The sequence below is a fragment of the Homalodisca vitripennis genome, chromosome 3 (genome assembly GCF_021130785.1).
Source record: "Homalodisca vitripennis isolate AUS2020 chromosome 3, UT_GWSS_2.1, whole genome shotgun sequence".
Classification (NCBI taxonomy): Eukaryota; Metazoa; Arthropoda; class Insecta; order Hemiptera; family Cicadellidae; genus Homalodisca; species Homalodisca vitripennis.
In genome coordinates this window covers 126,074,429-126,146,517 of record NC_060209.1, presented here as the reverse complement: position 1 = coordinate 126,146,517, position 72,089 = coordinate 126,074,429, and the positions used below count along the sequence as shown (strand labels likewise).

The window sequence follows — 72,089 nt, the reverse complement described above, 5'->3', positions numbered from 1 at the left end:
GTTTTCCCTTATAATAACTCCAACAAAACCATGATATAGGGATTGAGGTTGGTGTGAGACACAACATTACGATTCTCCCCCTCCCCACAATAATATGTGTGTCGGGCTGGTGTAATCACTTGTATCAATTAATAGTGTTGCAAGTAAGTAAAACAACATGTGTTGTTATATAAACAAGATCGTGGGTCAATTGTATTCCCTTTTTGTGTCAACGCCAAAAAGAAGACCCTCACATTTCTCCTGTCGTCCTACTATAATGTACTTTAGCACGTTGTGTTGATACAGAGTGATACCATTAAAATTGACTATAATATATTTTTTGTAGAGTTCAGAAAAATTGAAATCAGTTCATGCATCTTGTACCATAGATTAGTATAATTGCAGGATGAAGGATGTGCTTCAAATATTTTTTAACTCTAGTTTTTGTTAATAAAAGTATTTAAACTGTTTGTAAAATCTGTTTTAATATTTTACAGAATCTGTATTCTTACGAAAGAGAAACATAGATAACTGCTCCCCTCCAAAAAATTGTATTTACATGAATATACACAGTGTTAAACACATTTTGTCAGTTCAGTGTCACACACATTTTGTCAGTTAAAGGACAATCAGCTGTTTTTTCGTGTGTTTTTGCTCCCGCCTACTGCAAGCATGTCTTATGAAGTGGACTTGGCTAGCATTATGCTATGTGCACGGATCTCACGTAGATCTGACACTCTAGAATACTGTCAATATTAAGTCAACACACCAAGACTTGTGACTATGTTAGGCCTTGTACATATATGTCATGCCAGCTAACAAGGTTTAAATTTCTAAACTGGAGAAGCGGTGTTGTTGACCGTGAACATCAGTTTAAGTGCGGCTACAGGAGAGTGTCACTGTAGATCTGACACTCTTACATATACTGTCTTCAAGTCAACACCAAGATAATATTAGGCAATGTAGAAACATGTAAAGCCTTGTAACTACGCAATAGTCCTTAATTTAGCTACATTATGCTATAATTCCTCCACCTCAGAATTAATGGACATTACATCTCTTAAAATAATTGATAAATGACTGTAGTAAAGTATATTTTATTTTATACAAGATGACTAAATTTATAATTTCTAACGTGATCCAAATATACTATTCCGAGTATTGATGATATAGAAATGATATACTGATTTAAAAAGACAAAATTAAAGACAGACAATAAAAAAAACAACAAAAATTTGTAGTCCCTAATATTATGGTACACCGGAAAAAGTTTTGTTCAAATAACAACACCGCTTGAAATCTCGTATACTAAGAGTGTATATTGCACTGTGTAACGGTTATTACCACCAGTAAATTGCACTAATTTACCCTCCCACTGGTGTAGACTAACCCCTAGTAAACAGATCCTGTCATTACCACACGTCAGCACACTGAAGTAGCGTCTATGTGTTATCCCTCTTTATGATATATATTAATTTTAAAATATTGTATTTATTCATTGATTTTTATCGTGTTCACAAGCCCGCATTATATTGTATTAGCCTACAGCGCACAAATATATAAAACAGGTTTATATTAAATACATATATGAGTAGAATAATTGTACCGATAAGACGATAACACATGGGAGAGGTGAACTTCTGAGGTCGTAGTAATAAATACTAGAAATGCAAAGTTTACTTATAAGTACAATTTAATTTACTACACTTACAAGCACCACTTTTTAAGATGGTAAAAAAAGAAATCTGTATTGGCCACGTTGCTGCCAATTAAGAGATGTAATAACGAAAAGTATAGCTCTTCTAGGAGGGCCTAAAATATCCAATGTTATCTATTGAAATTATGCGTACGACCACGACGTTTTGACTTTACAAAACAATTAATATTGTCACTTCCCGTCACAATAGGTAGACTCACAACCCGGGTATCGGCGTCTTGGCACGAAGACAGTTGAAGCTGTAGCCTAAGAACGGTTACTTCTAGAAGAGGAAGTAAATGTATGGGAAGTGGTAGCCATCTATTCAAACAAGACGTGAGATACCATCACTTACGTAAACTCGCCTAAAACAAATTCGCTACGGTATTAGCCAATTCATGCTACAAATTAACTATTTATAACAACAGCTCGTCGCCATAAGGACTACCGCCACAACTCTTTATCTATCTCCATCCAAGCAAATGAAAAGATCTTCAAGGGTAAGTTACATTAACTATTTCACATCTTTACTTTACGTTACAATCATTTTAATACGTTTTGGCATCAAAGGGCTAATTTAATAATACGAAAAGATAAATTTTACTTACGGACAAAGCGCGCGAGGTCTGATCGTGTTACGTTAGTTGGGCTGCAACAAAGGGTTAGGAAGAAAAAATTCATAACCCGTGCCAATTAGGTAAGTTACTCCGCCCAATAATTTAGTTCCGGAACATTGGATGATCTAAAATAAAAATAATATTAATACTGGCCTGATTAGGTTGCGAAATTTAAACATTGTTATGAAATTCTATACATACGTATAACTAATTTACGGTACATAATATCCCTTCCCTCTGTATTGATTTCGGCAACCTAATCATCAAGTCGACTGATGCTTGATAACATATACTTATACTACTACTACTTAAAAAGTATCAAACTATAACAGGTCCACGTGGTACATTCAACCTTTTATATAATTACAATACAATTCAAATGTCAAACCTATAACAAATGCACGATAGCGCGGGGTTTCAACACAGTTTCCTGATCAAATCGTCGCTAGCAATTCGGCATGCCTCTAATTGCAGTTCTATGAGACTGCTCGCTTCTAGGGACCAAAATATGAGAAAATCCAATTTAGGCAAAACTATTTTTCGTGCAGTAGCTATCGTATTGGCAAGCTCATTTTTAAGACATTTGCGGTTCGTTTGCAAGAAATAAGGCCATTTAAAGGCGATTTAAATCGTATAAACAAGTTGCAGTGTTTAGTGGTTTTGTTATATAGGCGCCACATTTCTATACTTCTTTTTTTGACATTCATACCAGTGTTTGTTGTATAGTGTTGTGCCATGTAAATACCCTGAGACTTGGCGGTACAAGTTAGCCAATATGGACTCGAATTATTTTTGGAAATGAAAACGTCCCTCTCACGAGAAAATCACTAAGTCTACACATTTCGTATTAATACTTGCCATCACTCCTTAATATATTACTATTTACATACAACATCCTATACATCTTACATCTACATGAAATTTTAATCCACTTTCAAATATCATCTACGAAAAATTCAAAAATTCAACATTATCGGCATACCTTACACAAAACACTCAGACAATTTTTCATATTTTGATGGTTTCCCTTCATTACAAACACTGTACAGGATCAACTTTGTTGGCTCATTTTCTTCTATAATTCTAAGTCTATTTACAAATTCTGTTTGCTGAATAATTTTTATTTTCCTATTGCACAACATTCGTTAAGAAATAATTCCTGACCAAACAAGTTAACTTCCTGGATTTTATCTCCGCCGCTATCTTATTAAATTTTGGCAGCAAAGTGGTTCCTTAAGCCTAGGAGATGCTTACAATTATTTTTTTTTTATTTTTTTTTTTTTTTATACAGAAACAGGTTCTTAATTTAATTTTAAAATCTACAATATGGGAACCTATTTTTACACATGTTCAAAGGGCATTTTGTCAGACAGTTGTGTTTGTACAATACAAGTGTTATCAGGGCTTAAAAAAATAATAAAATTCTATGACAATTCCTCACAATAATTTTTGGGTGACTAGAACTTTTCGCACAAAAGCTTTTCTTATCCTTATTGCTCTAAAATTAGTGGTGTTTGTATTCTAATCCATAACTAAGGAATGGGGCAAACTTAAAGGGATGTTTTAAACATTTTTGCATGCTCGAGTACTTTTAGTCCTAATTACTGTTATTCGTAGCTATACTCCTTTTTACATCACCGCCCTACACCACAGCTCTCTTTAACACATTGTTTACAACAGTTTACCTTGGACAAAATTCTCGCACCCAATTAGATCATTTAGCTTCCACTAAAATTAGATAAAGCATTAATTACAAGGAATGATTTAAACATTAAATCAGTAAAGGCAGCAACAACCTGTTGCTATTCCATATATGGCGCCGGTGTTTTAAACTTAATGTATATTAAGGCCACTAGTGTCATTAATGCTCCAATTACTATGACAGATTTGGTGATAAGAAACTACGCAATAATGTATGATGGATTAGTTTTCTAATATAGCCATTTGCTGGATTGATTTCCGATTTAGCCGCCTGTAAGGCGCTAGTCTAGCGGTGTTTCACACTATAAAATTCTTACACACATAAGAACTAATCTTAACAACCTCTTAAGCAGGATGTATGTAAAATATGTTATTTTGGCTATATTGATCTGGACACTATTATTTTAGGTACTAGTAAACAAGTTGTTAATAAATTATGCGGTCTCAAATATTATTACATAAGTTCCTCAGCACTCATTACCATTCCTCTCAATACAGGAGGATTAAGCCATTAGAAATTGTACTGGCGGCATCTACAACTACAATGTAAAGTATTACATTGCGGTTATCTAGTTCCTCACCTAAGGGTACCCTAAAAAGATCCTCATGAATAAGACAATTCCATATTGTTTCTTTTAAATCGAGCACATGATACTTAAAATTCCACGACCCTTCCATTATTTATCTTTGGCATCAGCTTTAGCTCATTTTACAAACATTTAACTATTCCTTTGGACTTTCTGGCCTTTATAATAATATTCGTCCTACAAAATCCAGGTCCCTAATAAAAATACTGGATTAATTTTCCTTTGCGATTCTAGAAACTCCTAAATTGAGAGAACCTCCTATTAAAGAACTGTGGAAGAATTCATATACAAAAATCCAATTAACTGAACAGTGCAAAAAATATCTTACACTTACTTTTTACATTCCTTTTGTACATCAGTAAATCTGGTTTTTTATAAAATAACATAAATAGTTCCTATTGTCTTTTTACAGAATAGATGACTCGCTGAGTTTCCTCTATCTTGAAGTTGATATTTTTCTAAATCTTTAAACGCTAATGGCAAATCATTAATTTAACAACCACAAAATATCCTTGTTATTTGATTGCACTTATTATTTATCAGCAATTTAATGCTTTACATTAGATGTATCGTGTTTACATGTATTTTTGCCTTCGGGAGGAGTTTGAATTGGCATAAGGAAATCGATAAACTCTATTTTTATCCTGGTCTGGAATGGGGGGGGTTTTGGGAGGGGGTGTGGTACGTTCCGGAGCAGTCACTGGTACTCGGATCAGCCTGTTCCCGTCGACTCGACCCTCAAACATACCGTGTGAAAGGGCGTCTGCCATCGCATTAACGGTGAGAACTTTTAAATTTCACCTCCAAATGGCAAAATTCAAAATCCCTCTCGCTCCACCGGGCACGTACCTTCCTACCTTCCTTTTGTGATTGAGGACAAAGGATAAAGCTATGGTATTATCAGTTATTAATTTAAAGGTTCTTACTTCTAAAAATTCGTGCCAGTTTTTTTCTATGCAAACTAGTGCACTCAAAGCTTCTTTTTTTCATAAACAGGTATATTTTTTAATAATTATCGGCATCAGTAAAATATCCCTAGAGTAAAAGTCAATTGGCATTAATTCATTTTGGTCGATTTCCCTGTAACAAACAATACCACCTGCGGCTTGATTTCCATTCTAAGCCCATCTGTCATTACATGATAAATTGCATTTGAAAAATCGCCTAACTGGAGTACAGGAGGATTCATTATAGCTATCATTTAACTTCTTACAAACGAATCTTGACATTCACACATGTCCAAACAAATTTAGCGTTTTTTCCATTCTTAAGACGAAAAAAAAAAAATATTTTAAAGGATTACATAATACGGCAGAATTATTTAATAAATTTTGAAAAGTGAAATTAGTCATAGCCAAAAACGTTGAAAATTGTTTTTGGCGTGCTTAGGCATGCAGAAATTCTCTATATACTGTCCCTTGTTCGCATCGGGATCTATAGTTACTGTATTATTTTTAATTAAAATCCCCAAAAAGGAAGATGTTCCTCAAAACAGAACTTTGCTTTCCTCTAGGTTCTGGCCGTTAAGCCAATGTTTGAGCTTAGTCCTATTTACAATCTCTCTGTGACATGTAACTAAATGCTTAATCAAGGTCTTTACTGTACACTAAGATATCATCACAAAAAATTTATTTCCACATAATTAAAGTTTTATATTGTCGTAGGACAGGTATCCAGAATAGGCGGACAATACAGCACTACCAACATGTAAACCAAAGGGTACATGGTTTAAATTTATAATTTACCAAATATAGTTGCTAAATGAGGTAAAGATCTTGACTATCAGGGTGATAATGGACATATGCAAAAAACTTTATCTTAAATCAATTAATCTGAGAAAAATATTTGGTCTCCACTAAGATGTTGATAATAATTTATTTAAATCACCAATGGGAAAATCCAATTTTCTGTAACTTTATTATTAAATTTCGGTATAATAGACTACAAGTCTGTCCCTTTTTGGTTAAAAAGGCTGGACTGGAGTAGGCTAGAAAGTAAACTTGGGTTATCCAATTATTCCATAGGTTACCACCCAATCCTGTATTATTTGTTTTCATCTGTATTATACAGTAGGAGGGCTCATAAAAATAAAGGCCTAATATTTACAGGTGTTGAGTGGGTCATTTAGTGAACTAATCTCACTTCCAAATTCAAGAGCCTCACCTAATATGGGATTAAAAACATTTGGAAAATCCCCTATAAGGTTTTGTTTCTCAGCCTCAGCTCTAAGTGCAAACCCTATATTTTAACCATCAATGCTGTTTTACTTCCTGAGTTTCAAAAGGCTTTGTTAGTCTGACAATTAATTTATTTTCTCATTACAATTAAATTATAAAATAACATGAATCCCCAATCAAGATCAAAAATTAATTTGCTAATAGATATACATGGGTTTCCCAATACAGATTGTCCCCATTTTAAAGTTATCCAATAACAATAAATTTTACTTTCCAACAAAATTTAGAAATTTTTATCTTTAGCATAACAGTAACCAAAACAATTTATTTTCAGTGTTATTTGCAGCAAACAATCCTATCATACATGACTTCATTAAATTAAAGAAACATTTTTTATTTCAATAAATAGGCAATCATAAAATTCTTTACTAATTATGATCTCTTGTAGCACCAGTATCTAATAAGCAGTTTGTTTTTAACATTTTTTACCCCACTAGTAGCTTCAAATAAAGGCATATTGTTACACTGTCTAACATTTAGTCTCTAAATTAGGTTTTACTATAGTTTATATTTAACTCCAATTTTATTTAATTACCTTACCATAGACTCTCATAAAATAGTGTTTTTTCCTTTAGTCTTACTGTAATTAACTATATTAAAAAATTATTATTCTTAAACTTAAGAAACCGGTGAGGGATAATTTTATTGGTTGTGTTTTAATACCACTCCCCTGATCGATTAGTTTTTTTTTGGATTCCTAAAAACTATTTTTTGCTAAGTTGACCAGCGGCCTAATTACAAGTAGAAACAAATAACTTTTGGGATTTTTTCTGACAGTAGGCGCTACTTTTTCTAAGTTCAACATGTGGTGGATTCAAGGTTGTTCACATATGTCTTACCTTAAAATAGTCCCATAATTTAACATAAAAAGGTTATCTTGTTATAACTAGCTATTACACACATTTTCCAAATCAGTAAAACAAATGGGATTGTTGTTCAAAATATTAACTTATTTTGTTATCTATCAGTAGGCTTTATACCTCTATTTTATACAAGTTACCAAGGTCCTTTTCACTTATGTTACACATATAAAACTTGACTGAGCTCTTTGATGTCATAGATGTATGTCCATACAGTTGCGCAACAAACCTTTGTGGCCTATAAACTTAAATCTAGTCTCAGTCTTTCAATTAGGCCCTACAGGGATAAAAGCACTAATTAATTTCCCTTTTTGTAACATAGTTAGACATTCTGCATGACAGACTTAACACCTGTATTATTTTGGCTAAGGAAAAGTGGACCTTTTGCAATAACAAGGTAACTAATGCTAAAATTTTCATGTTTCTGATAGGCTAGTTTCACACATTTTAGATTTTAACAAAGTTTTCAAAAAGTTTATTAGCTCAGGTACTACTAAGCCATATGTTACTGTAAAATTTTGTAAATAACAATCTACAACGGGTTGTATTTAACTTATTAAACATATGTAAACCAGTCATATTGTTGACTAATATCAATCATTGTTTGTGCATTATAACTAGGCATTAAAAGGCAAAAGTGTTGGTTACTACTGGGCATTATGCTGTGGATATTGTTGTGTAGTAGTAACAGAAATAAGGCCTATTTGTTCATATCACTGCCTGATTCCATAGCCACATCTTGTTTCTAATGAATCATTTAAATTGGCTTCTAACACTTTTAAATCTGTTCTAGGTACACTGTAAGGGTAGCAAGTTTTTAGCTAACTGTTGTATCAACATTTACTCATAGCCTACACTGTTAAAGCTGATAAAGTTTCACTAAGTACAGAACATATGTTCTATTGGTTGTCTAAAAATATAACGGTTTATTAAATGTTTACACTTTTCTTGGAATTTGGTGATTTTCTCAAGGTTAACTAGCACTTGTTAAATGCAACTGCACCCATGTTCTAAATTAATATCGACGTTTGTCACTGAGAAGTTTTACTTCCTTTGATTGTGGTCTATATTTACTAGGCTACTAGGAGTAAGGTAAAATATTGTTTCTCAAACACTGTCCTTAAGGACTTTCTGATTTTCATTTACTGGTACTTGGGTCATTAATTTAATTTACATTACCTCTAGATAATCAATTCAAATACCAACTCCATCTTTAGACAACATATTCTATTTTAATGTGCAGGCAGTTGTGGCAGTTTTCACTCAGTATTCAACACCCAGTTGATGGCAGAGTAAGGCCACATCCATCAGCAGAGCAGAGTGTGCGCAAGCAATAATTATGTGTACCGTATGGACGATAACGACAAGGGGGTTGTGACTTCTGAATCGTAGAAATAAATACAAGCAAATGCAAAGTTTATACTATAAGATACAATTTTAATTTACTAAACTTACAAGCACCACTTTTTTAGATGGTAAATGTAAAAATATGTATTGGCCTACGTTTGCCTGCCAATTAGAATATGTATATAACTAAAAGATATATCTTCTATTGGGCCTAAAATATTCCAATGATCTATTGAATTATGCGGTTACGAACGTTTTTACTTTACAAAACAATAATATTTCACTTTCCCTTCACAATAGGTAGACTCACAACCCGGTTATCGGCGTCTTTGCACGAGACATTGAAGCTGTAGTCTAAGAACTTGTTACTTCAAGAAGAGGAGTAGATGTTTGATGGAAGTTGGTAGCCATCTATTCAAACAACACGTGAGATACATCAGCTACTGGTCAACTCGCCTAAAACAAAGGTTCGACGACGGTATTAGCCATTTAATGATAACAAATTACTATTCTATAACATACGTGCTCGTCGTCCATAGTAAGTACGACGCCACAACCCTTTATCTAATCTCCATCAAGGCAAATAAAATTAACTTCAAAGGGTAAGTTACTTTACTAGTCACATCTTTTCACTTTTACGTTACATTCATTTTATACGTTTTGGCATCAAAGGGCTAATTTAATAATATCAAAAGATAAAATTTTAATACTTACGGACAAAGCGCACGAGGTCTGATCGGTTTACGTAGTTGTGCTGCTACAAAGGGTTAGAAGAAAAAATTCGATACGCGTGCCAATTATGTAATTACTCCGCGCCCAATAATATTTATTTCTGGAACATTGGTATGTAAAATAATATTATCTTATACTGGCTGATTATGATGTTGCGAAATTTACGGATGTATGAAATTTAATTAACAAGATTATACGGTACATAATAAACAACATAAAAACCAATAGCAACGAACCCGAAAGGTCATCATGAGTTCACGGAACGATAGGTTTCATTCATTGACGAATAGACAAGAGCGGGTTCGGAACCTTCATATTTGACGTTTTTCGTTTTGATCCCAAAATCAATAGAGTTACTTCCTTGGACAGAGAGGAAACTACATACCCGGTATTTTATGTGTCCATGTACTTTCTTTGTCGCCAAGGTAAACCATGGTTCATTCATGTATCATTGATCATCGACCTTTTAGACCTACAGAAAATCAGAAACGTTCTTTATATATAACAATTTTTCAAGTCTATTACCTTTTCTATAAACAGTTATATACACAGAACAGCCTGGACAGGAGAAAAGGATCAGACGGACAATGACAAAATTTCTATAAGCCCGTGTCCAGGCTTCCTTAATAAAACCTCTGTAGAGAATGAAGATAATCGTATTTATTGAGAATCGTATAAAACTTACAACACGATTAAGTTTTTCCCATAAAGCAATAACGCCATTGCCCCAAATCAATATTGTTACATTAACCAGACAATAATTATTTTTACATAAACAACAAATTAAGTGTTTTTATTGGTATACGAAAAAATGACCCTAGTGATTTGTGTTTATGTCAATACATAGCTTAGAAAATATACGGACCAGGAGATAATTTACTTTCATAGTTAAAAGTCATTTTTATTTAGTATACTAATTTTAATGGTTCCACAAGAGTTTAGTATTTTAATTGAAAATATAATATTTCAGGATATTGTTTGTTAAAAAACAGTTCTCTTCATTTAACATTCGTATAGGGATTTCTTTATAGAATTGCAATTCATACACGATTATAGGTTTTAAAGAACTTTGAGATACATTATTAATTATTTTACATTATTTAACGTTGTAAACTATTTACACTTAAAAACCAAAACCTGAGTATCGTCTCCAATGTACGGAGTATAAAGGATAATAAATAAAGTTGCCCGAGGTGGAGTAAGGCAGCAATATAGAGTACCCCCCACGCCTTTTTATTGAGATAGTACTAGTACAATACTAAACGATTACTTAGACATTCTGATAATCTCATACCAAGTATCCAGTACAAAATAATGAGTGGCGCCACACACCACGTGGTTTTGCACGTTAACAAGTTTTTATACCTCATGTCAATCTGTCAATTAGGTCTACATGCGTTACTTACATCATATGTTAAAAAAATGTCACATACATGTTTATTTACTTTTTGCGATTTTCTTGGATGCCATCATAGTTTTCCCATAAGGACTAAGACAATGTAAAAGTGTTGCCTAAAAACTCAGGACAAATTCAGTAGAGATGTACATACACCATCCATCGAACTTCTATTTAATATATATAATATATCTATATAATATACTTAGTATATATATATATTATAGAATGACCATATATATAGAGAAATGAAGCTTTATATATAATTTAAAAAGATCTTAAATTTACATCTTTTTAATTATTACTAACATCTGTTTTTACACGTGGGGTCCCATCCTACCTATTTTCAAATATAATAAAATCTGCAACTAAAAAATCGTTCTCTATGACATGTTTTGTAAGTGTAATATTTGCAAAAAGTAATATTGTGCTAATAAATATTAAAATCGAATATAAAGTTTTACTTATATAAAATATACATTTTTTAATTAAACTTTTCCACATAAATAAACTTACAAAATACTGAAGGGTACAGCAAGGGGAAAAACAACACTCAGTAAATAGGATTGTTAGATATTTCAACCAATTTTCCTCCTTGATTGAAATAAAAAATAGGATCAACAAGTTAATTGTGTGGTTTTCTCCAAGCCTTTTTTAAGCTCATGTTTTGTCATGTTTGTTGCTTTTTACTAATAACAGGGATATATAATGCAATAAACATTAAAATTTTTATTAGAAAAAGATTACAAGGGACGATTAACAATTATTACTTTTTACAATACACAACATGCTTATGATAGCTCTGTACAGGAAGTAAAATACAAATAAATGCGATATTTAGCGACTGAATGCAATTACATATCAGTATGTTTTATTTAGAAAACTTAATTGATTAATTTTAATAATACTGCATTTCCAATTATTGTGCATTCTTTTAGTTTTCTTTTTCATTAAATTCATAAAAGTCTATAATTCTTTAGAAAAACTTAAGTGAGCATTTTAAAATGTAGTGTTTTATCAAGTTCTATACTTACTTCCTTTTATATTTTGGCCAAGAAGCTATAATTACACTTAAGCCTAAAAGGCTTTCGCACTATCTCTGGAGTGACAGGATATTCTGTATATGTAAGGTTGGATGGAGAGGCCACCTCCTGTCGGGAACGCATGAGAAGGGATACTATCTCAGTGAGGAGGAGCTTGGTTCCAGCATTTTCCTGTTCAAAGCGGGCAGAGGGAGCCATATTCCCTCATTTTTATGCTTAATAACCTTAAAACTACGGAAGCCAAATCCACTTCAACAATCACGCTTCGAAGTAAACTAAACCTTTTTACCCCCATTATCTCGACATTTAAGACTTCGAGGTTTGATGTAACTATTTAAATTACGAATTACTTCAAATAGTTGCATACTTATTACCCCTAAATCTAGATATCTAGTAGTCGTGTATTTTTATAGTAAGCTAATACATTACCCTATAATAAATCAGTTATAAATGTAAATTAATCAATATTCTTTCAAGGATAAAATGTAAATGACATAATGCTGGCTTTGTAGAGTGCTAGTAACAGAGAAGGCGTTGGCTTTGATATCCTTGTTTGACACATTCTACAATGTTAGTTAATTCATCCTAACACCACCGCAATAATCGTGATTTTTGCATGTCGTATGAAATTATACACATTCGTTATACTATAAATTTTTTTACATATATAAATTCGAATTAAATAGGTTTACGGTCATAACATAAGTCTAAGGATCTAAGCCGTTAACTACAAAGTCCCTTAAAACTCTAAATGTCCTGTTTTAAACTATCTGAAACACTTAATTTGTGTTTATTACTAAATTATGCAATATCTTTGGTTCATTTTTGTTCTAGAGCTTGTACAGTTTTTCCTAAATACATAACAGCATAGCATATTTAGTTGTTATGTGTTTTAAATCCCTTATTCTAATACCATGCCTTATAACGAGGGGGGTAAATAAATTTAAACATAGGGAGGAATACAAGTGGATAAAGGCTCGACTCCTAGGTTATCTCTGCCAATGGAGGAAGATTCATAACTCACAAAAATAGAAAAAATGCTGTGAAATAAGGAGGTAATAACTCGCAGCAAACGGGTTTATTTTACGTCTTGTAAATTATATGCATATTAATTGTGTCTTTAATATACGTTTGGTGTGTGCCCAACGCTGTTAGTGAATAAACCTGCCATTACTGACAACAATGCAGGGACTGGAGGCTGGTAGACTGGGACGTTCTCTCCGGTGTTGTCGCTTTTTACAACAGTCCACAAAAGTTTTGCATTCACAATACGCTATAAAGCATAAATATTTGCAAGTATAACCACTAGATCTCTGATATTTTAATTATTGAGTAGTAAAGACGCGGTTGTATTTAATAGCCTCATTGTTTTTAACCATCAGACGTGCAATACGTCTGACACCACAAATATGGAAATCTAGAAATGATATGCAATGGGAATGCAAGTGTGTAATAGTATCTCGTTCTTCTAGATGGTTTTGTTATGTGTGGTTAAGTGGATAATTGATTCAGAATTATTATTTTAGTACGTGATACATTAATTTATTTTTTTTATAGCAAAACCGCATTTCCTTTTTTAAACTTTGTTAGTTAGCCCAGTACTGATTTTGAAAGGGATAATAGGATTAATGAAATAGGTGGAGCCAGTGAATGAAGGTAAACAAAGTCCAGTGTGTTGGGCGGATAGCCAGGTTAGGGGTCATAGGTGTTTTGCTCCCATACCCTAGAGATTACCAAAAAAATATGTTTAAAAAATATCGACCTTAGCATTGTAAGCATGCAAAGAAAATAAAAGTAGTATTTCTAAATAGTGAATGTAAACAATATGTTTTCTTAGGATGTTTAATTGCAGCGTAAAAGATTCTGATACATTGAATTGTATATTACCGGACCAACGATAAGTCGTGAGATTAAGGTTTCGCTGCCCGCCGCCAACCTACCGACAGCCTACAGTGAGCAGTCGAAAGAATACTAATCGAAGTATTAGGTTAACATAAAAACTTGGTAATTACATGTGTGATATTCGGTTTAAACTGTCTAACTGGTACATTCTTGTAGTACCCTAATGGTAAGTAAGACACACCTTCTTAACAAATATTAATTACTGAATTGGTAAATTGAAAACATAATTGAATTTGTTACTGTTTATTCTTCTAATTAATACTGAAGAGACACAACAGCCGTGAGCTGACAGGTTCCCGTCGACCATGGCCTGTCCACCAGAAGCAGTAACATTTTTTTCTTACAATAGTTTTGACCTCCCTTGTCACCCGACGTTCGAAATAAGAAATCAAACTGGATGGGTTATTATTCTTTTTCATGTGACTTATTTGATCTCTTTAAAATTAATTTTAAATATTCAAAATCTAATAAGAATTGGAGGGGAGGACATTGGGCTGTTGTTTCGACGCTACAGCCAAAACGGGGCTCGAGAACTACTGCGTAAACATTCAAATATCTTCTTTCTTTCAGATACAAATTTTATTATAAGTAATTAATATATATAATTCAAGCGGACATATTAGTGTTACTTACTTTATAAGGAGCTAAAAATATGGAGGTTTTGAATCTGGCTGAAACAATCTGCTGAGTAGGGGAGTGCAAAGTACAGAAGCTAGAGGATCCAGCATTCACTGCTGAGGGCGTAAGATAATCTAAATGAAACATTAACACATAAAATACGCCTTTCTTGTAATTATCTTAGGTTTAGATTGTCCCTATCTAGTTCTTATTCACAGATTCTTCTAAGTACACGAATTTTATTGAATGAATCACTTAGGTGTTTTACGCATTCAATGAGAAGGGGAGTGTAAGTTTAAAATGGCCGCATTGTGATGGGGGGGGGGGGGGGTGGGGGGGGGGGGGGGTGGGGGGGGGGGGGGGTGGGGGGGGGGGGGGGTGGGGGGGGGGGGGGGTGGGGGGGGGGGGGGGTGGGACCATATGTTTAATAAATCTATACTGTTTAAATAAACATTTTAGGGCAAATATTTAAGTATGTAGTGTTAATACTACATATAAGAGAGACAAAATTATTAAATTTTTACTACAGATTTGCATACATGTTATAAAATTAAACTTAGTTGTTTTTTTTGACAGAAGTAGTCATCTCAGACCTGCTTATTTATAGATCTTCTTGATGGGGACAACAATGCAAACTCCACTGTGACAATTAGAAATATCTTAGACTTGAAGCAAATTACAATTGGTCCGAAAAGTAGACGCTGTATGAGCGACAGTAGGGGTCTTCTGAAAATATATATGAATATTATGCATGCATGAATAAAAATTCAGGACCCTTCCCCTCAATTTTGTTTTAAAGTTATACAGGGAGATAATCTTTGGGTTAGTGCGAGTAAAGTACAGTCTCTGAAGCATTTTGGGCTACCCATTTTTTTCGGATTGGAATAGTACTTAACATGAAATTTTGGAACTGTAGCCACATGAACACAAAAAGTGATTATAGTGTGGTGATGTGTGCTTTTACACCAGGGTGGATGAATATAATAATATATAGGTGGGAAATATAAATGTTTTAATAAAAAATAACTTCACCATTTCAATATAGGGAGATATTGTCACCTAAAGGTGGTCGTTTTTTAGCATTCAAAATGCATGTTTTATAGAAATTGTTTTGCAAATATCTAAAAAACTACACAATTTTTAGAGAAAAAAATGGTAAGAAATATTAACACTATTAAATAACAAAGAGGTTGCTTTTTGTTTTATTTTTATAGGTGGTATATAAATCAAATTATAGCTCATTGAAGTTGAAGTTGATTTTCAAGATAGGATGAATTGGAACTTTCAATTTCATTTAGCGGAGAAATGAACGCTTTTACTTAAAAAAAAAAACTTTTTTGAGGTACTTGAATAAACCTTTAAACCAAGGTCCAAGTAAAAAGTCATTAGCTTCAAAATTAATGAATTTACAGTGAAAATAAAATTGTTTTCTTGATTTTTGAGAAACAAAATTGGTATTAACATCTATTACTTGACAGCAAACATTTAAATTAAGTGTAATTCATCACCAGTTTACTTTATTCATATGTCAAAAATAAGTTTAGGGAGTTTGGATGGATTTAGATGCTTAAAAAAAATTGAATAAATATTTCATTATATATTTAACAGGTTAATGGGAGTAGACCTCCTACCTCCACTCATGTTAGGTACACTTTTCTCTGGAACCATTGCAGAGATCTGTAATTTTAACACTTATTTATATATTCATTATTAAGACTTTATCTAGTGGGATTCATTCTTTCTTTGTCAGAGAAGAAATTATACTTGTTTTCAAAATATGTTTTTGAAACACTTAAAATAATTATCCAAAAAGGTCATGAAATAAAAAGAAAAAAGTATTTTTGAAATCTGCTGTGGTGTGATTGTTAACTATCACTTTCCTACACATGTGTTTCATATTTCAAGGTTCTAGCTCAAGTAGTTTATCAGAAAAGTGTACCTAATATGTAAAAAAACAATGTTCTTTTAAAAAATTGCTTTAGATTAATAAAATTACAACTGACCCTTTTAATAACTTCCAGTAGCATAAAAAAGGATTGTCTGGAACTTAATCTTCTTGAAATTGATCCTCATCCTTGAAATTGGTCCTCATTCAAATATAATTCATAAGCAACTTTTCCATAAATAATGTTAACACTATGTTTCAATAACATAATTTATTTTTTTATAAGGGATAGGTCTTCTATGAGTTTTTGGGGGGAATTAAAAAGTTCAAAATATAATCATAAAAAAATCAAAAAACTTTTTGAAGAAAGTCACAATTTATCATATGTATACCAGTAAAACATTTCAAGCCTTCAATAAAACATTTTATTCTTTGTTTTATTACTAGCTGTTACCCTCGGCTTCGCACGCAAATCTTAAGAACCAAAGTCCTTATATTAGCCTACTTAGTAAAAGCAATTATGCGCAATTGGCTGCGGGTAACAGCTAGTTCGTCAATAAATTCGTCGTAGTATTTTATAACGAAAACTCTTCATTTTCAATAAAATACCAATTACAACCAAATACCCACGGCTTCGCACACGATTTCCTACAGAAAAAATTGGGACATAGGAGGCATATTTCTTTTGAATGTCGTTATTACCCTTCTGAGATAAATGATAGTCACTGAAAGATACTCCAAGCTCATGATCTATTTAAGATTTAAATTTTAAAACAGTCTCAATATGCACCTGTGAAATAACTGGAATTTTTCTCCAATATTCCATGATTTTTGTATACAATTGAACTATATTAGACCATCGTGGACAGGAGTCAAAAAGTCAGAATTCATTAGCGCACATACAATGTAATAAATGAAGGCGCACTCAATGTAATTTTGAAACGACAATAGGCATATTTTTAGGTACATATTATTACAGTCTAATGATTATGAGCTTCAGGTGTTAAGCGAAATTGCGTATGGTTTTTATTTTAGGCTTTGCGCGGTGTATCACTTCTGGATCAAATTAGTTATATCTCCGATGCCATGATTGAGCTTGCTTTGTTGTCTCGATTGAGAGAATATGTACACACGGAGTTTTGAGAACCATACTTCTGTCTAGTAATTTTGATATCTGCATTGCTCTTTTGATCAAGCACGAGCATGGTGTATATTAGATTAAATATTGCAGTTAAAGGTGAATTTTTACGTCAAATTTGAATTGTATTATCTGGATAGTAAAGTCTATGATTAACAGTGATTGCAGAAACAGTTGAAACAAAATTTGCTGTTTCTCTTAATTCTTACTCTATGCTTTCAAACTATAAGTGTAAAGAAATTTAAAATAGTAAATTAAATGATATAAACATATATTTCTTTTGTCGCATTATATATGTTTACAAAGAACAGCTGAGTTTAAATTTGAAAAGGCTCTTTCACTTAATAACATATGTTTGCTGCAATGCATTTCTTACGGATATTGGATATTTCTGTAACTTTTTAGAGACCAGTGGGGCGGAATACCTGAATCGGGAACGGGATAAAAAAGTATCCTATGTCCTTCTCCCAGTTCTTAGCTACCTCCCTACCAATTTTCCAGCCAAATCGGTTCATTCAGCCGTTCTTGACTTATAAATAGTGTTAACTAACACACGACTTTCTTTTATATATATATAGATATAGATAAGGTGTGGTTTTTAAGGGTTGCAACTGTTTAATGAGTGATAAGTTTTTTTGATAAATAATAAAAGGTTCAATATATTATGAATGCACCAAAAGTTCTTTTTAAGCTACTAAAAACTTTTTCCTCTACATTTTTGGGCATAAAGGGATAGTTTTTAAGGATTTTTAAGAGTAGGAAAGTAATTTAATTTCCTACTTTATATTGAAAAACTTCAAAGGAACTTTACCCAACATATTTGAATATGAATTTAAATCTTTAAAATTCGTAAATCTGGACTTTTTGAGTATTTCATACAATTGTTTTTACCTCCAAATTGCAAAAAGCACACATTGAGACAATATCACTTTTAAAGTTGAGGGTCAGATGAAGGTGGTATGCAAATTTTCAAAAGTAATTCCATGTAATCAGAAAAAATTTGGTTCTTTTATCTATTTTTTCACCTTTCAGTCACTGTATTAGTGGTACAAATGTGGAAAGGAAGTTTCATTTTGGTAATTTTGAAAATGTTTTGTGTCCTGCAAAAAATGCAAGGATTTTGGGGGCAAAACTCCAAAATTTTCAATGTCAACCCGTCTTAAGTGACCCCTTATTTTGAAGAGCATAAAAACAAACTTAAAGAATGGTGAAAACCAGAGGATTGCTTCAAGATTAGTCAATGAATTGCAACATTTATAACACTTTGTGCGGTTTAAAACTTTCCAATCATAATGTGAGCATTGACACAGTGAAGGGCCTTAGGAAGATTAGCGTAACTTGTCATGACAGTCTCCCCACCTTCACTATGACTTCAATATTTACAAAATTGTTCACTGCCAATTGGGTCTATTTGGATGTCTTAAATTATACTTATTTCCCACCAGAAGCCTGTTTGTTGATGATGTTGTTATTATGTTGATAGATGAGGTTGGTGATTTGGCCTGTTGGTGCTTACTAGTGTGGTGCTAGCTGATGAGGGTGAAGCCTCTGTAGAAGTGGATGATTCTTCTGTTGATGACGTAAGTTAAAATTTTAAATTAATTTCACTAGTTTTTGTTTCTACTACATAGTAAGTTATGATTGTACTATATTACATTTAGTAGGTCGTGCAAATTCAGCATAATTTGTCTAAGTAATATGATGGTATCTTATGTGTATAATGGCACAGAACCAGGGTATCTTAATTTATGTAAATTTATACTGATAGTTTTCAGTATTTATATTTTCTAAGTTAGTACGTATCATATTAGAGAAGACAGAGGATATTGTAAGAAAAATAGTCCAGGTTTGCCAAAAGCTAGTGGAGTCACTGCCGTTAATCAGCTCAACCAAATTGGGTACCTCTACACCAAATGGTGTAGGCGCCCGTATCTCCCAACTATTTTGAGGCAATGGTTATTTTCCGTGATGGTTTCCTGGTGAATCATGATACGTTGAATTACCTGAAGAGGAATTCAGGACACTGTTATGCTATATGAATTTATATGAAATGGAAGGAATGTTGTCAATCTGTGGATTCTGTTTTCTCAAAACCAGAGTAACCTCCTGGAGAGCACCATGATCTACGAAAGCGACTCCCAAAGGACTGATTTCACCATTTTAACTACTGACGTTGAGGTGGTATTTCACATATTTCAATATTTTAATTCAACTCGTTCGAAAGTTATTGCGCATACAGACAGAAATCTAATTTCATCATCAAGTGTTTTTATAATTTTAGGTATGAGTGAGATGTAAATTGACTAAGTAGGATTGCAAGAAAAACGGAAGTAGTCCTTTCATGAAACTGATAAAATAAAAGTTACAGGTTGTTTATGGTAAAAGTAAATATGAGGTGGATAGAATCAAATTGTCTGCAAAACCTGGCATGTTTTTGATGATAAATGTTTGCTGGTGAAGCCAGCATATTACAATCCCCGTTATAATGTTTGTAATATAAATTTGTCTGCATGATATACAATATGATTGTATTCACAGTCTCGACATGAGAGTTGCTGGCAACGCCAGTACTTTCCTACCTTATGGTTGTTGGTATAAGATTGCTGAGAAAGTTTGATGCATTTTCAATATAAACTTTTAAAATATAACTGTTTTTTTTTGTTAACCTGAAACTGGTGGTCAGATTTCTCTTAAATGTAGCCACATTTTCAATATAAACTTTTAAAATGTAACTGTTTTTTTTTGTTAACCTGAAACTGGTGGTCAGATTTCTCTTAAATGTAGCCACTGTATCCTTGTGAACATAACTTATTTCAAAAAAAGTGAATTTGGAATTTGTGATTTCTTTAACACTTATGATTAGTGATTAAATTATAAAATATTACTAACGTTTTTAACAGAAATACAGTGTCAGTAGTTCATATTGTTGTGTATGTCACAAGCATACAACAATCTTTTGTTTCTAAGGATGCTAATAATACCACAAAAATTGTTAAATACAATAAAACAAAAATAAAAATGTTCTGTGTAAAAAAACACTATCCTATCCTGTGTGTATTGTTTTAATTTCTTAATTAAGATTTATTCATGAAACAACAACAATCAAATAAAATGGACTCTTGAGATTTTCTTATGATTATTTAATTTTCCATGAAGTGCCCTCCATTGTTGGCACTATAAACAAGAATCCTGTTCTACAGTAATATGAATGAAAGTAGAGGATAAGTGGCATGAAATAATGTTAGCATTGTTTTAATTACTGCTCATAGCTGCAATGCTAACTACTTACTGTACTCAAGTAAATATACTAAGCTAGGAGTTACATAACTAAACATTAGGAGTGTCTTATCATTATTATTTCTTTTGTTAGACCTAGCAAGTAATACCAATGTAGCCTTCCATTTTATTATTTAATTCCTGAAGACTTTTGTTAAGTAGTAGGATTTTGTATGCCAAGTGTATTTTTTTAAACGTTCTTATCTGTTTTCTTTTTTGTATGGAGAAGAAGGAAATTGGGCTTATAATGAAACTGATACAGTTCCCATATGCATTTAGTACACAATTTCTATTTAAAACTGACATATGTGGTACATTTATGTAAAAATTTGACTTTGGATTAAGTAAAAAACTTTTGTTACAATGTATATAAGCAAATAAATAGTTTCATATCTATAAAATAATATAGGAAATGTTAGCAAATGTGTTGTAACTTGTCCCCATTGTGGCTGACAAAACTATTTTTTGATGGTAATAATAATATTAAAGTCTATCTAAATCCAAAACAAGGCAGCACAGTGCTGTTTATTCATTCTGTTCTGCACTCATAGTTAATTTATTTTCACACTTAAAACAGAGCATGTGACACTTTAGTATCTAATATTTGTATGTATTCAATCATTCAATACAATCGTATGTTAAAATACATCCAATAAAAGTAAACTTATCATTACTTAAATTAAAATCTAATAACATTTTTTATTGGAGATTCAAACGAGTAAATAGACTTTAAAGTAGAATAGGGTTTTTTACATAAAAGATTATTGAATATTTTTCTGTTGGGTTGAATAAATGGCAATACTGGTTTATTTATTATTAAATAGTAGTTGTTTTCAAGCTTTCTTATAATCTGAATACCAAACATTCTTGGTATAGTTTATGTGAAATTCAATTTATTAGTTTAGACCTTGTCTATGCATGAGATCCATAATACCTTACATCAGTACTTAACATTTAGCACTCACCTGAAAACCAAAACTTGTTATATATCTGACTATCGTTTATTACAACTGGACCGAACTGGAGTGAACTTCTGTACTGTAGCATACATGTTGAAACTGGCACTAGTTCTTAATTATAAATTATGAAACTTAACTATAAATTTATGTATGTTTTGAAACATTATGAAACTTGAATCTTTTTACTACATTATGATTAAAACCTGATTGTTTTGAAACTTTATTATTTGAAATCACAAATTAGAAACTTGATATTATGAGCCTGGAGGTTATGAAATTTTCCTAAGAAATAATACTGATCCCTTTTGTTAGTCATTGTAATTGTATGTTCAATGCTCTTAATATTCAATTCATAATTTTCTCTTATTGTTCAGAGCAAAATATTTAATTGAACACCAAATATTTATACCATATCTATTTATACTAAATATTAGGCTTAAAATACTACCTTTTAGTTAAAAGATACAGAATATTGATTTTTGTTGTTAAATAGAAAAAGTATTCAAAACTGTTATAAAATTATTACCATAATGTGTAAGTTATGAGGGTGTGGTTTTAAAATAACTATATTTGAACAGTTTGTTAGTTCAATTTTGTTGTTGAACATTATGTCCAGTAAAGCTTAGAAGGGAAGTAAGAGTTTGAATATTAGTACAAAAGTTTTAAATGGGGAGAGAGCCACTTAAAAAGCAATTGTTGGGACCCTCCCTCAGGCCATTGACCTGCTGTGTGCACTGTAGTTGTTGGTTTTCTATCTTTGTATAACTGATCCCCGTTAGCTGTGGTTAATTCATCAACATTATATATATAGTTCAACTGTTGTTTTAAACAATTAAAAAATCAAAGTTAATTAGATTTTATATTATTCAATCATTTTGTATGAAATTACGTTTTATTGTTATTTTATAATTGTAAATTTCTAATGTTTTAGGCTGAAGCTACTGTAGAAACTGTAGAGGATATAAGTTATGTGACGCCTACTTTGCCTTCTGGATCGTCTGTTTATATGGCCGAGCATTTTGATGACCCAAACAAGTTTTAAAAAGAAATGGATTAAATCTGAGGCAAAAAAAGAAGGAATTGATGAAGACATAGCTAAATATGATGGTAAGATGATTTAATTAACCTAGATATGTGTATAGTTTCATGGAATTGATAGATATAGAATAAAAAACCGTAGACAAAATGAAAATTTTGTTACAGCACTACTGTTATGTTAATGTAGGATTGTGGGAGGTTGGAGGCAGCGGAGAGAGATCCGCTAAAGGGAGATTCAGGTCTGGTGCTCAAGTCAAAGGCCAAACATTCGGCCATTGCAGCCAAGCTGGACCGGCCTTTTGTGTTTTGGAGAGCGGCCACTAGTGGTGCAGTATGAGGTGCTACATCAGACCGGGCAAGAGTGTGGCGGAGCATATCTCAAGCTGCTGAGTGTGGATCGGCAGTCTGCTGACCTGCGCCAGTTGCATGATAAGACTCCTTATACCATCATGTTCGGTCCTGACAAGTGTGGCAATGATTATAAGGTATACTCTCTCAACATTACAAAAACAAGTATTTTACCATATTAACTGCTGCACCCAAATTCTGTCACTCTTGTGATCCTCAACCTACACAAACAGCTCCTTTAACCCATTCAGTGCTAGACAATTTTTTGGAATGTTAGTCAATAATGCCAAAAATATGTTGTAGGTGTTATCCAAAAGTGCTGTACTATTTTTAGCAATTTTCGTACGGTTATTATAAAATATCATAAATTGACAAATTGTTTATAATTTTTGTTTTGTTTTGTAAAAAAATGTGTATATTAACACTAAATATACTAAAAAACTTTCTTATATTACCAGACACACAAAGGATAACAACAATAAAATCTAAAAAATGTTTTGTTTTTTTTAAGTTTTAAGGTTTGACTCTCAATTAAAAAAAATTACACTCAGTAAAGTCAATCACCACTAAAAAGAACATTTTATTTTAAACATATCCACCAATTTTGGTAACGTATCTTATAGGGTTTATTTTAACACTGCTCACTTTTTTATGAGGAACTAAAATGCATATCTTGATTAGCAAATGTCCATTTCTTTTACAGGTTTTATTTTTTTATTATGAGTGATAGCCATAATAATAATAATAATAATATTGATATAACACTGTAGGATAGAACAAAAAGTAATAGGCCTAACATAATTTTGCCTATTTACATGACAAAAGAAATATCATTTACAAAGTTGTTATAACTTCCTCCTAAAATATATACAATGTTACAACAAAGTTGTGTAAGTATTGATTCTTGGGACTCCTGTAATCTATTCATTTTTAGCCTTCCCAACTATGTGACAGAAAGGCCATCAGTCAGAAGAAGACGAAAGAAATATTTTATGTCCATGACATCATTAAAAGAAAAGTTGACTTTTTTACTGATGGGATGCTGAAGATCAAAGTTTACTATCTCCTGTTAGCTAGACCATCAATGATGTTTATAATCCCTGGATTGTGAATTCAGTGGAATAAAAACTGTCTTTTTCTCAAAATTCAAGTAAAGGTATACGATTTGAAAGACAGTGAAATGAACTTGCTATTTTATGTATATTAACCGCTCAGAGTCATGTATGCAATCCATGAACCAAAAAAGATAAGTGGAAATATGAAACAAAATTATATTTTGGGTTAATAAGAATGGGACTGAAATCCATCAATCACCCACCAAAAATTATTTTGAGTTTAATCAGTACGTCAATATCACAGAAGATAATCTAAAATCTGCTGACCATATCATTATTTCAAGACTAGACGTGTATTGTGGTTGATGTCATTTCAGTAAAGTCTAGTTCTTGAACCTACCAATAAGAAAAATAAGAGAAATGATTGCTTTGTTAAAAGATGAGTCATGAGATATCTGCAAGATTAGCAAATCACTAAGCTAAGCTTAGCTCAACAAGTTGTTCAAAAGTTGTATTTTCCCATCTGCACTGAAAACAGCTAAAGTGTATCCAAAAAAGAAAAAAAGAGTACTCACATTGGTTATGAACTATCAACCTATTTCTACAATTCCAAACTTGATCAAAAATAATAGGAAAATAATCCTAAAAAAGGCTAATGACATTTAAATCAACAAAACTTACTGACCTTGTCAACATAGCTTTCTCAAAGACAGGTCTACAACTACAGCCACAACATTGCTAGTTGAGTTTTATCAGGTCACCTAGATGGCTGAAAATACTTTACACTCATTAAGTTTTACTCAAAAGTCTTTGATGCCTGGGCCATGATATAGCACTAGACAAGCTGGAGTCATTGAGGGTGAGAGGGATTGCATAAAGATGGTAATTCGGATCTTAGAAGCTGAAGTAAACTAATGGAGATGACACATACAGTAGTTAGTGTAACACAAACAGCTAGGGTACAGCTACTACTAGTCAGCAGAGGAATTGTACAAGAGTTAGTATTGGACCCAGTCCTTTTCATAATGACTTTTTTACACATCAAATTTTATAGCTCAGATGTTATGTATACTGATGACAACATCCTGTTGCTTATATATGAAGCAACCTTAACATCGATTCATATATAACACTTGACATACTGCTCCTTAAATGAGTAATAACGAATCGGTTTAAAAACAAAACAAACAAATTTTGGAAAGAAGGGGTGATACAATTTTAGCCTTACCTGATACAAACCATGTTGGCGTAGCAAATTCATCCCATTTACCATCAACAAAAATCTTATCTGAACATATCGATGAACTTAGTAACAAACTAAACTAAGCAGTGAACATATATTAAGAAGAATCAATATAACAATAAAAAAAAACATACCATGCACTCCTTTAGCACCATTTATAGTTAACTATTGTGGCACCTCTGGAGGAAATATCAACAGAGTGTTGACTACTTTAAAGATGGTTATAAGATCCTAAGCCAACCTGAATTGCATTACCAGATGCAGGCCAGCTATTCAAGAACTTACTGCAATGTACATACTGGAGGTAATATTCCTCATAGATAGGGTAGGACTTCCAAGAGAAACCCAGCACACAAAACTATAACACTAGGAATGCATCAAGAATTGCAGTCACCAGACACAACCCTGGCAATTCATATACAATAAATATCCTTCCAGCTGACATCAAACTGAATATCTAGCTGACAAAACACCTGTCTAAACCAAGTGCAAGAATTTTTTAACCAAAAATTGGACTGAGCTCAAACACTAATGAAAGCAAAATTTTACTACACATTACACAATATCCACCATTATTATTGTTATTATAAATATATATCTTTGCATACATTAAATGTATTACACTCCATAAGAAGTATTTACTGCACCCAGGGTTCAATGAAATGAACAATTTGTAAAAAAAGATATAATTATAATTATGATGTATTTTTTTTAGTAATTATGTAAATTTTTCAGCTACATTTCATCTTCAGACATAAGAATCCTTTGAATGGAACTTTGTCTGAAAAAAACATTGTAAGAAGCCCAAAGAGCGACTGGATGAGCCGTTCACTGACAAGACACCTCACTTGTATACTCTGATCTTGAGGCCAGACAACACCTTCCAGATATACCTCGATCATAAGGTATTGATGTTTATTATACGTTATTTAACCCAGTTTTGTGAACAATATATTTAGTTTTATTTAAAAGTTTTACATATTTCATAACAAAGATCAACAAGGCTAGTATTATAGATGGATTTTGAAACTGTTTTGTCAAATCTTATCTTTTTACCCAAAAAAATAGTAAAATTTATTTATTTCAAGTTAGTTGAATCAAAACAGTTAGTTGGACCCTGCAAAACTATCTGAGAAAACCGGTCTGAATAAAGCCCTGGCTATAATATTTCAATACTTTACGTGTATTCTTTTGACCCTTAAATTTAATGTACAAGTTCCAGTTAAATAACTTTATAAATAAATTGGTGTTCGTCTTGTTAAAATCACAATTATTTTATTTTTTGTATAATGTTAATAAAATATATTGATTGAAAAGGTTGTCAATGAGGGTAGTCTACTGGAAGACTTTACCCCTCCAGTGAATCCACAAGCAGAGATTGACGATCCAGCAGATGTGAAGCCTGCAGACTGGGACGAGAGAGAGAAGATTCCTGATGCCGACGCACGCAAGCCTGATGATTGGGACGAAGATGCACCACAGTATATTCCTGACCCTAGTGCTGTCAAGCCAACCGGATGGCTTGATGATGAGCCTCCAAACATCCCAGATCCTTCTGCTGAGAAACCGTCTGATGATTGGTGAATTTAGTTTTCTCTTATGTATGATAGCTTGATTATTATATATATACATACATACATACATATACATATACACGCAGATACCTGTGGTTTCGTATGCAATTTTTCAAAATCAAAGTCCTTATACTATTTAGTATTTACTAAACACTAAAAGCACATTTTGATGTAATATGATAGAGTCATATGAAATGCTTCAACTTATGAAAGCATACATAAGGTACAAATTATTGCAGAGTTCATGGTTTAAGAGGATCAGAGTTATCCTGACTCTTATATCATGCTCTGCACGTGTACAAAGCTTTTTTGGATCGAGTTAATTATATTCCCGATGCCAAAGATGAGTTTGCCTTGTTACTCTGAATATTCAAATACAAATATATAGGTCTCTGATACCTATTTTGATTAAAAAGCCTTTACTTTAAGCCCTTTTTGTATATGTAAGATCTAACATATTTCCAGTGCCATAGTTGAGTTTGTCCCATTGCAGAAAATATAACGTATATACAGAGGACTGAAAAGCCTATTATGGTTTAGGAGGAAAATCTTACAATTTCCGGTATAAGGAGGAAATCCTTATTAAGTTCATGCAACATTTCAAAATAATCATTTATAAGGTTTTGCATTATAAACATCTCAATTGTTTTTATTACTGCAGTGAGGGAAAGAATGGATCATTGAAACATGTTAGTGTTTGTTTCTTTGTTTTTCTTTAAATTTCTGATAAAATGGCATATTACAATATCAAGGAAGCCCAATTAGTTTTCTACCTTGTATGTAAAAATTCGCAGCTTTATTAATTAAGGTTGGTTTTATAACTGTGTTTACACAATATTTAAAATGCATCAAATGGTTTAAATTCGTTTAAAAAGCAATTAGCCAAATTAGTCCAGCTTTCCTCGAGATCAGAGCTTAGCAGCACATTTAGATTTTCATTTTCATTTATAAGATATATGATCTTTAAAATATTTTGGTTTAAACTGTTATCAGGAAATTAAAAAACTTGTAGAAATAGGGCTATATTATTCACACACACACACGCACGCACGCACGCACACGCACGCACGCACCACACGCACGCACGCACGGCACACACACACACACACACACAATGCATTACTACCAGTATGAACATGACAAACTAAAGTCACAGTATCATTATAACTCTACTTGTTATAAGTACCCGAACTTATGATGCCACGATGACATCAGAGCGGGCTGTTCTCTCCGGTAAGTTTTAACCTACACTGAATATTGAGGTTCTATCGGAACACTGAAGTACTACGGTTAAGGAAGCCACTTCTGTCTGACATGAAATCCATTCTCTAGACTCATGCCTTGTGGCTGTAACAACTGTAATTTGGAGTGTGTTGCTTACTTTGTAAACGTATGACACAGACACACAGACACATAGGCACACACACACACACACAATCACACAATATATAAAATTTAAATTTCAGTTAAATTTAGTATATTTGAATTACCAGGTAATGGCGGTGGATGTGGAAAAGTTAGAAATTTAAAGTAACTTTAACAGTGAGAAAACGTTTTTACCATTTGGTCATAATTAATTATGGGTAGATGTTCATTAACTCGTTCAACTTAGTGGCTATAGTGTTGGAATAACCTTTTCAACTAACAACAATACAATGCTACTCAAATATAACGGTCCTATAAACATTAATTAGTATATGCATGAAAATAATCTTAAAATTAAATTAATCTAGCCATTGATATTTCCTTATAAAATAGGGTTAGGTGGGGGAATTGGGAGGTATGTTTCACAAATGTATCTGGTTTCTCATCCTTTCTTGTTATTATTGCTACATGTCTATTTCACTAATTGTGTAATGCAAAAAGCAATATTTTTACAGGTTTAAAATATTTTTTAGTGGTTTTTTTCATTTATTTTTAATAAAATGTGTTTACCTCCCAGTTACCCCCATGGGGGGGGGGGGGGGTGTAATTGGATGGCAAGCCAAAAAATCCACTCAATGCTACTATCTCATCCAAATATTGATGTAACAAAGTAAATATTTGAAACTTTACACATTATCTTAAATCATCAAACTAATACTGAATCTTATGACCTAGAGACTTTTAAATTCATAACACAAAGAGTAAAACTAACACTATTTAAAAAAAATAAAACCAAAACATATTTGTGTAAAGGCAAAATTCTAAATAATGGTCACAAACAATTGTACATTTAACCCTACACATCGGGCGCTAAACGGAGTTTTCCTCCATGTATTTTTTATTATTAAAAATAGTACTACTTTTCTGATGTTGGCAGTCGTTTCCCGCAGTGTACTTCACGAGCATCTTTTAGGGAAGCGAAACAATAGCCTCCGGCTTATCTTTGTCAAAATCTGTCAGTATGTGGTCTACTTCTGTGCGAGACTGGACGATTCCTCAGTGAGCGCCCGATGTTGTGTTTGTAGTGCTTGGACGAAATCTCCGTGAGCGCCTTATTGTGTTTAGTTTTTATGGAGTAATAATCCGTGTGTTGTGCGCCTAAATGTGTGACCTGTGATGGTTTCTTTTTAAGTTTTACAAATATATTTTATTTGAATTTTGTGAAATGGAGAATGAAGACGAGAGACCTGTCAGTACAGTATCAGTGTGCTAGGGAACATTTCAGTACTGTTTATGGACGTGAACATTGTCGTTATAAGAACCAAAAGGAACATGTTTTGAAACTGTGTGTACTGTGTAAAAAAAAGCTTTAGTAAAGAATAAATTTTGATTTCAGAGTAATAATTGACATTACAATTGTATAATATCTCAAGAATTGAAGTAAGTTGTTTTTGTAAGAAGTTAAAAACTAAGTTAATTTCCATATATTTATTACAGTAGGTTAAACATTTTTACAATTAATTGCATTATTCCTTAAAATTAATCATGTTGTTATTATACAATAACATTTTTTAAGATTTTTGAATTTCTTATTTGGAAAATTCATTACATAAGAAGTAATTTTTATTTAATTTCTAAACATTAATATATATACATTGTAATTAAATCAGTATAAATATTTAAACAAATAAAAACAGTTTTAAAACGACTATGATATCCTTTTTTCGCTAACCTGGAGGAAAACCTCCGTGAGCGCCTGATGGTGTTTCTAATTTTAAGCGCCTGATGGAGGGTTAAGAGGGATTTTGACCGTTTGAAATTTCATTTGGCAGCCAAAAATATTTTGAGCATTCTTTTTACCAAATAAATTATTAAGCATGTCTTTTCAATATGTTTTTTTTTACTTAATTACTTAACAAAAGTAGTTTCATGTTACTATAAATTATAATACATTTTTTAAGTTTGTTGAAGTTGAGATACCACTTTTGGATTCATAAAATTACAACGGTGACTAAGACTACTCCTCTCCTTTAAATGTTTAATTCTACAAAGCTGAAATAAAACTGGCACATTCTAGGAGAGTTTAGCTTTCCAGTCTTATAATTATTATAGCTAAGACAAAGTTAAAAATTTGAGAAATAAAAATAAAATAAAATTTTACCACCCAATTACCCCCTCTTACCCTACAAAAACTCATGGTAAAATTTGTAGTTTTAGAAAAAAATATATATAGTTTGAGAATTTATTAATTTGATGACTAACCATTTATTTTTAACATATAATTGTCTATTAGTTAATTAAATTGTAAATTCAAATAATATAAAAGTTCACAAGAACCTTATGAATTACACAGCCATACACACCATTGTCCCATACCGAATGTAACATTAATTGGCTGTTAAGATGTGATGTAAAAGTGTTCAAAGTTTAATTACAATTTATTATATAATTTGATTATTTTATTACTATGATGTATATAATTGCAGGGATGAAGAAATAGATGGGGAGTGGGAGGCCCCACTGGTAAACAACCCTGCATGTGAAGAGGCGCCAGGCTGCGGAGAGTGGAAACCTGCTGACATTGTTAACCCTGCATTCAAGGGAAAATGGAGAGCTCCTATGATAGACAATCCCAAACTATCAAGGCAAGTGGGCTCCACGTCGTATACCCAACCGGAGTACTTTTGAGGACAAGCATCCTTTCAAGATGACATCCATTGTAAGTGGTAGTTCAGGTTTTTGTATGTTTTTGGTTTATTTACAAGTTAGAATTGTTAGATTGTTTTGTTTATTTTACAATTTTTTACAAAAAAAACAATTAAATTACACTGGAAATTTATGCGTAAAATTGTTTTAAGTCCAATGTTTTGAATATTGGCACTAAACTTTTGAAGCCTGGGGTCCATTTATAGCTCTAGTCTGGACTTGGGTATACTTCTAGTTTTCGAAGTAGTGTATGGACATTCTGATTTACTGTAGAGAATCATTTCTATTTCCCCTTGCAAAAGAAGATCATCAAAATCATAAGGTCTTCTGTTCTGCTGGTTGTCAGTCTCAAAGTCTTTATTTCAGAGCATGTTTGTATAAATAACACTCACAAGACCAATGTATTGTTGGCAATGATTGTGCTGCAATATCCATAGCAAAAACTTATGATAACTCACCTATCCAAACACTTCATTAACATTCTTCAATAGTCATTGTAGTACTTTCGAGAGTGCTGTTCTACAAGACAGCACGGAGCTGTGAAGTTTCTTAGCAATTTACATTATTAGAGTCAAATTTGTGTCAATGAAAATTACTTATTAACCTTATGTGTCAGAGAAACCACCACTGCTCAGACACAATATTCCTGAATCCTTTGTGAATATTGAGAGGTACCTGAGATGCTGGATCACTGGGTTCAGATGAAACAGAATTTGTTTTGTGTGCGATCATACGAACTACTGTAGTCAGATTCTAAGCAGTTGGCTCAGAAGGCTCCTACTTGTTTCAGTATCTTACCAATTTCTTGATTTCATTAAGTATGCCATAGACTAATTATACACCTTTCTTAAGAATAATGGCCTTAATTTGGTGAACATTTAATACTTAGATTACTTGCTTAGCTGCCAAAGTTTTTTCAGTTTTGGTTAATGCTCTTCTTCACCTTCTCATTAGAAAAGTATAATGTCCATCCCCAGTTTAAAAATGCTTTGTAGTCTACTTTTTTAATCTTACACAAATTATCCAATTATTATTTTTGAAACGGTTGAGATAGAATATTAATTCTTTGTGCTGCTATTATGATGTTGATTGTTGTCATGGAATAAAAATAAAAACATTGTACCAGCAAAAGCTTTGCATAGTTATGCAACAATCCAAAATTTAAAGTTTAGACAGTTTGAAATCAGTACAAAATCAGTTTAAAAATGTCAAGCAATGAATAAAAATGTAATAATAATAGTATTTTAAGTAAAATAATTAAACTATATAGCTCATTTATTTATTTATTGTATTCTACTAGCAGACCTCGCATTATATATACAGATAAGTGGTTCCCCACTTTTTGCGTTCTATCTCAAGAAGGGTTGAATGTACGTTAAAATTAATTGAGCCAAAAGTTAAAGAGATTTTTTTGTTTTACAATTTTTCTAATCATATTAAATATTATTCAGTGCAAGGAAGACTAGATATGAAAAAAACTGATTTTCATGACCTTTGATCTTAAATATCAAGTTGTGGACACGTGTTTTATATGAGACTTTTGAGGTAAGTTTTATAACACCAAAATAAAGACGTATGCAACATTTTTAGTTTATTATCTTTCATTCTGAGGTTTGCCCCTTTTTTTTTTGCCTCATTTGACTGAGTTAATGAGAAGCTTGCACAACTGTGTGCTGTAAGATAATAGACCTCTATTTACTTAGCCTCAGAATGTAGGTCAACTAAAAACACTTTCTCACTAATAATAATTAATAGAAAACAACCATGCATTCTACCCGACTGTTGTGTAACCTACAAAACGCTCTAGCTAGAATTATTGATGACTTATTTGATGTTTTTAAAAACAAAGTCTTTAACACATACAAACTTAAGCTCCATATGTATGTATTAACATATGGGCAGTTAATTTCAGAATAAAATATAATTTAATTAATTAAGAAGTATCCAAGTTCTGAAGTAAATAATAAATTATAAAACATACCAGAAAACATTAGGTAGATGATGAATATTAAAGTATGACTTTACATATCTTTTTTGTAAACATCAAATAAAACACAAAGCAGTTCACTATATATTTTGTGGAAAAGTTTACACATTAAGTTACACAAAAGTACAGTGAAAATAGTTGGCTTTCTCACTGTAGTTTAAGTAATAACATTAAAAACACAAGGGTAGGAGTAATTAACTGTTACACTTTATCAGTGCACTGCTTTTGCTTGGTCCTTGATTCAAAAACATTTTTCAAACCTATCTTATATTACAATGTTTATATTAGGAAGATGTTTTGGACCTTTTGTAAAAACATTTTATTAGAAGAAATAATCTTAATTGTTGAATATGAAAGCTTTTGTTCTGTGGAGAACATCCTGTGCCACAGTAAAACTTAAAAATATGTTAGTAAATAATTTTGGATTATGAATTTTGACCGTAGTGTCAGACCTTGGTGTAAGTTAAGAGTGTAGGTGATGAGCAGCTTGTGCCGAGAACTGAAAGTGGTTTTAAAATTTACAAACTAACAAATTGTATTCAAGTTTGCAGTATGTAAAGATTTCCTTCGGGAACAATTCCCTTAATCTTATTATAGTATTTTTGAACACAAACCAACTTATTTTATCTGAAGTTATTATAGGAAAACTATAATTTGTTTTTGACTGATTTACAGTTTGCGGTTGGTTTTCGAGTTATGGTCCATGTCCAATCAGATTTTGTTTGACAATATAATCATCACAGAATGACCCATCTGTCGCCACCCTGTGGGCTTCACAAACGTTTGATCTCAAGAGGAAGAAGATAGAGAAGGAAGCAGTAAGTCCAATTTTATTGTTGGTTCTCTCAAATATTTTTACAGTTAATATGATAAGAAGTTAATGAACTTTACTTTATTTTAGTAAAAATGTTAAGTCAAGAAATACAAACTAGATCTGAGACTGCTCAAAGGTTAACATACATAACAAGTTTACAAAAGTGTGTTTCTGTTTAGTGATAAAATAAATTTTCATAACAGATTTTTCAATACCAAGTACACAATCTTACTAATATTGAAAATTAATGATAATTGAATAATGCTTACAAAATAACAATTATAATATATAATGCATTATGTACGTTATGATTTTAAGTTTTCTGGTCAGCAAAATATTAAGTATTTAAAGTTGCCTTTAATCAGCAATAATCTTGGATATTAATACGTTTTTTTTAAATTAGACAATGGCAACCTGCAGATTCTTATTTTCTATGTAATAAAATAAAAATATTAAAACACTTTTTGTACATATTGCTCTTTTAATCCTAATTTAAAAATGTCATTCCATAACCAGACTAACCGTAAAATCAAATGTTTAACCCTTGAGCTAGCAATTTGCCATTCTACTGGGACACATATATGAACATTTTAATAGATGTGCAAGCAGTTTATAACTAATCACATTTAATTAGTAATAGGACAATTTCAATTACTGTAAACCTTTTCACCAATCCATTCAAAAAGATAACAATATAGTAATAATAACATATAGTTTTCAATAAAATAATAAGTAAATAAATCAAATTTTTAGACCTAAAAATAAAAAAAAATATTGTTTTAATTTTAAAATAATGTAAATAATGTTTTTTGCATATTTGTAAGCTTTTGGCGAAAAAAGCTGTTGTAAAATAACTACCAAACAGATTCTCCATCATTTTGTTGTTGTTGTTTTTTTCTTATTAAAATGCAGAATATGATACATAATATTTTCGTTACAAATAAAATTTTATTTATAAAAAATATAAAAATTTCAGTTATTTATAAAATAAAAATGTTACTTTTATATAAAAAGTTAAGTTTCGAACCTAATTTGCGTGTATACGGTATTTTTAAGATTTTGTTTTCTTTTTACACCATGATTAAAGGGCCATATGATTCTAAATAAAACCCATGTGTAATATCTTATTCTAGAATTTTAAAAACATGGCATTATATGTATTAACAAAATTGCTGCCCGGTACCGACATTTTATTAAACTGTACTTCATTTGTCACAGTTTAGAAATTACTTAGTAATGATGTTAGTTTTCCCAATACAAATAAATCTAATAAAACATTAATACAACACAAATAAATATGCATTAGTAAATTTAGAAACAAATACTTGCTAAAATATTTACGTAAAAGTTAACATTTACTAAATAATAACCCTAATAATATTTACACTGAAAAATTCCACGTTTTTCGCTTGAAACACAACTCAAATCATACATTACTTTTGTAAAGAAATACTGTATAAGTTACTATTTTATTTTGTATTTACTCAAATGCTTGGTTATCGGCACATAAACAACAAGAAATGCCGTTAAGCAACACGGTACTCGTCCGCTACGTCGCGTGACTGGAAGACAGAAATCATCGTACAGGTACTTATTCACAGCCCACTCTTTTTGGACGAGTTTTTCCTTATCAGAGATCAAAATAAACTTCAATTATAGTTCCTTCTTCCATAATGAATCTAAAAAATACTCGATGAGTCATACTTCCTATCTCCAAATCGTCTCCAAATAGACACAGGAATGACCTGACATTTTCGAATAATGAATCGATGTTCTTATAGTTTTTGATTTAATTGATTGTTCGTAATAACTTGTAAATTCCAAAATAGGTTAAATAAAGTCAGTTGTTCTTAACACTATAATTTATTTTGTCCCCGATAAGGAAAACTCGTTCCAAAATAGTGGCTTCTTGATAAGTACCCAAACAACATAAGTTTTACAGATAAAAATAGTACGAGAAACAACATAAAACTCGTATTTATTGATAGTTTGAAAACCTATTGAATACAGCCGTCTGATTATTTGGCACAAAATAATCTTGTACTATATAAAATTATTATCGAAAATACGAAACGTCAAAAATTGACGACTCTGGCACTTTATGCACTTTTCGTACCGTCAAAATTAGCGACGCTGTGGCACTCAAAGGGGTTAATACATATTAAAAATATATTGTATTTTATTTTTTATCAGAAAAAATATGTATTATATTCTTCACATCACTCAAAAGCATTTAATTATTTGACAGTATACACAGAAAATATTGTACTGTGTATAAGTAATGATTCCTCTAAGATCACTTGATCTATTTCTAAAGTTTTTCACAACATTATTTAACACGTTAGCTGCCATGGAGGTCAGATCTGACCGGCAGTAAACTTAGACCCTAAATGCCACGCTCATATTACTGCCCAACCCCCGAAATTGCCAAGTTTCTAAAATTATTTTATTCATTTAACTCGAATTGTTTTGTTAGTTAAAATTCATTTTCTGTCAAAACTGCATTGAAATCTCTTGAATATAATGCAATTTGAGCGTCGGGCCATATTCTGGCCGGAACAACATTTTTCGTTGTGATTTTTTCATTAAAAATAACACTGCGCCCAGATCTGGCCGGCACTATATTGCTCACTGTTGCGACTATTTTGGTGCGCCGATGTTGGTAATCAGTTAGGGCTGCCGTCTGCCACTGTCAGCGCTGTCAGCCACTGTCCTGCGCAGTAACCATTGGCTCGTCCGTGCATTCCACTGCGTTCCAGCCATAGTGTATTGTATCTTCTTTGTACCTATTGTGCGTGCGTAATCTTTTCTTTTTAACCTAGTTTGAACGAAACTAAACTTGTGTAAACGATTTCATTATGAGTAGTAGAGGACGTAAATGAAGAACAAATTCAAAGACTTTTGGACTGTCCAATGTCAGTGAACCAGACCCTCAATCATGAAATTGAGGAAAAACATAGGTTCAAGTGCTTTGACGACACGGATGAAGATCCGGACTTTTTGCCAAGTGAATCGGATCATGACAGTAGTGATGATGAAGGCGAGGCTACAATGGAAATAGAGGGACAAATTGATATGAAACGGTGGCGATTTCTGGTGAAAAATGACGGAGAAGTGATGATGGATGATATGGACTGAATTAAAGGGTAGGCAACAAGAATTTCTTTTACACTTCTACTTCTGGAGTACCATTTAAATATGGCCAATGATGCTAAACCTGTAGACTATTACTTAGCTTTCATTACTGACGACATTATACAAATGATGGTCGTAGAGACTAATAGAAATGCCAGTAAAGTATTGCGAGGAATCGAGGTTGAAGCCGAAGTAGTTAGACTTAATAAAATGGGCTCCCACAGATGATGTAGAAATGTGGGAAGTTTATTGGTATCCTCATATGGATGGGCTTGGTCTAATCATCCCCGCATAAACAGACTACTGGTCTGGCAACATTTTGTATAAGAATACTGTTTGCTTCTCAAGGTTTATGAGCCGAAACCGTTTCCAGCTAATGCTACGTTTTGGCATTTTAACGATCATGCTGCTGAGGAACGTGATGGGCGTTATCGCAAAGATTTTGCCCCTAAATTTCTAAGATGAACGACATTTTTTTGAACAAGAAATCTGCTGGCCAAGATCTGTAATAGACGAGAGCATGATTCCCTTTTAGGGGCAGACTGTCATTTCGACAGTACATACCCAACAAGGCCCACAAATATGGCCTAAAGATTTTCAAACTTTGTGACCAGCAAAGGGTATTTACCTATTGTATAAAAGTTTACATGGGGTAAAGGGGACCATCCAGAATGAAAATAATGAATTAGTTTCAACCTCAGTGGTCATGGAATAACTCATGGGAAACATTAAACTTGGATAAGGGGACACATCTCTTTATGTACGATAATTACTACCACAGATCAGTGCAACTTGCCAAAAATCTTTTAGCTAGAAAGAAACCACCTTGTTGGTACTGTGAGGGGGGGGAAGCAAAACACAGGACTAGGTCTCCCTGCGATGTTATGAAGGTACAAATAAAAAAAGGAGAAATGAAAGCCCTTGAAAATGAAAAGATGGTATTGTATGTTACCAAATGGAAGGACAAGAGAGAAGTGCGAATGTTGTCAACAAACAAACAGTAGAGTACAGTACGTTCTCACAGGAAAAATAGAGGGACAAAAAAGGCAATGACATTTTTAAGCGCCCATTAGTGATATGCTTGAGATTACAATACAAGGGAAAGATGGCATCGATGTGTCTGACCAACTCTCATCTTATAGCACTGGTGTTCGAAAGTCAAGAAGATGGATACCATAAAGCAGCCAGAAGAAAATAGTTCTTGGAAACCGCTGTTGTAAACTCACTTGGCTGGTCCTACACTAATGCTGCTGAAAGCAAGACCTACAGCAGGCCGGACATCAGAAAAAAAGCACCATGCATGTCACAATTACAACTTTTATAAAGAAAATCTGGCTGTTTCACTTATGGGTCTAGATAAATAACACCTATTACTCCTGTAAAAAGGTACAGGGCACCATTATCTGACTATATCTCAAAACTTTACTGGAGAGGGAAAGGGTAGAACAGGCCCACGTCAGAAGGGGTCAGAAGGTACATGCTAAATGTGTTACAAAAAAGCTGTACAAGTAAGTGGTGGACGTGATGTGGCTCAAGAAAAAAAAAAACTGGGCAAAAGTGGAACACAATTTTTGTATAGCAGTGTCCTCTCTGAGGAAGCCATACTTATGTAAAAGACTGTTTTCGTGAAGTTCACAAATAACATAGTTTTATAACAAAGTGTCATGTAATTATTATTATCAATATTGCAAACATTTTTTTACAAATTTTATTTTATTTCACAACACTACTAAAATTTTTTTCACAAGGAAATGTACTTTATTGGAAAAAAAATGATAGTTAGGTTTAATATGTCTGATTTATGTTAAAATTAAACCAAACATTTGTAAATCATTGGCTGTACCTTTATTCAAATCCTTGGAACAATCACTCCCATCACGTAAAATGTGTTTCTAACAAGCAATTTAATTCATTTTTTGTAAGTATCAAACCATGATCGATATTACGTAATAAAATTACTGCCGGCCATTTCTGGCCCGACACAAGTTAACCATGACCAACAAGGTTCAATATTTGAGTATTAATTTCCCGAGCTAAAGTAAAGTAGACAACAACGGGAGGTCGTTTTTGTAGGTAAATAGCGATGAGTCAAGATCGCTAGAAGGTTCAACAAATTGACTGTAGACCGCAGCACATAGTAAAAAAAACATAACCTAACATAACCCTGACCTTTTTTGTGATGTTGCCAGGTCTAGATATGGCCGACGAGAAAGTCTTACCATTATATACGGTGCCGGCCAGATCTGAACCTACATGGCATTTGAGAGAAGTTTCAAAAATAACCCCTTTTGGCAGCTATCTAACGTGTGTTAAACATAAGTAGTCTAAACACCATAAAGTATATAAAGAACACAAAAAACACTGTAATCATAGTTATTCTACTTAAAATTTTGCATGATTTAATAAACACAAATACAGCAATACCGCGCCATGTTTACAATGCACGAAACAAACATACAACACACATTACTTGATGTATTATGTCAGCTTTCCATACAGAAACGAGGGTTTTTGCGGGCAAAGTGAGTGTCGAAACTTTCTGAACACAAAGTAAATCAGTACTAAGTTAGATCCGTTATTTAAAAATGTTTATTAAAAGTAATTGAAGTTAAATATTTTAAAGTTAGGAAAATTGTGTAAATGTCTGCTCTGGCAACAATCATAGTATCATGTGAAATGAAATGAAATGAAATGAAAAATGTCTTTATTTACAGAGGCGGGAAAGGTTAGGACTTTTTAAAAGTTCCCTCTCTACCATCTTAAACCTCACCAATTATGTTGTGAACATAATTCAACGTCAATTGTTTTTATCCATTCATAGCTATAAAGATTTTAAATGTAATGTTTTGTTTTAGCTTATTATAATTCTGGAAATGTTAGAGTTTATAACATGTACAAAAATAAAGAGACTACACTGAGCAGTACAGTTGAATATAAAGTGGCTGAAAGTAAATAATATAGTATTAACTAACATCATACAATTTTTTCCGGTTCACAGCGTGTTGAAATATTGCTTCACACAATTAAAATTGTTGGCCTTGCTATAGAGACCAATCTCTGCACTTAACAGGTGTTATATACTGGAACTGTTTTAGACCAAGCAGTGTTTCAATGTAGTCTGAACTGGAAAATTTAGATGTTTAGTTGCGACACCCGCCTGCTTAACCCATTGCAGGATCACTGGCGATCTGCTTTTAAGTTTTTCCTCCAAATAGTTCTATTAATGTCTGATAGATTGGGCCGATCATCTTCAACTCTTGTCAACTAATTAGTGTTTAACAACGGTCTTCGTTTTAGAGTTTTCAAATTTTTATAAAATATCCCACAGATCGCAGTTGTATGTTGAAGTTGAAAAATCATTCATAAGAGTTTACTCTCTGCTTTTTAGCACTTCTGATTGGTTATTTTCGTATGTGAGGTCTGTGATTGGTAATTTGTTCCCTAAAATCCAGAAACTAATTAAAGTTTTGTCCAATTTTGTTATGTTTTACAGGAAAAGAATAAATAGTGACAGCTGATTGAGGACATTGTGCATAATTGTTTTAAACAATGGTGCGTACAAATGTTCTTATTTAAGAGTGATGATTCTTGTGAGTGATGAATTTGGTGATTAGAATCAACAACAAAAATTTATAAAACTCATTGTCTCATGATAACAGAATTTTCAAAAAGTTACCCAAATTTTCATGTGCAATTAGATGGAAAAACCTTACTTATCACAAATGTTGTGCTAGTTGGGGTTCTGGAAACTGAAAACACTGAATTATTGCTTATATTGTATGGAGAAGAGACTGGAGAGCGAGAAATTAATTTTCAAAAATGTGAAAATTATAGTGAGAAAAGGCAGTTGCTGGAATAGAGACACAAATTCTACCAATTCTCTGCTATGTACGTATAAAACCACTTAGTTAAACCATTGCAGACTGCAGGTTTCTATAAAGACAGTATTGAAAGACTTTTGCCACGGTTTTGGTATGATAATCCCTTAAATGTATCTTTGGAAATTAAAATAAGCAACGAATGGGACGAATTTTATTTTCTTATTTCAAAATTGGCCCGTTACTTTCTGGCAGTCTTGCATTTTACCCCTTTGTAGACATATTTGTACCATATTTTTTTATTAGTACTATTAATGACAATGTATTACATTATTAGATCAAGTTCATATCATAGGATTTAAAAGTATATTTATATGACCCTGTGCCGGTCTTGAGTTATGAAACAATAATTTATAAGTTAAGATTCTTGTGTAATGTGTTGTAGAATAACCTTTATTTAAGTGTCTAGGACTCATGTAGGTTCGTATAAATATATATCAATTATGGCCTCTCTTGGATGGTGGACCATTGATATTATTACAAACTATTATATTAGAGGTAGTATTGTGGAATCATGAAGCTAAGTTTGATTATGTTTGTGTTATCTCGGTAAAACTGTGTTTTGTGTATTAAAACCAAAACTGTGAGTGTCTAGGACTCATTGTGGGTTCGTACTATGAAAACATATCAACTATAAACCTGGATGGTGGGGCAGTTTTTTTTCTTCTACTGCAGTTATTCCTATCATTCATCTACGTTCTGGTTACCTCCGGAAAGGGAATAAAAGAGCTCGGGAGGTATAAGTGAGTGAATCACTGTAGCAAATATTATTATATGCACAGTTGGCCCACTGCAGATACCAAGTGATGTTTGTGATTTTGTAACATCACACTGTCATTTTTAGTTTAGTTCCCTTAGTTCTCAATCACACGCGGAGGGTAATGAATTTAGGATGTAGATTAGGAGTATAATGTTTTCTAATAAAGATTTTGACAATATTTATATTATAATCATAAAATTCAGTTTCTTAATTTCAGTTGTTCTATAATTAAATATGCAGACCAATGAAATGAGAAAAACGGAATGTGTTTAAAAATACTTAATAAATAGTAATTATATTTGTAAAGAAAATTCTTCAGTAAACAAAACTTGAGAAACAATAAAGTTTTTTTGGAAAAAATTTCTATTGTTAGAGAAAACCGTGCAATGTAGTGGTTTGTTACTACCCTAACACCCAGCGTAAACACAATGTTCAACTGAGTTTTACTTTAATAATCATCCTCATGTTACTGAGATCTAACCTTGATGTATTGTAGGGCCAGACCGAGTATGGGTGATCATCTTGTATCAGACTTAGCTGACACACTGTCTAAACACAATGTCCAATTGACCCTGAATATTACTGAGATCTAACCTTGATGTATTGTAGGGCAGAGCTGAGTATGGGTGATCATCTTGCATTCAGACTTAGCTGACACTGCCTAAAACACAATGTCCACAATTGACCCTGATATATACTGAGATCTAACCTTGATGTATTGTAGGGCAGACTGAGTATGGGTGATCATCTTGCATCAGACTTAGCTGACATCTGCCTAAACACAATGTCAATTGACCCTTGATATTTACTGAGGATCTAACCTTGATGTTTTGTAGGGAGACTGTGTTTGGGTGATCATCTGTGTATCAAGACTTAGCTGACACACTGCAGTACACACAAAGTCCAATTGATACTTACTTTCAAAAGCCCAACATTGATATTACTGAGATCTAACCTTGATGTATTGTAGGGCAGAAGACTTAGTATGGGTGATCATCTTGCATCAGACTTACGCTGACACTGCTAAAACACAATGTCCAATTTGACCCTGATATTTACTGAGATCTAACCCTTGATGTATTGTAGGGGCAGACGAGTATGGGTGATCATCTTGTATCAGACTTAGCTTACACACTGCTTACACACAATGTCCAATTGATACTTACTTTCAAAAAGCACATTGATATTACTGGATCTAACCTTGATGTATTGTAGGGCAGACCGTAGTATGGTGGTGATCATCTTGCATCAGTCTTAGTTGTTGACACACTGCGTACACACAATGTCCAATTGATACTTACTTTTCAAATCACCCTGATATTACTAGAACTAACTTTGATCACGGGAGTGGCTGAGAGTAGCTATCTTCTCCAACTACCAACAAGAAACTATTGTTTTTTTCCCATTATAACAAACGGGGCAGTGTACTTAATGCAGTTGCTGAATATGTTTATGTATGTATTCCAATTTGGTCACCAAGTAAGAATCAAAATCAATTTTATGAGAAATAAATGTAATAGGTGTATCTAAGAGCTGCATACAATGTAACATGACTGTATCCTACATGTCCATTACAAGATCTGAACTTTTCCATCTAGTTAATGTTGTCATAGAATTAGAATGTCTGGGTGCTAAATCAGGACTGTAAGGGGGATGAGGGAGGTATTTTCCACCCCAATTTTTCAATGGTTTTCACAGGTTAGATGAGCAATTTGGAGGATGTGCATTGTTTTGCTGGAGAATCACATCTCTCATCTGAGATTCATGGGCATTTTTCTCTCTTTCTAATGGCTAGCATCACCTTGTTTAAAAGCAAATCTGAGTTAGTATTAGCTGCTTACTGTATGTTGCTCTTTGAGATAATCACAGAAAACTAGACCTTCAGTGTCCTAAAACACTCCCAATGACTGTTCCTGCTGATGAATTTTTGAATGGGTTTTGGAATTTTTTCTTAAACACGTGAGTTGAAGTGCTTTCACTCCATGCTTATCCTTTTTTGATTCTGGCTCAAAGTAGTGAACCCAAGTTTTCATTCACAAGTAGTTTAAAATTTTGTTAAGGAAGAGCCCATTCTTCTCTTGCATAACATTCATTTTTCCTCTATGCACAACTCTCAACGTTGTTTCCTTGTGTAGCTAAATCCTTTAGGACCCATCTTGCAGTACTTTAGCCTATTTTACAACCTAATGTTATGAACTGCTACCAGTACTAACTTGAACCTTATCAAATAGATATAATTTCTCCACAGACACATGCAGTCAGTCGGCACGAATAATGTCATCATATTTGACTTTGGAAGTGAGGGAGTTTAAACAATGCAAGATGGTCGACCAGAACGGTGTTTGTCAGTCACTTAGTCACATCCAATTTTTGCCTCTAACCACTTTTAAAGATTTGCTCGCGTTCTATAAACCTTCACCATAAATCTCTAGACTTTCTATAGTATATGTATATGTTCACTGGTTTCTCGCCTTCAGCAAGTAGGAAAACGAATTAACAGAACGGTTGTTCTTCAAATTAATGTGGAATTTTCAAAGCGTACTCGTCATCTTTAAAAACGTATTTTTGAGGTTGTAAACAAAAAAAAATGTTTCATTATATCAGTTGATCAGGGCTTATACTAAGAGATGCCACCTTGAAGCCATAATAGTACCAAAAACTTAACCTGCCAAACAGTTTTTCCTTAAACCAATTGTCTCTTTAGTTAATGAATGAACCTTTTTTTAGGAATATTTCTGAGAACTAATACTTGTAATGAGGGTATTATTATGACATCTAGTTTAGATTTTGTGGAACTTCTATTATTCTGATGGTGTTGCTTTTACTGTACAAATCCTTGTTTCTGTATATTGATGGTATCTAGTGGCAATTGCATAGATCTATTTTACGTGTCAGAGTTTGAAATTTATGTGGAAGAATTACTTGTCTGTGGTTAGTTATCTGCCATATACATATGCAGGAGCGGTCATCATAATATACTTAGGAGATGTGTACGTTCATTTCGTTAAGAATTGAAAGCACGAATGCACTAACAATTTCATGAAAAACTATCAATAACCCTAATAACATTGAGGATGTGCAGTTTTACTTGTTCTGTATGTGTAATCTTGAAGTGGTTGCTAATAGGGAACACAACGTTGTATGAAGCATAAGAAAAATAGTTCTTACTATTTAAAGATATTGACATAATTTAGTTAAACCAAAAGTTGAATTACAATTTGTTTTAGTTTGTAAACAATATCCACTATATTGTAGAGTTGTTTGGAACCCAGTAGTGTAGTGTTGTTAATTTGTAGGAGAGTTTGGTCACCTCTGTTCTCAACTCATACACCAATGAGCATCCTTGGCCTCTGGGCTGTGTACGTAGTGGTCATTGGCCTCCCTATAGTATTCATAGTCTTCTTCTGCTGTAGTGGATCTTCATCTCAGGTAACCATACAATAGTTACTTATAATTCAAAATTTAGGAATTTCTAATGCCATGTTAAAATTTTTTATTGAAATACAAGTATGAAATCAAGATGGGAATAGATTATAGCTAAACAATAATTAATAACTAATAAGAATAATGTATTTTAGGGTAGAATTTTGTGTGTAAACCGTAAATTAGGTGGATTGTTCCTCATAAAATAAAAGTAGGGAAATTTAAAACTGATTTGAGAAATTTGAAGTTTTTATATTCAAAAGTATACTTATTATACCAGTAAACCTTTGCTAATTCAGGGATCTTTGGGGATTTTAAGATGCCTGATTACTAAAAATGCTAGTTTACCAATTATTATATTGGAAAATAGTAGTAAAAGATATCCTAACAAGTATAAATTGAAGATTGGGGTGTGAACATAAAAAATAATGGTGAGTGTGCACGTACACGCGTGCTCACACACCCATACAACACACTCACACAAAGAAAAAACACTTCGGGATAATAAACAATTACAAAGAGTTTTAGTAGCTGCCTTGTTAAAAAACTGTATACTATATGTGAAAAACAAATAATTATGAAGGAGACAAATGAAATTACTCAGTATTTCATCTTGAGAACTACTGCATTTAGAATCAAGTTTGTGTTTACTGATTTCATTGCGAAAACCCTAGCAATAGAATATTTCTTTTGGGCAAAGTTTTCAAGTAAAATTTTAGAAGACTAGTAGGCTTGATTTTAAGCTATGAAAAAAAATTCTAATGATTGCATTTTAAAATTTTTCTTTTGAAATGCCAACCATATAGTTTTTGTTTCAAAATTATAAAGGCTCCATTATACCAAGACGTATTCAGAAAGTAAGAACCATTTTGAAAAAGAACTATTATCTCTGAATCAGAAAAAAAGAATTTTTTTTCAAGTGAATTTTAAATTTTACACGAAACATTCAAAACTCTAAACTATTTCTTCCGCATAAATTCCACCAAATTATTCAATACACTTGTAGCGGGTGACCTAGCTTTTTGGAGATGAGGTGGTTTGAGGTTACGATCAGTACCGTTAGTATTGATTGATGCCATGATGTTGAAAAATCACATTTCATCTACAAAAATTATGTTATTTAGGAATTTTATTACTATATTATTTACCTGTATATATTATATCATTGAGTTTCAACCCAAATATTTGGTCAGTGTGATACGTGTCCACCACTGTTGGTACTGATGACGCTACCTTTCAAAGTACTTTATATACAAAAATGGTTTTTTCATATAAAAGTGATTATATTCTGTAATTGTAGTGCTGAAAATGCTGGAATGAATACAATAGGCAAAAAAAGTTTTGGATTTTTTCATCACAAAAATACAGAGTTTGTTTACCTAATAAAAAGTTCCCTGACAAAGCAAAGTTTACTGTAATAAGTTATTGTTATACAATTTTAGCGTAAAAACTTTACTTTTGAGATCTCTAGTTTTCTACAAAGAATATTTTTGTTTAAAAATCAGAATCAATAAATCGAGGGACCCGCAATTTTATTATCTGAAATCTGAATCAAATTTCTTTTGGTATTGGCCCATCACTTAGTAATACAGTATCAATTAGCTAGATAGAAATATAATTAATTTTGGTAAAAAGTGAGTGAGTTGTTGTTTTTATGGATGTTATTGTTTGCATGGCTTGTATACAAGTATAACCTGTATAGTGTATAGGACAATATCTTAATGACTTTCTACATGTTTTGATTTAGTGTTAATTGTACTGAAATTTTTGAAACTACATAGCCCTATAGTCAGCAAGTAGCAGTTAATAATAATATAGTATTGAGGGTAAAAATAATCATAAATATTTAACCTGGCTGTAAAATTCCTCTCTGGGGTGTGGTGTTCTTTGTACCTCAAACTTGTGTCCTTTTATTTATCTTATTTATCTATCATATGTATTATTATAATATAATTTATTATATATGTACATTTTTGTTCAAAAATATTTTCCTTATAAATATATAAAGCAATATAATTCTTTTAAATGTAATCAATGTATGCTTGCAAACATTAAAAAAGTTAATTTAAAGTTTTTGATTTTTACAAAACGTTATGATTGGGGTGATAGGAAAAAAAATGAAAGAAAATATACAAGTGATAAGGCATTTACTTATGAGTTAAACTAAAAAGAAAGAGTTACAAAGTTTTTTTACATATTATTGTAAATACAAACGAAAAAAACATGCTCAGATGATGAACAATTGCAACTTGGCAAAAAAAAGTTAAAAACTTTTATAATTTAATGTTTCCCACTTCTGATTATTCAGTCTTGCTAAACAAAATTTTTTTACCATTTAATTTCATTTTTGCGTGTAACTGTAATTGTACAAATATTAAATGTTACTAAAAAAAATTAATTTCTTGAATACCGTATCCCTATAAGTGATTGTAAAACTTATGATTCCATTTATCATAACAGTAAATAGCTCACCGAAACACACGTTCACAACAAATATCAAAACATACAAATACTATTCGTAAATAAGAAGAACAACATCCTGATGATAGACTAAAAACAGCTTAGTGTGGAATCAGTTATTTGTGGCAGCGCACGCAGCTTGGTGCAGTACGCAAGAGACAGTTCTGGATGAAGATCACCAAAAATATATAGATATGTAATGGGGATATGAAAATGATCTGGAAGTTTATTATTTAAGTAAATTGGATTATTTCTTCTTTCTATTAGTGTCTGGATAACTGATATGATTTGAGGTTATTTTAAAAAATATTAATAACAAAAATCTTAGGCTATGTTAAAAGACCTGATATTGGGCGCTGCCATTAAGTTGCAGGGTTAAAATTCAAGTGATAAAGTATGAAAATGTCATATGGGACCCTGGTTTCTTACTTGGTATTTTTTGTTTCCAGACAGGTCTCCAAAAGGTTAAAAGTGGACTCTCAGTTATCACTAAACTCTTCTATATATTATTGATTTAAAAAAATAAACTGTTTCTTCAAAAATTGCATTAATATTTCATTATTTTGCCGAAAAAATTTGAAAAGAACATTGTATTATAGATAGAAACCAATATTATTAGAATTAAATACAGTTATGAACACTTTAAAGTACACCAGTAACACAGGGTATCCAGTATCAAAACTAGCAACATAAAATATGTAACTTCTTAAACATAGAGAAAAACACAATTAAAAAAATAAATTAGCTATGGCTAAGACAACTGGTGATTTTATTTGAAGAGCTTAATATATTGTTGGTCCTGTTCATATCTTCTTAACAACACTTTTGTCTTAATCTTTACTATTTCATTTTGAAATTTATATTACTTTATATATTTATTATTATTGTAATCTCCTGTCTTTTACAATTTTGTTCTATGTTTTGCTTATAGTACTTATTCATGGAGTTAAATATATATGTTTACTACTTCTACTTCTATTTATGTTGTTAACAAACTTGTGCTCCTCTTTCGTAAGTTATGGGTATAATGCATATCTGTGGCCAGGGCTAGTGTGGTATGAGCACATATAGCACGCAAGAGTAGCTGTCACTGGGTACAAATGCTTTAGTGGTATTATCTCACATCTCAGTTTACAATAAGGGTTTCCTTCAGGGTCTATGTGACATCACAGGTTGTATGTTTCTAAAAGACCATTGCAGGTGGTTTCTTTAAAAATAATTTTTTCAATAAGAGTTTAAAACAAAAATAGACAACCGAAACAGTATAATCTAATAACTTACTAATAATTTAATCAGCACAAGGTTGTTTTAATTTATTAAGTTTAGTTTATTTTATAATTTTAAATAAATCACATTTGACTTCTAATGTAACATTTGTACAAGAAGTTGTTATATACAACTCGGGTCAGCTTGTTGGGTTAGTAACAAGTAAAACTGAGTAAGTCATATTGTGAAGAAGTATTGTACATATCGTAATTTTAAAATGTTTATGACATCTATTGTATAATTTTTGTTCTTGTATTAGTCCACATATGATTTCTGTAATTTTTGTGAATTAACTGTTATTATTATAATTTCTTGAATTTTGTTATCACGTAATAAAAAAACCGTAAACTTTATTTTGCCAGAAAGTACTAAAAATAACATTTAATTTTAATAAATAAAATTTTACATTTTACAGTTTGAGCTGATATTTTAATTGGTTAATTGTAAAGTTATTGATGTATTACATTATTTATATTTTTGAATTTAGGAGAAAGAAGAGCTAGGCAAGACGGGCACAGAAGCAAAGAAGACTGATGAACAAACATACCTGATGATGAGATTGAAGAAATTACAGAAGAAAGAAAAGTAGAGAAAAACGAAGAAGTAGAAGATAAGAAAGTATCATCAACACTGGAAAAAAGAAGAATCAGCAGAAGAGGGTAAGATATATTTATTAAAAATATGTGTTCTTTTCTTTATTGCTCTGTAGAAAATGGAAGGTAGTCGGAAACAGGGCTTTAACTTTGTTGCTCATAACATTTGTACTGTTAATAAAAGAGATTGGTGTGCATGGAATATAGGCAAACACAACATCTCTGTGCTTTAGCTTTTCATTATGGTTATGGGTTATTGGCTTTCATACAAGCTCTGGTTAACCAAGAAATTTTAAGGTCTTCAATATTAAACCCAACAGAGACACACTGATTCAATCTTGAATGTGGAGTTCTTCTTTAAGAGCATTATTCAAACATCCTCCCAATGCAGCAACTTTTCTAGATAATAATTTCTTAGCTTGTGTTAGGTGTCTTACCTTTTTTAATAGAGATTTGTCTTCTTGGCAAAACTGTCAGGTTTTTTTCTTTAGCATTCTTTTTTGGAAGTGGTTGATTACAGAAATTCTACATCAGGAATTGTCTATTGCATCTGCTGGAAGGGCCATCTCTCTCTTGGGAGGCAGGGGAAAATCAGTAAAAAACCACAGTGTACTAAATTTCTATGGTATACAGTAATTTCTTTTTACTCACCCATTTCCTTCGTAGTCTTTCTGTGGATACAACATATAAAATCTGCAATTTTACAGGATAATTAATTTTAACGAAGATGATTTTATATAAGTCTGTAAGCAAAATTACAGATTATGTAACAGGGCCAAAAGTCAAAATATGTTCTTGTGTAGGTAAAAACATACACACAGTAATTAAGGAACCTTTCAAGTCTATTCAACATTTGTGATACAAGAAAACGACTGCTATATATATACAAAAAATAATTAAATACAGTAACTTATTACAAAAAATAAATAACTTGTTTTTATTAAATTTCAAACCTTACCACCTAAGTTAAAAACAGAGTTTAAATATTAACACATGTTCACGACAATTGTGATTTTAATTGATTTAAAACATTTTGTATGTATTTTAAACTATACTGTATATGTAAAAAAAACTATTAAAAATGTTTTTTTTTTGTTTGTGTAAAAAGCAATTATTTAAAAATCAATTTCTGGAATGCCTGTATTATAATTTTGATGTCTATTGGAAATTACGGCTGGGGTTAAACCCAACTTACAGATCATACAAAGTGTGGGGCTCTAGAAACCGCACACATCGGCATGAACTATATTAATGAGCTTTTAATTACAGGCAGGTAATCTTGACACAGAGTTAAATCTGTTGCTTTTTATCCATTTCCATGGTAACTTTAAATTTACTGACTGGAACCTCCTTACCTTTCTGGCAGAATTTGTTAAATAGTTTGTATTCTTAAAAATTTATGAATAGTTTTTTGCCAGATGAATACTATTTTTTAGTTTGTGCATTTTAGCTTGATGCTGTACAAAAGAGTGTCACACTCCAAAGAGTCACACTTTGTCTATTAAATGGGAATGGAAAAATATAATACAAAGTAATTATAAATTTCTGTAATTAAAAAAAATACCCAGTTGGTTTTTTTTAGGTGTACGTAACAAATAGATAAACTTTGTAGATAAATTAATTTACATGTTAAATCCACAGCTCAATGTATTGTCTAAATTTACACCACCCAATAATTAATTGAAAAACCAAAATCATTACTACTTTCAATGGATTTTCTTGATAAGAAAAATCGTTATAGGTTCTGTTTTACTGGCATGACTGACTGACATCAAATTCCATTCTAAAGAAATGTTCATGGAACGCTCTCTTCCTTTAACTTTCAGAATTCTTGTGTCAATATTGAAATTTAAAAGTGTAGTCATTATCTGCCCAATTAGGAATACAGTAGTATTACAAGGTAAATAAAAAGAAAAATCATTAACTCCACAACAAACCAAGAAATGTTTAACTGTACCCTAGGAGGACACCTGAGTTTTGCCATTGACAAACCATTTGTTCCATGTGTTAGACCAAATTAGATGTTTATCAATTAATTGTTGTTCTTTATGTTTTATACCATTGCAGTTTTTCTAGCAATAATTCATGATTGATATATAGCCAATAGATTTTACTAAGATCTCATATTATTGTTGAAGATTTTGAAACAATTGTTTTTCCAGAATTTTGTTAAAATACTGTTGAATATTTTGTCTATTGCTAGCTTTTATTGTATCTGATTTCTTAAGAAACACAATATTGCTCTTTGCGTATAAGATCATTCTGATGAAAAATAATCGTGTTAGCTGAATCTTTTAAAACAACATTCAAAAAATTTTAGGATTATATCACTACTAAAGGAAATATGGCAGTAACTAGCGGAATCTGCTTAGGTTGTCCTTTTTGCACACTGGCACTGTTTTAATAAATTTCAATGCTTTAAAGAAATGTCCTTTTAAACATACATCGAGTTGGAAAGATAATTTATATTGGGCTTTCTATTATTGTGAGATATATCAATTTCTTTTATAATATTATTCAAACGTAATAAGAGCTCTAAAGAAGCTTGTATTATAAGATATGAGTTGTTAAGAACTAACTACATCATAAACATGTTTTCAGGGGGTAAGGGGAGAGAGGGGCCCCAGGAAAACCTGCAGGTGGTGCAGTGGTGATGCTCCATCTTCTCCCCGGAAACGCCTCTTCACGGAAAGACTGATAGGTTTAACTGCCTGCCACTCAATAGTCATGGCCTTTACATTTCCCATGTAGTTTTTCATGTTTACTGGTGGGCAAAATGTATGTATCTTAACGAGCTTTACAAGACATTTTTACTCGTACTCTTTTTATTTCATTCTTGTACACATTTATTGGTTTTGTAAAAAAAAGATAAAACTAAGTGCATAAACCTAATCTTACTTCCAAACTGTATCTGCTAATATATAAACACTAAAATTGTTTTTATCCAAACAATTCTTTAAAATGTGTATACTGTATCTTTTTGTTGTTAAAAATCTGGTGTTTGTCAAAACAAACATGTTACTTGAAACATGGATGATTTCATTACTGTTTGCGATTGAAATTTAGCAGACCATGAATCATTTAGTACATGTATTTTATAGTGTATTTATGATGTTAAAAAACCTGTACATTTTGTTGATAACTATCAATTTTCAATTCATGTGTTTCGAAAATTAAAACATATTTTTTAGTATTTATTTGCTTTTATTGTATTGTTATCAATATATTTTTACTCACTTACTGTGGACTTTAAAAAGTGGTTGCAGGAAGGGAAGCATATTTCTGGTTAGTTTATTGACGTTTTATCAGTGACCATAATGAACCTTATAAAATTTTGATTTGAGGACTGTTTTAAAAAAAAACTAGTCTGTTGGTGTGAGTGTTCGTTAGTCTTGGTTCAGTCTCTGAGGAACACATTTTTATACTATTTTAAGTTAGTTGGAGACCAAATATATATATTATATATTTATAGCTTATGTTTAAAGTAATATATTATTAAATCTGGCTGTAAGCTGGTTACGTAAAGTTGATGTGTAGATTAGGTTTTTCTCATGTTGTATTATTTTTAATGAATTTAGTAGTAGTAAATTTTTAGTTCACCTGGATCATATATTTTGCTAAATTCCGTAGTTGTGTCATAAATACATTATGAATTTTCTAAAAAATGAGTATATTTGGAACATTTAGTGTAAAAATCTCAAATTATTCAATTTGTTGAAATTCTTTTTTTTTATTTGGCTTTAATATAAAAGGACCGAAACCTTCAAAATTCAAAAGTCTATGTCAGATCATGAGGCAGTTGTGATTTAGGTTAAGTTAGCCAATATTGTAACCGATTGGTCTGTTTCATTAATATTTCTCACATCTATAACTGCACGTGATTGTTGTACATATGTTCCATTTTAATTCATTCAGTAACAAAAAGGTTTTGTGTTGTATATTTCATGTTTGATGCAGTGAAAAATAGCATACTGTTACATTGTATAATATAAACTTGCTTTTTTTTTAGATTGTACAGTTTGATAAACCAAGATGAGGTTTTGGTTTTCATTGTTTTAATTAAGTTTTGGATGGTGAGTGTGGTGAAAGTGAGTTCATTGCATCAAATTGTGAATTACCTAGCCTTATTGCGTTAAGTGAAACTTGTGTTTGATGAAGTATTTATGTTATTTTCAGTTTGTAATAAACATTTATTATGAAAAGATTTATTTTCAAATGGTCCACTACCATTAAAATAATTGGTTTCAATTAAGTTGCACAAAAATCTATTATACACAGAGAGAGAAAAAAAGAAAATTATTAATGAACATATGCAGTAAAATAGTCTTAATTATCTGTAGACTTTTTAAATAAGAAAAAAACTGTTAGAAGAAACTGTGACAGTTAAAAGCCGTTGATTTGTTTTATCTATTACAGAATAACTACTCCACCATAACGTCTCTGAGATACAGGGTTTTCTTTACTTGATTGATAACAATTGCCATTTTTTTGTTGCAAAAAATATATCATTTTAGTGATATTTGTTGTAACATTTTTTCCACTCATACAGTCAATTTTTCTATATATATTTTGATTACATACAATGTCTCCGAAAATCACTACTTTCAAGCTATATTTTAGTAGAGGTACAATGGACGACAATTGTGGTGTAGTACGTAGCGCTGGAAACAAGTAATACTATACCTCTGTGCTGGCCCCACCAGCCGACCACTAGCAGATTGTTCTTATAAGTTATATTATATATATATATATTATATATTAGATATATATATATATATATAAAAGTACATAAACTAAAAAGTAATCCAGAATTTATAATTGACTTGTATTTTGGTAACTGTTCTAGCAGCAGAAGAATGTCAATGCACAAAATATATATGTTAGAAAATATTGGAACTGCTAGCTAAATTTCATTTACAAAACTTGCAATAGTTTATTAATTTGATTTTTTATGTTTGGGTTTTCCATACACAAAGTATGATAAAATATATTTTAATGATCTGTAATATTTACCGTACAACCACTTAGTTGTTGCAGAGATTTTCGTACATAAATACAGAAAATATGTATGGCTAACAATAGGACTGTGGTAAAGTATGATCATGAAAATTAAAAACTACGTCTGAATAAAATGTCAACGGGTTTTTTGGTGCTAATGGTAAGAGGAGATGGCATTGTGTAAAATCAATATGTGCTTCAATAAACAGAATAAATAAAAGAAAACAAGCAACGTTTTTACTCACAAGTTTTTACTAGTCTAGAATGGCCAAAACAATATTTGGTAGGATGATTTTTAAAACAATGGACGTAAGTACTGCATCACCTACACAAACACACAAAAAAGAATCTATTTCTCTTTATATTTCACTTAATTTAGTTGCACCTTTGCTTCTACTGTGAATACTTTTTTTATAACCATTACAATAAATATTTTCGTACTGTATAGCCATACAGTAACATGCAGCCAATAAATCTTCACATTCAGATTTATTTATTGAACAATCATTGACACTAACGTAATTTTGGGTTACAAAGTTGGCAGTAATAAAGAGTTTACTTTTACGTTAAAAACTAAAAATAATGGGAAAGGGGTGGTTGTTAATCCAAGTCATGCTATTGTTCAATTCTGTCGCAATTAAAATTGTGTTCTAATATTTCTGGTTTGTCAATTATTGCTTTTATTTTGTGTTAAACAATGTTATAAACATATAAGAAATACTTATAATACCAAATAATTTTTAAAATGTTTTAAAAATAAAAATTTAAAAAAATTATTTTTAGAATAAATCAATTTTTTTATAAAAGAACAAACTTACTAGCTATAAAATCACTTTCTTAATGGTTATGTAGTTTTATATATAGTTACAAAAAATATATTTCACTGATATGCTTTTTTTTTTTCACTTATGAAATTTTTTGTGAAATTATTACTACACAAAAATTACTCCAGGCAAACTATACCTATACAGATATTTGTTTATTGTTAAGTTGTGTCATTTTTGTATAGCTTAGCTTTAAAAAATATTTGTTTTACCATTCCAGTAAGGGGATTAAAATTACAAATTTAGTACAAAACTTCCAACAAATTTTATTTTTATCTGATGAAAATTTTCTTGTGATTATCAATTATACTATTTCTCACATTACAGCTATAATCTACAGTTACATGGTAAAAAAGATGTGTAAACACATATTTTTTTTGGCAATGTATACATTTTTTGGCTTGTAAAGTCCTGATGACAGAGTGACCCATTTCCATCTTTTATTATTGCAACAAATGTAGAGTGTTAAATATTAACATAGGTATAAATAAATGAAAGCAAATTATTATGTACTAAAACTATCATAATTTGTTAATTTGATTATATTATCTACACTTTTTCATGGACAAAAAAAATAAAAAAAAATTTGCTTACTTTTGATCAGCTGTTCATCCCTGAATAGAATAATATGCTTCAATACTTTAAAAAAAGCATAGAATTTCAAATCAAATATTGTTTCACAAAATTTATGATATTTCTTTTACTTTGGAAAAGTTAGTCAGTTCTCTAAAGTCTTTCCATTAACGTTCTAGTAGTTTAATACTAGGGATTTTCAAGTATCATCAATTACAAATTAGAGATACATTGGCAAATATATATTTAGTGACCAAACCAACCATAATACAATACGAAAACAAAAAAACAACAGAAAAGAAACATACAAGAAAATAAAAGAAAAAAAAAAATTGATAAGCATCTTTATTAAAAATTGTTATCTTTAAAGTTAAGGCCTATATTTAGACTTTAAAAAATTCAGTAGCTAAGTGTGCTGGGCCACTTTATTTTGAAATTTACAACAACAAAAAACATTTTAGATTGTTACTGAAACCTATAAAATCAAATGGGACGTGTGATTGTTTGCTAAATTAAATTAAAAGTATATTATATAGCCAAAAACAAAACCAAAAAATTTCTGTTCAAATGTTTTGAAAATGATTAGAATATTATCACCCAGAAAAATTATGTCAGTATAAAACGTGCCCCATTTATTAGTTTTATTTTGACATTATGATGTTGTTGAAATTCTAATTAGTGTCAATTATAAAATCAACTGATTATAAATATAATACTATTAAGAAATTAACTACATCTGAAAACAACCAAAAATGATTACAGACACAATAATTTTACCTGTTGTAACATACCTTTAGCTCAAAATTATATCACAATTCCACTAATTTGAGTTAGATTTAGTAATTTTTATATATTTTGTTTTTATTTTATTAAGATATATAATTTTTAATTTCACTCAGTAGCATAAGTCTTAGGCACTTTTATTTCACGTTACAGTGTTTTTTAAGATTACTTTCTCCCTGTTGTTGGTGGAAGGGGTTTCATTTTTTCATATTGTTTTCAATAGAAACACATAAAAAAAATTCAAGTACCCTTACTAAACCTATAATTGAATTTTAAAATAGGATTCAGAATAGGATAGTTTTATTTCTATTATAAGTGGAAATGCATTTAACATTAAACAAGGTATTTTTGCAAAATCATCATATTTTTTTATAAACTATCTGTCCAAAATACAAGACATAATTTGACCTCATGATGCTACTCATGATGATATACACTACTTGATATGCTAAAAAAGACAAGGAAAAGACAAAGCTACAGGGGTATAAGCTTTACTAAGAGGCGACTGACTATATTGAAATCACCGTACATTTTATCTCAAAAGAGTAATACTAAACTTTTTAAAAACACTTATGTCCTTATTTTGCACGTAAAATTCTAGGAAATGTATCATATTAGTTACATCATTTAATACTCACCCAAAAGCATTTTAGTTTGTTTTCATTCAGTTAATTTTCTTGGAATTATTTTAAACGCGAAGTACAAAAAGTTGTGAAAAATTTCTACTGAATAATTATAGCTGTCTGACACTGTCTCAGTGTTTTAGCAAAGTGGTGCTGAGTCAACAACATTCACATTGAGTCAACAGTTCCTCCATAGCTTTGTTGTCCAAGCTCTGCTGTGCTTTGAGATTGTGTCTAAAAACATCGTAGTCCACTCAGTTGTGTACCTGACTGATTGATTAAGCTCTTTATTATGACAGAACGAAGTTAGTTAAACCATTCAACATACAACCCATATAGGCTAAGTTAGATATAAATGATTGAGATGAAACACAGTTAGCTAGAAAGTAGTAGTTATAAAATAATAAAAATTACATGTTGCTTGAGGAAAAACATGCTATTATAAATAATATAAGTTTAGGCACTATGCAAAAACTACATGCTGCACACAATGCAAATTATTTTATTTATTTGTTTACATTTCTGTTGTACATTATCATAGAGATAAGAACAAGGGTCATGGAAGTCTAGTATGGAATATTTTGTCAAGTTAATATAAATCTGTTTCACTGCTGACATTCATTGTTATAAGTCCACTCATAAAATTCTTTCAGTTGGTAAAACGGTATGCTCCAGTAACCAGTTCTTTCAGTCTTTCTAAGGTGTTTCTGGGAGGGTGTTCCATAACTTTGCTCCCTGCGTAGGTAGGTTTCTTCTCTGTCATAAAGTGAGTCGGTGTGTACTGGGAGTTGGTAGTTGGTGGCATGCCTAGTATTGTAATTGTGATATTGTGCACCGGGTTTCTTGCTGCTTCAGGTGACTTAATATGGAGAAAGGTGATAGTTTCCAAGATGTAGAGATTGACAACAGTAGGGAGAATTCTGTAGATCTTTAAATGGATGCCTGCAGGATTCCCTTTGCTGGAGGTTGTTAAGAATTCTGATTGTCTCCTCTTTGATGGACTACGAGACGTTGCATGTTATTCGCTGAGGTGCCTCCCCAGGCAGCTAATCCCATATCGAAAGGTGACTTTCGTATAAGGCATGGTAAGCAGTCTTTGCTGTTGCTGTGTCACAATGTTACTTTTTATCCCGCGAATTACATATAATGCTGTGCTCAACTTTTTGCAACAGAGAGTCTATGTGGTCTGTCCATGTAAGGCGGTCGTCAATTATTATGCCCAGGTACTTTGAAGTGTCTGTTAACTCCAGCCTCTGGTAGTCTCCACTGCAATTTCCTTGTCTCTTCCTAGAACCAGCTGTTTAGTTTTATTTTCATTTTACGACAAGGTTCCATTTCCATGACTATATTGGAAAGCCATATTCAGAGCAGTGTAAGCAGCTATTTTCAAGTTGATCTGGTTCTTTTTTACCTAGTAGGAGCCACTGTATCGTCTGTATACATCAGCGTTTGTCCGAGATTTTGCATGATATCTCAGGACAGTAATGGAAGTAGGGAATAAAATTATAATTACATTAGTTATCCTATAGAGTAGGATGAGATATTAGCATAGTTATTGTCTAAAAATTCTTTTATGCTACAGAAAAGGTACCTACCTGATGTTACAAATGAAAATATTCATGTGTGGATTACACTGTATTTATGCTCGGATTAACGTGATGGAACTTTTTTATAAGCTAGGCATTTCTGATATCATAAATGATGAAACACGACAACAACTAAGAACACGTTTGTATTGCCCAAGAATACGTTTTTGAATATTGAAATTGTGACAAGTACTAAGTAGTATTGTTTAGATCTTCCTGAATTTCTTCTGACAGATGTGGACTACAGATTCCAAGAGTAAGCCTGTGACAGTGTCAGAACTCAGACCCCTGCATCCTTTGAGTGCCAAGACTGCCAAGGGACCGATGACATCAGTGCGGACTAGATCGACCTTTCGATTAATTATTATTCTGCTACTAAATGTTGACATTGTAATTAGTCTATAATTTTATACTCAATAAGTCAAAATAAACCTAGATTTTTATATATCTTGATTTAATTTTTTTACAGCTGGGTGAAGCTATTTTTATGAGAGAGAACTTTTATGCGAGTGCAAGATTTTCAATATTTTGTATAAGGAAAATCATACTCATTATTACAGATACTTACTTTTTTAACTTGTTAAGTTTATAAATGTTCCTACTTACATACGGAACAATGAAAAAATGTTGTATAAAATGTATTAAGGTTCAAAAAATCAAAATTTTTCTTTATGAACTTGTAAAACGTAAAAGAAATTATTAAATACAATTCTTAATCTAAAACATTTCAACAGGTTTTATCATACAAATAAATATTATAAGTTATATTCCTACTTTCCCCCAACACAATATAAAAAAAAATCATCCCATTGTGTTTATTTTTTTGCAGTGTTGTGAATTATTCTGTAGAACACTACACAAATACCAAACGTAGAACACTACACAAATACCAAACATTAAAAATCAATAATTCAGTTATACAGATATCTATTTTTTTTAACATTTGATCTTATGCACATAAACAATAAGAAAGACGCATATAAAAAAATTAAAATCGTAAAAAACTACAGCTATTATTCCAAAGTCTTAAAAAGTTAAAAAAGTGTTATTTTTGTTTTGAATATTTTTGGTCTATTATTTAAATAAATATTACAAGATATAACATACTTTCTCCCTGACATAACAAAAGAAATGTTATTTCATCATGTTTGTTTTTTAAAGTTTATGAATTATTTGGGTTGAATACTAAACAAACACAAAAAGAGTACTTGGCACTGAGAGAGGTAACCTGTCATAAATGCTTGACACTGATAGCGTCATCCTTTCAAAAAGTGCTTTGCACTCAAAGGTTTGAGCAGAAAGTGTAATGTACCTAACTCAGTATTTGTGTTCTATAATATTTGAATGTTGGAAAATATGTTTTTGCAGAGTGTATGCAATGACACAAGTTGAATAAATGATTGCTAGTCTTAATATACAACTAACTGTGTCTTATTTCAAAACTCTGAAATGCCCAAATGAAAGGCAACATTATATCCAGTAAGAATGTAACAGTAGCAATGAGAATAAACTGTGAGTTTGCGTAAAAGTGTAGGAAGGTGCATCTTTACTGCGACAAGTATGACTTCGTGCAGAGTGAGGTTAAGTGGTGTATAGTGTAGGGAAGACGGACTTTTACGACAATTAATTTTGGTGTATGACCGTTTCCAAGTTCATTATTTCTTGACTCTTTATTTGGAGGATACAAAAAATGGCAGGTATTATCGGCAATATCAGTGTTTTTGACAGTGCAGAAAATTATGGTTTTCAATATATTGAACGCTTTGATGTTTTCTTGTAATTGTAACAAACAAAGGCAGAGAAAAAAAGTCTGGACTTTATTGACAGCGATTTGTGTAAAAACTTACAATCTATTGGAAGACATGTGTACATTGGACAAGCCTAGTAGTAAATCATAGGATGATTTAATTAAGTTATATGAATGACTGACTAATTATCAATGTCAACCGGGAAAAATATCAACTTTGTCAGGGACGCTTCTTAACTCCAAAACTATATCTAATAATAGTAGACGGCTCACACTAAATGGTGAGAAGTAGGGCAAATTTGCATCAACCTCAGCTAAACAAACAATATCTAAATTAAGACCTTTATTTGCATGTTTCGGAATTCTTGAACAAATTGTGTCGAATAATGGTCTACCCTTTTTTCCTATGAGTTTAATACTTTCTTGAAAGCAAATGGTATTCACCATGCGCTTACTCAACCGTATCTTCCAGCCAGCAATGGCCAAACAGGATATTCTGCTGTTAAAAATAACGACTAAAACATACCTTAGGTTTTTTTTTTTTTTCTAAAGATAGACCAAACGTAGAACTAGTGTTAAATCAATTTTTGTTAGCCTACAGAAATGTTATCCACAGTAATAACACAAGTGTCACTGGCTAAACTTGTGTTTGGTTGACAGTTGTGAAGGAGACTAGATTTAATTAGACTCTTTGCTTAAAAACAGTACTTAAAAATCAGAAATAAACAAAGTAACCTTATGCAGGAGGGAGTAGTACAAACTGATTAGGACAAAACCGTACGTGTGCGAGACTTTAGACATAAAAATAAATGGATTGAAGGAAACAGTATTAAAAATCTTAAGTTCTGTTTCTTATTTAGTAAAACGTCGGTTCTAGTTATCAAAGGTCGTAACTCCAAAAAAATTTGAAAATCAACTTTTTGGTGTTACTTTATTCCTTCCTTCGGTCTCTACACATGTAGAAAACGTTGTAACTCCCAAAAAAAATGTTTAAAGCCCTCAAAATCACCATTATCAAAAGTCGTATCAGAAAGCACCCTAAAATATAAATTAATGTTCAAAAGTTGTAACTCCATTGGGACCATTTGAAAACACAAGGTGGTGGCTGTGAGTATATGGCGGTAATAGCAGTGAGTTTCTGCCTAGGTTTTCTTCATTTACTGGGTTTACACTGCGAAGAAGGAAAACTAATGATTGTAGTTTTATATACTAGGTAAGTATATAATGTAATATGTATTTTTAAATTATTGTATTTAACGTAATTAATTACGTGTAATTTGAATGAAAAATATTGTTACGTCTTTTTCTCTTTATCAAATTCTCTTGAAGCAAATTATCAAATGCCATAACTCCTGTTTTACATTGTTAAAATCATTGCACACTTAGCAGCTGTGTAGGAAACTACTATTTTGCCTTTTTTTTCTAGGTTTAGTCAAAGTTTGTACTGACACAGCTGTTTATTGTTTATGTTTATAATTGTCTTGTTGTCATAACCTCACAAAATGTATTTAACTTCTATTACTGAAAGGGATTGTTTTGTTACAGAATTGTCATAAACATGGCTAGCAGGAGGACTGATAAAAATTATGGAACTGTTAAAAAACCAGACCAAATCAATGATACTGAGACCGAAGATAAAAAAATGAGGTTTAAAAACAAAAACACCTCATACAAATTAATCCTGAGATGGCTTGTGATGAAAATGTAAATAGTGTTAATAAACCTAGGATAAGTGATGACTTATTAAGTAGTGCAGTTGCTGCAAGTGAAATGTTAATTATCAGTGACACTGAAGCAGTTTATTAGCCTAAATAAAAATAACGAAATAACTGCTGTGTCCAATTTCTATGATGTAGGTTTCAACTGTGTGAATGTTGAAGTTCTGACTAGTCCTATTGTTGCTGAATCGAGTATTGTGAATGACGTTTTGGTAAGTACTACCAGTACACTTAACTTAATTGAACTGAACACTTCAACAGAAAAAACTTCTTTCTGGAGTTCTTTTCGAAGGTGATAATTTTAATAAAAAATATCCAGTTTGATGTAAGTGGAAGTATTGATATTGATAACATAATATTATTAGATGAAAATGTTGTGGAAGAAGTAATAGGCTTATACTATGACCTAGGCTTTACAAAATGTGAGCATTTGAAATTAGGCCTAATAGTGAAATATTTCAAAATAATTTAGTCCTAATTTATGAAATACTGGAAGTTCTGGCATGACGGAGTGGACCTAAATCAACCTCAGGGTATAGTGGAAACAGGCGTAGTTGAAGTAATTACTCAGCCTAATAATAAAGAAAAGTTGCTAAAGACAGAAAACGGAAAAAAACCGTCATCAAGTATGTGAAGAGGAGTGGACTGTTAATATAAATAAAAGTAAACAGAGAAAAAGGAAAAAAATATATTATGGGAAAGAAAAATACAGACGGGAAATGGCACTACATAATAAATTCCAAAGGAATGAAAGTTTGTCAAAGAAAGATGTAAGTGTAATAGAGGAGAAAAGTCTGTATTGAAATGTGCATTGATAACTGAAGAGGACAGGAAGAAAGTATTTCATAATTTTTGGAAGATGACGTGGGAGGGGAAAAAAATGTTTGTTAGCACCTTAACGATGAGCAAGCCATCTGCAAGAGCAAGAGATCGAAAAGGAGATAAAACCAGTCGTAGGTAGACGACTTTTTTATTATTTGCTCATAAATGATTCAAAAACTGAGGGTATGTAAGACAATGTTTTTGAATACTATTGATATTGGGGAAGATCATACAGAAACTGGAAAAAATCTTGTCCAAGTGAAGGAGAGCAAAATTTGGGCAAGGATGGTGAACGGGATCGTGATGATAATTTTAGAACCAAGACCTAAAAGGAAATTAACAGCTAACATTGATGCTAATGTTGCTTTAAATGAATTTTTTGATCAATTACCTAAAATGGAGTCACATTATTGTAGGAAGTCTACTAGTAACCTTTATTTATAGCCTAACTGGACTAGTAAGCAAGATCTGTATAGGGAATATTGTAGATGGAGTGAAGAGTGCAATACAAAAATCATTGTCTTATTTTGTATTTTCCAATAAATTTCTGGACAAGAACTTGAGCTTATTCTGTCCAAAGAAAGATGAGTGTGAAAACCTGTGCTGGGTATAAAGTTGGCCAGATTTTCAAATGAAGTTTACGACGTTCATCTTAAAAATAAAGATGAAGCCCGAGCAGAGAAAGAATCTGACAAAAACACAAGAGACTACGTATACACGAAGGACTTACAGAGTGTGTTATTGTGTCCCAAGTCGAATGTTTCAAGTCTATACTATAAAACTAAACTTGCTGTGCAGAACTTAACTTTTTTTAACCTCAAGGATAAAGACGTTACATGTTATGTTTGGAATGAGTCAGAAGGAGGTGTCTCTTTCCAATGAATTTGCCTTAATTATCTCTGATTTTGTCAATAATCAGTGTCCTTTGCAAAGTGATGACCAAGTACTCACATTGTTTTAGTGATGGCTGTTGCTACCAAAACCGCATTGCGGTTTTATCAAATACACCTCTCAATCTTGCAAAAGTGCACAAAATAACTATAGAACAAAAATATTTAACAAAAGGGCACACTCAAATGGAGGCCGATTCGGTTCATTCTCAAATCGAAAGGCAAGTTAAAAAACAGAGTCTTCAATGTGCCAGCGGACTATTGCGATGCTATGAAAAAAGCTCGTACACATCCTAAACCTTATAATGTTAAGTATATAGATTACACATTTTTTAAAAAAAACTGTGAAAATGCTTTAAAAGAGATCAAATCTATTAGACCAGGGAAAAAAAGTAGGGGATCCTTGTGTTGTTGACCTTGTTGCTCTGCAGTACAAGCCAAATGAACTGAATTTTCACAAGTTGCGTTTTACTGATCATTGGCGCCCTCTGCCTGTCAGGGCCAATATTTCCTCAATAATACCTTTGAATATGGACTTACCTAATTTGTTTGGTGAAAGACTAAAAATAAACACCTAAACATACATAAACATAAACAATAAACATTCTAAATATCAAGACCTGCAAGAGCTCAAGAAGACTCTACCTAAAGACTGTCATTCATTCTATGATAATCTGCCTCATTAAAAATATTTTATTTTTATTACAGTGGCAAAACTTTATTACCTTACAGTGCTACATTATTTTATTTAGTGTAATGTGTTAATAAAATACACAATATTATTTTCCATGGTAACTTGTATTGTTTTAATATTCAAGCCTGATTACCTAAAGAAAAAGTTGTAACAACTCCGTGGCTGAAATTGAGTTTTGAGTTAGAATATTTAACGACATATTAAAAAATTACCAAAAAACAGTGTATTTCTTTAATAACAATTTAAAAACAACGTTTTTATACAAGATGGAGCTACTTTATTGGTTAATTAGCAGAGTACTCTTCCTCAAATCAGTTATTTGTACCTCCTGTAAAATTATGTTTTTTTGGAGTTACGACCTTTGAAAAAATAGACCGACGAAAAGTAGATTGTGAAATAGTGTGGAAACGCCGTGCGTGATGATAAATTAATTGGCATTCAAACTGGAACTGAAAGTCTTAAGAATTAAAGGTATGTAAAACCCCGAAGATTTATTGTTGTCTCAGTCTGTAACAGTTAGTAAGTGATCACCTGGTCAGAGGGGGACACCAGTGAACGGCACCTCCCCTCCTCGACCCTGAGACCCACTGGGCCAACTCCAAGTATAGAGCGTCCCTCTTCCGACGCTCATTCCACCCCTGTATGCTCAACAGAGTATGCTAATACAGTATGCTCTGTATGCTAATACAGAGCCGCTACCCAAGTAAGTTTAGAAAAACTATTAGATCGACTATACTAGTGAAAACTATTTTTCTGAGTAGAGTGTTTAATTTTTTTATTTCAAAATGTTTATCATATGAATTTGGTTAATTTAAATTCATATGTCATTGTATAACTTATTATGTAAAGCTTGCTTTTATTCTGTGTACTCTGTTCTAACAATATAGTCCATGTTTTGTGTTATCACTATATTGTTGTATTGTATTTTCTGATAGGATGCAAGTAAGATTTTAAAGGGGGAGGATATGTAATATATCTAACTTTAGTATTTTGTTCTATAACATTTGAATGTTGGCAGTATGTTTCTGCAGTGTGTATGCAATGATACGAGTCGAATAAATGATTGCCAGTCTTAATATACAACTAACTGTCTTATTTCAAAACCCCGTAATGCCTAAGTGAAAGACAACATTATATCCAGTAAGGATAACAGAAGGTGAAATGGAGTAAAACTCAACATAAGTATTCCACATTGTCTCAACATCCCCCGTCATAGCAGAGTTTGGAGAATAGCTCACTTGCTCCATTAATTTGGAACCTTAACTAGACCAGAATCTAGGTTCTAAAATGTAAGTGTTCACAAGAACTCCCTCGAAGAACTGGAACTCTTACCTCTCTTTAGTTACTCAACCAAACGTGTCAATGCACGGCACTTTGTACTGTCACTGGTTGTAGCTGCTTCTAGTACACTCCAAGCAGTAAGTCTATAAACCTTAACACAACATGACCTGTGATAACCTCGACTACTTCAATACGGATTCCTGGCCACACAACATAAAAAATTATGCACAATGATCAGCCACTTAAAGAAAGTATGGACTTAATCAAAATTTAAATTTACTGTTGTTTTATTAAAATACATTCAATATATAAATTATTTTTTGCAAAAGTTCAATGTCTAATTTCATGATGTTTAATGTCATGTAAACTTACGATAGGTGTATCCAAAAATTGAAAGACAAAGCAACCTTTAAAATGTTTTACTTCATAATCATGTATGTGTCTTTCCGATATAGGTATTTCCATTTCCTTAATTCATCATTATTAGAATCCAGGCAGTGCTAAATAAGATAACCTGCAATACGTAATTCAACAATTAATTAATTAAAAACTATTTTTATTAAAAATATTAATTTGAAATTAACACAAACGTATAATAATATAAAAGTAAAACTGGCAAATGGTTGTTAGAAATATAATAATAATTCGAAAGATTGGTTTCAGTTTAATGACATCTCTTACTCCCTGCACAAGGCAAATAATTAATTGCTACAAAACTTTTCTCATAAAAGTTTCTGTTTCTCTCTGAATCCAAATGTTATTTCGAGGTCAATCATAATAACACTTAGTCTTGCTCTCAACTTCGATGTCTATTGTGAGATTGATATCTTTCTATATCAGGTATTCTATAACAGCACTGTAATAGGAGCTGAAAATATTCAAATAGTTTATAGTGAGTGTTAATAAAAGAGGAACGAGCATGTAAATCAGTTACTTCATAATTGAAGCTGTATGTTTGCTTCGTACTTTGGCTATCTACCATACAATCAAGTGAACAAACTATGTTCAATAATCACGCCTTCGTTCGTCTCTGGCAGCAGAGTGGTTTCGCCCAGCAGATTATCCTCGGGTATCGGGTTCAAATCCCGGTTTGAAGACGATGTTTTTCAAATTTTCGACTAATAATCATCTAGTCAGCAGTCATGTAACGACAGGTTCGTGGAACTTGTTAGTACTTGTAGTATCTGTAACCATTATTAACTGCACAAGTGAATTGGAAAAATATTACTGATTATACATTTTGTAGATAGTTTACTAGTTTACGATGGAAGATTAAGAATGTTGACAGAAATTTCATAGACATTTGCCATTTAACTATTTGGAAATATATCCTGTACCTTGTATATTCTGTATTACGACATTGAGGATATGTTGAATTTTGGTATGCCGATTCCTTATATGCTGCAGATGTGCAATAAGTAAGGTTAAAACATTGTCATTTACATTGCTTGAATAAATCTAGATGCAAAAGTATTATTCGGGTTTCTTAGTAGTTCTTATTATTGGCATTATAGATGTACATCGTAAGTCTAAAATGATTAGGTATGTGTATGGAATTTATTTGTAAAATTATATCAATTACTTTTATGCCAATATTTCCTTGGATACGCAATGCACTAGAAAACTATATAAATGATTGTTAAACACGTATAATTAGTAATAGCTTCTCATGACAATATGCGCCTACTTGTTGTATGGAAACCATCAGAATATTGGTATAGTGATAAATTTTAAAAATGATTTGTTTTACAACAGAAAGCCATAGTAATAATGAAAGTATTACAATTAGAGAGATTATAGATACTGACCCTACCTAGTATGTTCATTATAAAACCATACATTTGCTTTTTAATAATATATGAACACTGTTATTAATAATACTGTAATCACCGCGATACGATTCAATTTACCGGGATGAATTAATATTTAATATGACATTCATCCTCTTATATGATTGTGGTAGTTATTTAAAACATAACTTTATATATGGGATTCATAATAAAGGTATTAAACCTTAACACAACTAATATATCATTTGAGTATGTAGTCTCTTGTGCATCTGGTAGGAACGTAGAGAAAGCTCAGATTAGTTGTTGGGCAGATGGATATTGATCACCTGACTAGTATTATTAGGGTCCAGTCCTAACATCAAACCAGTTCTACCCTCTGCCAATTTATTCCATTTATATCCTCCTAGTGATAACATGTTCAACAACCTTAGAGTGTCGGATTTCAGTATAGGGATTGGGGTAAGAGCAGTATTTTAATATTCTGTGCATTTTTTGCTTTGGTACATGATTATGGAGATATGCAAGCGGTAATGTGCCATTATTTTCGTTCCACTTCAAAGTGACTAAGCTACATCATTAACCCTTGCAGTGCCACGTGAGTAGCAGCCAACAAACACTCCTCGCTGGATATTTATTTGCACTTTAGGGTTAAACTTATCTTCCTATTTTGTGAAATGCATGCATTTTGTTAACACAACTTTGATGAATTATTCCCTTTATAAGTCTTATGCATATAATAAAGCAATATTAAAAGTCTTGACCATTATAAAGATGATCTTCATTGATGTGGCCAAGAATCAAAGATTCAGGGGGTGATGATGTCTTAAGCATTTCCAACGCATATTTGAGCATTTATAATTTCTTCATTCATAGTTTTGGATAAATCCTCCTCTTTGTAATTCAAACAATGGAAGGAAGTAACTATTCACAAGGATTTGTCTTATTGGTTGTAATAAATTGGAAGCGGATGTTTCACTAATGTGTTTCCAATTCCGTTTTAACACATTTCGTTCTATTAAATGGTACTCTGTATAAAAGCATTGATGTGCAAATGTTGAGGTGAGGGAACGTAAATCCATTCTGGAAGTTGAGTGTACAGGTTGCTTGCTCTATGATGGCATGCAAGTAATGTTGAAAGCTTAGGCTCAGGCAATACACACTAAATGTCCTCAACATTTCCTTATTTATTACCTTTTTTGGTGTTAACATATTCAATTGACAATTGGTTGAGACATTAGCAGTCAGTATACTGCAGTCCAGGAGACAAGAGCCAATTTGCATTCTATAGTCACTCAACCTGGTTTTCTTCAAGTTTCCCTTAAGAAATAAATCGATCGTCAGCCGAACTGGTTTTGGTGGAGGTCGAATGGGTACAGAAGGGTTAAAAATATAAAATGATAATAGTTTCTTAGATAAAAACTTTTTAGACTGATATACTTAAACGCAACTATCAGACAAGTACGAGTAAATGAATGTTGAATCAATGCCACTTAACCATATAGAGTCCCTTATAGAAGTGGTAACTTTTAGACTCTTTTTTTTTAGTTATTTGACAACGATATAACGATCATCCTTGATTATAACAAACCTTTAGAAGATTTCATAATCAAGGGTATCATTTACGTGTATGACAGTCGGTTAAAAGTGTATCTATAAAAATATAATAAAAGAAATATTATTTCATATTTCTAACCCTTTGTATGCCTATTTCCAAAACTAGAATACTATAGAAAACTATCGATTTCTAGAATAACCAGATTGTGTGCTTGTGCGGCACTGATTGGTTCACTTCTCCTAGAACAATAACTTTGTTGTCAATTGCAGTTCGCCTTTTGCGTAAAGAACCGCGCAACCAGCTTCCATGTATGACTGTGTAACGCAAGACGAGAAAAAGCACTTGCGTTGAGCTCTTACCATAACAGTTAAATCCTGCTTTCTTAAGTGTTAAATAAGTGTTATATTTTAATGAAACTTCAACGGGTGTAGTAGTGAATAATATACTCCAATTGTAATCTTACGCTTAAACGGACGGTGTTGCGACAGCGCCTACACGATGCTTACACAATTACATTCTTGACATATTTCGGCCTAGTTGCGGAGATTTATCTTCAACAGATATAGTTAAGTTCTGAGTTCCCTCATTCTAAACTATAAATAAAGGTTTGAGGTCTAGAGTGCGCTTTTATACCTTATATATTTGTGTGTATAATTTTAATTATTTAACAATATGTAAATTTGTTTCTGTAACACAATAGTTCAGAAAATACGTGTACACAATCAAAATAATATATGATTGGAAGGTTAAATAGCTGTCAAACGATGTTTCATATTTATTAATTTCTATAAATGACAATATTCATATTTAATTTCAGTAACGATTAATTCACAAAAAGTTCTTGCTTTGCCACAAGTCTCGCTATTCGGCAAGGTTTTGAAGTAACTAGACTAACTTGTTATCGAAGAGACAATTACATTGTTAACGAACTTCAAATCTATTATTAATTTTGAAGATGAATGAAGACAACAGTAATGGTTAGTGTGTTAAAAAACTCGCAACACTTTAAAAAAATGTATAAACTTCCACCATCTTGAAACTTTATAATACTAACATTGTGATAAGCATGTATACAAACGGTTTCTAAATATGGATTTTGTTTGGTTAAATTTTAAATTATTTTTGTAAATAAATTCGTTGTTATTGTATGCCTTGTGTACACTTTGGATGGCTACTATCTGGAAACCCTATGATAAATAAAAATTGTAAGACCACACACTGTTCCAAACTACAATGAGAATTCTAATAAATTTCCCCTTTTGCTCTACAATGTCTCATTCATTACTGATATAAATTTGGGAAAATTGTAGGAAAATTCCGTCATGAGGGTGATTGCGATAGCTAGATTATGTTACCAAAATAGGTTCTTTGTTATGCATCTATTTACTTGAGTGTCGCCAAGTCATTGCATAAAACGAAATATCGCTGGAGAAGCATAAAGTTTCGTAGTAAGTTCTTTATAAACAGCGATGTAACAAGTGATCATACTTTCCTTACTCAAGATCACGTGACACAGCACTACGTATATTAGATGGCGGAAATGTGCAATGCAAATGTCCCACCTCTTCCAGTTTACATTATGATGACCGAGCATATGAATATTCATAAACTTCGCACGTCGAGAGCTCATGTTGATTCCATATGAATTCATTATAGAATGTTATGACAATTAATTTAAATGAAATAAGTTGCGATAAGACTGTGTCTTACACATTAAACAATTAAAAGTAATCGAAAGATTTAAACAATTTAAAATTGTACTAATTTTTAGATAGTTTTTAATGTGGGGGCTGAAATAGTTTTTGCCTCTAGAAGAAATGTATTTTATTTTTCAACTCCCGCAGTCCTAGAATTTGTAAAATATAGAATAAATAATACTATTTTGTAGTATTCTCTCAACAGACTACGGTGCCGGTAACACCTTATTCCAAAAATAATACCTTCTTGATCAGGGCAGCAATGCAAACGGTTCTGCGGCACTGGAAGCAGGTTAAATTCCTGGAGGAGTGACTTATTGACTTTTCCAACTAACTTTCTTAATCGTACAACAAGGAAAACGCTACTATGATGCCAAAATACCTTAGGGCTGAAGTACATTTTTTCGAATCTTAATACATCATAAGTACTTCACTAAGATTACTACGATGGAATTATTATTCCTTACCTTTGACCGAAAACACTTTTCGTGTTACTGAAATTGTTGGAATTATTTATTCAAATATTATGGATTATTGCAGAAGTATTTGTGTATTCTTTTAGTACTCATAAAAACTGTTCCACCCTTCGACATCAGTGCCCCAAATTGTTGATCTTTAAAGTCAAAATTATTGTGAAGTGGATCAGGATACTGTAATATCTTTTAGTGACCATCTTTTATATTCAAGAGTGTTTATTAAACCTTTTACAAAGAACATACCTATGATGTACCTATTATTCAATAGAAAATCGTGTGCAAAGATGTGGTAACTGTTAGTTAATTATATAATTCTCAAAGAGATGATACGTTGTAAATGTGTATTAAATATTTAAATAGTTGTTTGGTGATTACTGATGGTTTATTTTAATACTACAGTTATGTTAAGATTGA

The 72,089-nt window shown here is 31.9% G+C and overlaps 1 pseudogene; it reads left to right on the top strand.

Moving 5' to 3' along the window:
* The first annotated feature begins 13,377 nt into the window (after positions 1–13,377).
* Positions 13,378–49,614, top strand: LOC124358345 (annotated as a pseudogene).
* Positions 49,615–72,089: the final 22,475 nt, after the last annotated feature.